This window comes from Rhipicephalus microplus, chromosome 9, assembly GCF_043290135.1.
Source record: "Rhipicephalus microplus isolate Deutch F79 chromosome 9, USDA_Rmic, whole genome shotgun sequence".
Lineage (NCBI taxonomy): Eukaryota > Metazoa > Arthropoda > Arachnida > Ixodida > Ixodidae > Rhipicephalus > Rhipicephalus microplus.
Genome location: NC_134708.1, coordinates 83,097,018 through 83,158,113, shown reverse-complemented (window position 1 = coordinate 83,158,113; position 61,096 = coordinate 83,097,018). Strand labels below are relative to the sequence as shown.

The following is a 61,096-nucleotide window of genomic DNA, read 5'->3' as shown; positions in this document are numbered from 1 at the left end:
TGTTACAAGAGAAAAGTTATACATGTATAATGTATTTATATGATCACTTTTGGTTCTTACCTCAAATTCGTCCTATACACTGTTGCACGCTGTATTGAACCGACCATTAGCTACTTTAGGCTATCGCTTCAAATGATTTTTATACTTTCATTATTCTGTTCGTGAAAAGTAAGGTTACTTGATAGATTTATTAATTAATTAAAGGTATGGGGCAGACTTGGCAGCTTCCCCAGATAATTAGGAGGCAACGACCCTCGTGCGCCAGCCTATGTTAGCGAAACGCTGAATTACCGCCAGAATGGCGCATGAACACGCTTGTTAATCGACGTGCTTCGTAACGTTGACTTTGAGCACCACCCATGTTAAGCATCATTTTGACGCAGTAAGAGACACTGTGCAACGATCGCTACTCGCTCATGCGGCATTTTTTCTCCGGGTTCATGGCAGACCCGCTCTTACATCCAAACACGCGCGAAAAACCGGCGCTGTGTCGTAAAGGTACATTGCACAGGCGCTCGCCGTCCAGCTGCCCGCAGTGTAAGTAGCAGAAGAATGAGAAGAAGAGCTCGTCGTCTGGGAGGAACCCGAAAATGGTGTCCCAAAGGCCACCAGACGTGCCGGTGGAAGCATTCGCTGCACTCGCAGCCCTCAATGCAGTCAAAGCGACGTCGACGGAGGCAACGGCACCCTGAATCTCCAGGTCCGGTGGTCCTCCGCCGGTTCCAGGGAAGAGGCAGTCCTGATTTTCCGCGTAGATCTTCGCGCGGTCGTTCGGGCTTCTGGAAGCTACGTGATCGTAAAAGAGCGCCGCCGCAAGGCGCGCACCCACTCCCGCCATCAACACGGCAGGGCTGACGTTGGCCGCGTAAAAAGGTTCCTCCATGTGTGCGAGGCCGAGTCGGAAGTTAAGAAACCGGCCCGCTGTGCGCCCGACATCTTCGTTCAATGATTCCCAAAGCGACGCGCCCGCCGGAGTTTTGCCTCTGTCAGAGGCGAAAGCCGCATGCTGCATCCAGTCGTGCAGACTACTACGAACCTCGCGCGGGTAGTCTCCGTACGACTCGGCGAACGACTTCGTGTCCAGCATGCTCAAACCTGTTAGCGCCAAGTCGAAGTTTCTGTGACCGGTCAACGGTGCCGAAAAACCACTGGTCACAGCCCCGAGAGCAACGGCGTGAAGCGTCGTGTCATTGTTCTGTAACCCGATGGCATAGGCTTCTGGGACCAGAGTGGCCACTCGACTTAAGTCTACTACTTCGTGGCTCAAAGGCTTATGGAAATAGGCATTGATAACGACGCCGTAAAACCTGTACGCATCCGAGAAGCACCTCTCGTAAATCGATTCGGTGGCGAGCTCCCGACTTCCTCCGAGCAGGCTTGTCAGCAGGTTCGAGCTTACGTAGTCGACCAGCGCCTGCACGCAGAGACCTCCTACGATGTCGTAGGTCACGTATTCACCCTGTTTTGCGTGTAACTCGAAAACGGCCGAGAATAGATCAGTGGACTGGATGGCCACCCCTCCTTTCAGTGTGTCTTCGTTGCCGATGAGCGAGACATTAAGGTACTGCTTCGTCAGAGAGTCCCAACGAGTCTTCGGCACCGAGGGCGTGTACTGGAAGAAGAAGGACACGTTGCCACTTCTCGTGACCGTTCTGGGCACCCTGTCGTAGCGTTCCAAGAAATCTCCCAAGAATTGAAAGTGACCTGCCAGTTCTTTCAACCTTGTTTCGTCGACAGTGTAAGCAAGCGCCTCGTATGTAAAGCGCAGGTGGTCGAGAAGCTTGCCCGACTGTTGAAGCCTCGCCAACGCCCTCGCATGGCCAAGGAAACGCATGGGTGGACCGAAGAAGAGGGTTCGGCCCTTAGAAGGCGGGGACAGCCTTTGGTCTACGTTCAAGATAGCAACGTCGAAGGCGACCGGGACGAACACCCGCCTCGCCATGTAGAACAGCGCTCCGAGGAAGTCTGGACGCTCGTTGCGCCTTGGCCAAGTGATGTTGCCCCTTTCCAAGACGTCCCGTACCTCAGGAACCTTGGGCACTTTGATGACGTCCAAGCACGTCTGTGTTTGGTGAGAAATAAGGGAAGGGTTGAAGAATCACGAAAAGTCAATTCGTAAATTCAATAATCAATGATGATGAATTACTGATAAGTATCAGAAGTTGCCAAAAGTATCAAGAGACACAGAACTGAGATCACCCGGGATCTCAAACGAGATTACACCAAAACAGTTGCGAGAAAAAAACTTGACTGTGCAAGAAACGATTTTTTTCTTTAATTGGGTCCTTGGCATACGACACTTCGTAGAGGACAGCATTACGTGCGCTAGTGATGGTTCAGATAACCGTCAATTCGGTATTCCCGTAATTCTCGAATCTTGCATTTTTGGTCGTTTTTATGCTTAGAAAGAGGGGTAAAACAAGAAGCACGTTTCAAGTGAGACGCAGTGGTTCTTACGTGTAAGAAATGCGAGGCCCTGTGTACGGGCTCCGGATGGTCCTTCGGAACCGTGGCCACGCTCAACTGCCATCCTGCTCGCCTGGACAGCCGGCGCCAAGAATCCACGAGGACGCTGATCTTCACTTTTCCTGATTGGGAGGCGTCCCATCTTTTACAGGCACAAACACAGGACGCATAAGAGATAGTCACATGATCTATAGGTACTTTTATTTGTGTGTTTATAAGTTTCAATAAAGTCAAAAAATGCACGTGGTCCCTGGCGCACTTGCTCAGGGTTGTCGGGAAGGCGAATACCATCTTTTTAGTCTCCGTCGATTGTATTTATCCCCTTCTTCTCAAAACATTTCTGCACCCAATGTGGTTTCGTGCTGCCTCCGAAATCACCGGAAATGAAACCTATCTGCTCCTCCCGCGGTTTCGATTTGCCTCCGTGATCGGCACCCACTTGAAGAAGCGACGACAACATGCGATAAGGCTTGACGTAGCGAGATGTGCGGTCACAGTGGCTTACCTATGATGTCATGACGACGTCATATGTTTTGGCAGCCTTAGATATCACGATAACATCATGAGGTCATAATGAACTTTTTTCATCACTCGCGTTGGCAACGCCGACGCGGTCTCTTATGGCGTTTAATGAGGTAGTTCTAAGGATTTTCATGTTAGCCATTTGTCCTTCGTAAATACAAGTTTTCTTTTTACTTAATTAAATCAAGATTAAAATTATATTTCGAACTAAAAAGAAAACTAGCACGTGATTGGGCACCGGGTCAGGGAGCTAAACATTACAGCTTCCACCAGTCAGCTACTAGTAAATTCTAGCTATGGTGTTCATTTTTGGCGGATACAATATAGCCAACAGTTGAATATTTGAAGATCTGGTGTTTCCAGGAAACTATCTGGTGGGAAGCGCTATACGCCCTAGCATAAACACAAGGGGCTGAAGATAACCCAACACCTCCAGGATTTCCGTCACTGCTGTCATTTCTGTGTGTGCCTTTTTCTACATATGGGGTTCCGTGTTTTTTTTTTTCTGGTAGATGCGCAATAACTAGCTGTTAAATAATTCAAAATGTGATCTTTCAAAGCTAAATCTAATGAAACATTCGCAAGCGTTATACGCCCAAGCAAGAACACAAAAGGGTGCAGATACCCCAACACTTCCAGGATTTCCGTCACTGCTGTCATTTCTATCTACGGGTTTTATTTGCTACGGGCAATGCGTACCTGCCACAGACGTGCGCGTAGAAGTTAACGCAAGCAGGTGCGCTCTCGTTCGTGGCGCCGGAAAAGAGCTCCGCGTAGCGGCGGCACTCCTCGGACTCGCAGGTGCGGACGGCAGCGCTGCGGGCTCGTGAAGCACTCTTCAGCCGCAGCGGGGTAGCGAAGAGTAGCTGCAGCAGAATCAATACCACAAGCGCCGCGATGGCGGCGACCAGGGGCCAGTACTCCAGCACTCCGTCGCTCGTGGCGGTTGTCGGCTGTGGGCTGTGGCTGGGCTCATCGACGACGAGCTTCTGCTCTTCGACTTCGCGCGTGGCCACTGTCAGCTCATCGGCCGGTGCCTCTCTATGACTCTGCTGTCCATCGGGCTGCGTGTGAACGGAAAAGCAAATGTTCGCCCCTGTCATGCGCGTGCTCATGTGCGTCAAAATTCTTTAAATAGAGGCATAAAGGGGCCTTGCAACCCTTTTCTAAGCAATATTCTAAAGGTTTCAATAAAAGCGCTTATTGCATGACAAATCGAGTGCCGTATTTTCTTTTTATAATTCAGCAGGGACGAGAGGAGTTACAGGACTTTTCGGCTCGCTTTAAGGGCTTTCACTCTCGAGATTGAGTACCAGCGAATCCGTTCAATGCTACGCAGCAAATGGCATGACAAGAGGGCAAGGGGATTATGAAAACTATAATGATGATTATAGCAACTAAGATGCGTCTCTTCGTCAGTGCATGTCATACCTTTGAGCACTAACTTTTGTTTGTTTGTTTTTTCTTCGAGCATGCGGCTAACAATCAGTGTGATTGACAGTGCGAGTGTGGGCATGTGGCGGCATCTTGCGGTGGTCATGGCAACTATGCAGTTCGCGAAGCTCAGGTCAGCCAATGTCCGTACGCTTTGTGCTGATAACGTGGATATTTTGAGTATATTGCAGTATTGCTATTCATAGAGAGACAAGAAGCGATTTCTTGGTGACTTGAAGAACTAGTTTTAAGTTCCAGGTGGCGTACTCCGCTATAATGCACAACTCGTGCGCGCTCAGGATTCTCGGCCACCAATCGGCAATGTTTTTGAACCGTGCTCAAGGAGTGCTGCAAAGCCATTTTCAGCGAAGCAACCATTTAGTTTAAACTGCAATTATACTGTGAATCTAGCGTCGCTAATTTCATCACCATATTTTCATGAGCAGACGAGAAAATCATGAAAAGTTTCCCTCTTATAGTTCCCGCCAGAACGTGGATGGTGACGCCACGGATTTGAGATTTTTTGCATTTCAGCAGATTTATTCGATGAAACTTCATAAAATATTACATGTTAAGGCTTTGGCTCCGTCAGAAAGCAATTGATGTACTTAATTCTTACCATTTAGGAATTACCGAGGGCTTAGCAGATTCCGTCAAAAACGGCGGCGTCATGGCACCTGGTGGCGTCTCTGGTCGCGTTTTCTTCTGGCGCATTTTTTCGCCTTGTTCTTAGTATTGCGAGTGAGTAGTTTACTGTTAAGAAGTTGTTGTCAGGCGAGTTGGTAATTACATGACACGGTGATTTTAGCGTTACAAAAGACGTACACTTGTGAAAGGCGCCTTTCTGTCCTGTGTCTCTCACATGCGTACGTTCTGGTAGCGTTAAAATCGCCATGTTAAGTAATTTACCATTATGAATAAAGATGTTTTTTAGGGGCAAAGCTCCTGACGTCGCGGGTCGTACGTCCCGCGTTCGCCGTAGTAGCCACCTCTCATGGAGTCCTTAGAATGTCCGCTGGATGGCGGTACTTGTTTTATGAATAACATATTGTCACGTTAAAGAGACAGGAGACGTTTTTTAAGGCGTCCTCACAAAAGTCCGAAGAGCGGTCGGCTCAGCACAGCCAAAAACAGAACAATGGCACGAGGGGAACTGCCACTTCGTCTGCCTCTTTTGCGCTGGCAGATCAAGCGCGCGGCACTGCCCCTCCTCCCTGAAGAGCATCGCCTCGATGCTAAACGAAGCGTGTATCGTAAAAAAAAAAACATTGTCACAGTGTGTGGTACGGTTTTAACCGCACCACGTGCACAATCTCGGGTCGTAGCTGTCGGCGTCGGGGTGGTTGGCTTCCGTCCGGAAGGACTTCGTAATTGACGTCGCTCACTTGTCGTAGCACTTTGTACGGGCCAAAATACCGACTGAGAAGCTTCTCAGAGAGACCTTTGCAGCGCACAGGGGTCCAAACCAACACCTGGTCACCTGGTTTATAATCGACTTGTCTGTGGCAGCGGTTGTAGCGCTGTGCATCGACGCCTTGTTGTTTCTTGATGTTTACGCGGGCTAGTTGACGTGCTTCCTCGGCTCGTTGCACGAAACACTCAGCATCTTCGTCGAGATTCTCGATGTTGTCAATGTCGCATGGGAGCATTGCGTCCAACATCGTCTGAACGTCCCGACCGTATAGAAGACGAAACGGAGTGAATCGTGTGGTCTCTTGCGTAGCGGTATTATACGCGAATGTTACGTAAGGCAGTATTTCATCCCACGTCTTGTGCTGTACGTCTATGTACATAGACAGCATATCAGTCATCGTTTTGTTAAGCCGCTCGGTCAGTCCATTTGTCTGAGGGTGATACGCTGTTGTCTTGCGATGCGTGGAGTAACTTAACTGAAAAACTTGTTCAAGGAGCCTTGCTGTAAACGCTGTTCCTCGGTCTGTGATGACACAGGATGGAGCACCGTGGCGTAATACAATTCTCTCGATGAAAAACTGAGCAACTTCACAAGCCGTGCTTTTAGGAAGCGCCTTAGTTTCAGCATAGCGGGTTAGATAATCTGTAGCGACGATTATCCACTTGTTGCCGGAAGATGACAAGGGAAACGGACCCAGGAGGTCCATGCCGACTTGATCGAAGGGTGTTCTGGGTGGCTCGATAGGGTGAAGTAATCCCGCAGGCTTAACAGATGGGGATTTTCGGCGCTGGCATTCGCGGCAGGCTTGAACGTACTGTTTAACGCAAGCGGCAAGTTTCGGCCAGTAGTAAGACTTTCGTACCCTAGCGATGGTTCGGGTGATGCCCAGATGGCCCGATGGAGGCTCGTTGTGGCAGGCAAATAGAATTTCCTCACGCAGCTCTGCGGGGACGACCAACAGGTAAGTTTTGTTGCTGGCGGCTGCGTTCTTCTTGTACAACACGCCCTGTCGTAAGCAGAAGGATGACAATCCGCGAGTTATATGCTGGGGCAGTGATACGTTGCGGCCCTCTAGATGTTCAATGATAGGTCGCAATTGAGCATCTGCTCGCTGCCGTAAAGCCAAGTCTGTTACGCTTACGGAGCCAAGGAAAGGGCAGTCCTCTTCGAAGCTCTGAGCGGCAGGCTCAACTGGCGCGCGTGACAACGTGTCCGCATCTTCGTGTGCACGACCGGACTTGTACACAATAGTGACGTCGTACTCCTGCAGACGTAGGCTCCACCTTGCCAGTCGTCCGGAGGGGTCTCTGAGGTTCGCAAGCCAGCACAGCGAGTGATGATCCGTCACTACTCTGAATGGACGGCCGTAAAGGTAAGGTCGAAACTTAGCAATTGCCCACACGACAGCAAGGCACTCCTTCTCCGTGGTACTGTAGTTTGACTCCGGGCGTGTTAGGGTTCGGCTTGCGTAGGCGATAACCTTTTCAATTCCCTCCTGCCGTTGGACGAGTACCGCGCCCAGACCGACGTTACTGGCGTCGGTATGAATTTCTGTTTCGGCTTCCTCGTCGAAATGTCCAAGAACAGGTGGTGATGCCAGGCGAAGCCGAAGCTCTGTGAATGCTGATTCTTGTTCAGCACTCCAAACGAACGGCGTATCGTCTCTAGTGAGTCTAGTTAATGGTTCGGCAATTTTCGAAAAATTGCCTATAAAGCGCCGGTAGTACGCGCATAGACCAAGAAACCGCCGCACACTTTTCTTATCGGCAGGAGTCGGGAAGGCTGCGACAGCGGCGGTTTTCTCAGGGTCAGGACGGACGCCTTCTGCGCTTACGACATGTCCAAGGAACTTTAGTTCTTCGTAACCGAAATGGCATTTTTGCGGCTTTAACGTAAGGTTAGCCGTCCGAATCGCCTCAAGTACTTGTCGTAGTCGCTTCAGATGTTCGGAGAAGCTGGTTGAAAACACGACCACATCATCCAAGTACACAAGGCAGCTTTGCCATTTTAAGTCAGTCAACACAGTGTCCATCATGCGTTGGAAGGTAGCTGGCGCAGAGCAGAGTCCGAACGGTAGCACCCGAAATTCGTAGAGGCCATCCGGCGTGACAAAGGCGGTTTTTTCGCGGTCGCGCTCATCAACCTCAATTTGCCAGTAGCCACTCTTTAAATCCAGGGAAGAAAAATACTTCGCTCGTCGTAGTCGGTCAAGCGAGTCATCAATACGCGGCAGCGGATAGACATCTTTTTTTGTGACGTTGTTGAGCTTTCTGTAATCTACACAGAAGCGAAGCGTACCGTCCTTCTTCTTAACCAGAACGACCGGTGAGGACCAGGGACTGTTCGAAGGCTGGATAACGCCGTCGTCGATCATTTCTTTCACTTGCTGCTTGATAGCTGCGCGTTCTGTCGGCGAGACGCGGTATGGCTGTTGGTGAATAGGTCTTGCGTCGTCGTAAGTGATTATCCTGTGCTGTGTAATTGGCGTCTGACTCACTTTAGACGACTGAGCAAAGCACGCCCTGAATTCAAACAATAGCTCTCGCAAGGCCCTCTGGTTCTCTTCTGGCAGTGCACTGTTCATGTCAACATCTATTACGGTTTGTCCATTGCGGCTACTGTCTTCACAGGCAAAACACTCAATGACGTCATCCAAGGCTTCAGCGTAGGCGACCGCAGTGCCCCGGAAAAGGTGACGATGCTCATTGGTGAAATTTGTAATCATGACCTCGGCTGTACCGTTCCGAATGTCAATGATGCCTCGTGCCACAGAAATTCCAAGCGCCAGCAGCAGGGAGACGTTGCACTCTGCCACTGTTTCACCGTCACTGGTTCCTTCGGAAGTCACCTGAATTAGGATACTTGCACGAGGTGGTATTGTGACACTGTCGTCGGAAACACGGAGGGCGGTTGTACGGCGGTTGGAGTCCCTTGACGTAGCGTTGACTGTCGAAAAGGAAATGCAGCGTCGCCGTAGGTCGATTACGGCGCCATATTCCCGAAGAAAATCGAGGCCGAGAATTAATTCGCGGGAGCAGTCACGTAGCACGATGGAGCTGACCAAAAACGTGCAGCCTCGTATTTGTAGCCTGGACGTGCACAAACCAACCGGCGTTACAACATGTCCGCCAGCTGTACGTACATGCGATCCTGTCCAAGGCATTATCACTTTCTTCAAGGTACGTGCCAATTGTCCGCTAATAATCGAGTAGTCAGCACCAGTGTCTATTAAGGCAGTTAAATTGCGACCGTCGAGCAGCACAGGTATGTCCATTGAAAAGTCGCTCAGCTGGGATACAGGCGCCGGCGTAGTCGAATTTCCGTTGGTCCGATGTCGCGTCGATTGGAGGGCGAGGTCTTCATCACGTCGAGAATCAGCGGCCTCGCCTCGAAAGGTCGCTGGCGTTAGTTTTCCAGGCGAGGGCTCGGAGACCGTCCTTGCGGCCTTCGATTTCCGTTGCCTGAATAAGATGACGACCGCGGTGACGGTGAGCGCGACTGACGCCTGAGTGGGACGTTCTGCCGAGCGATAAAATCTTCAATTTCTGGTGGTCTCTGTCCAAACCGGGGGCGGGGTGAATTGGCAGGAAAACCCTGCAGCCCAAGTCGGCGGTACTGGCAGTCTCGGTAGAGGTGACCCGCTTCACCGCAGTGGTAGCAAAGCGGTCGTCGGTCGGGCATGCGCCATATGTCGGATTTACGCATGACGGGTCGAGTGTCTGCAAAATAAGGGACCACCTGTGCGGACTGCAGTGTGGCGTACGGGGTTGCGGCTGGTAGTGGGACTGGTGCAGGTGCGTTGTGTTCGAACGTGTCGGTATAAGTGGTGCGCTGGAAACCACTCACTGGGGATGGTGTCGTGGACGACGGAACGGTGCGTCTCAATACGTCTGCGTAGGTCACCCCTAGAGGTTCACTTGAAGTTGCGAACGCCTGAAGTGGTGCAGCAACCTGCGTTGGTGTCTCGCGGCGAGGTGTGCCGAGCGCATGCTGAACTTCGTCACGTATGATGGTGGCGATGCAATTCGTGGAAGGCTGCTGCTGCGCCTGGTTCAGCTGTTGCAGCTGTTGTAGCTCGTCGCGAACAACCGAACGTATCAGCTCGCGAAGCGCTCCCACGTCGGTCGGGAACGAGCCTAGCCCGGTGGTATAGGTAGCATTCACTTGCCGATCGTACTGGTTCCGCTGCTGCAGCGCCTTTTCCATGGCGACGGCTTCAGTGAGGAACTCCGCGACCGTTCTAGGCGGACTACGAATGAGTCCAGCGAAGAGCTGCTCTTTCACACCTCGCATCAAGTGTCGCAGCTTCTTGTCTTCCGGCATGGTTGGATCGGCGCGAGTGAACAGATGAACCATATCCTCCACGTATGTAGCCACACCTTCATTAGGCATCTGCATGCGGGACTGGAGGGCCCTTTCAGCGCGCTCTCGACGATCGAGACTCGAGTACGTTTCGCGGAGCCTGTGACAGAACTCATGCCACGACGTTAGGAGGCCCTTGCGGTTCTGGAACCATGTGCGAGCACCATCCAGAAGACTAAAGTACACATTCTTGAGCTTCGCTACTTCGTCCCACCCGTTGAAATCCGCTACGTACTCGTACTCAGCCAGCCAATCTTCCACATCTTCATAGAGGCCACCACGAAAGGGACTCGGAACACGTGGTTTTTGTAGCGTGTAATGAGTGGGTGCAGCTGCGGGTGCAGCGGTTGGAGCAGCGGCGGCTCCAGCGGTAGGGGAAGCAGTGACAGCAACAGTATTCTCCATACCAGTCGACGTACTTGTACTGTGAGGCACAAACTCGGGGGACAGTCCTCGAATCCTCCGACTGAAACGGTGTACCGGCGTAAGCTCTGGGTTTTGGGTCACGTTCCGGCTGCTAGAAGGAGTCTGTTGCATAGGTGAGGTTACCCGGCACCTCCACCATTAAAATGTCACGTTAAAGAGACAGGAGACGTTTTTTAAGGCGTCCTCACAAAAGTCCGAAGAGCGGTCGGCTCAGCACAGCCAAAAACAGAACAATGGCACGAGGGGAACTGCCACTTCGTCTGCCTCTTTTGCGCTGGCAGATCAAGCGCGCGGCAATATGATGAAAAGATGGGAGATGGCGGTACTTGGAGTGTTCATTAGATGAACGTCTGGACGAACGGATGCACGTAGGCACAAACCGGCGCACGGACGGATGGACGGATGCTTCGCCCCCACTTATCATCATTCACTCCTTAGATATTTTGGAAGTTTTTTTCTATTTAGTGTTCCTTTGACGAAGGATGCAAATTTGGAATGCAGGTGTCCCCCACGTTGTGAGACCAATGACATTACGGTGTGAGAACATATCTTGGCGACTAGATACTATTCACGAACAGCGAACAGTGACCGGCAGCCGAACCTTGGCAAGCGATGGCTGGTGATCGCTTCAGCATGACGAATTTTCACTCGTATTGCCTATGAATGCGTGAAAGGATGAAAAATCATTGAACATGGGGTGTCTCTCGATCTGGCGTTTCTAAGAGTGGTCCAGGCTCCTTTCCGGCAGCGATTGAGCTGTGGCTACTATGACTGCATCGGTGTGGATAAATGACTGCTAACCTGTCTAATCTTGGCTTATATCGTACCAAGCGTCGATTAGTGTTCATCGATTTTCGCCACGTGATTGTTAACACTGGCTGATGCGTGGTGGTGCGTAATTATGGCTGAAACATTGTTGATGCTCTCTAGTTTTGGGTTTCTATCGACAAACGTGAATCGTCTGTCATAGTGCGTCGGCCAGACGAAGGTTCATGCCGGCCATCGTTAACAATATACCATAAGAATTGTCAGCATTAACCAATGCTGACTATTGCTACGGTATATTGAGTTCTAATTTATTTACTCAGTAGCTTCTCTCTGTTATATCTTCACCACAACTTGAGTTGGCTCTAAACAGAAAAGTTTCTATGTGACTGCTCCACTGTACACGCCATGGAGGCAAGTTTTACGCTCGTTGAACATTAGTTTTTTTACAAAGATTCTCATCTAAAAATGTATGGACGGTATCTAATTCCCGACGTAACTCAGCTTCTATGAATATGATGGTCAGTGTACACGTCACTCTGTACTTTTCTGTCAACATTAGTCTAATTACTCAGTAGCTTCTATCTGCTCTATCTTCATTATAACTTGATTTGGCTCTAACCAGAAAGATTTCTATGTGACTCCTCCCCTATATACGCCATGGAGGCAAGTTCTACGCTCATTGAAGATTAGTTTTTTGCAAAGATTCTCATCTAAGAATGCGTGGACGGGAATCCATACCCTACGTAACTGAGCTTCTAGGATTATAATGGTCAGTGTACATGTCACACTGTACTTTTCCGTCAGCATTACTGCAAGCAATTACTTGTGACAACAAGGCCCTGTGAACTGGCGAGCGAAATACAAGTGCTAACGAAGCTATTCATTATTGCTCAAACAGAAAATGTCCTTTCCGAATCGCATGTTGCTATACGATGCCCAACGGTTCTGCACACTTCTATTATTTAATTCGTAGTTTCAGAACTTGAACCTTTATGTTTGAAATGCAGAAAATACATTATACAGCCGATTACGTTTTCGATGGGTATCAATTCATAAGTGTCACTGTCATTGATTTCAGTTGAACAGTTTATATTGAGCGAGACGGCGATAATTCACCAGAAAGAGGTATATTAAGCAATTGTCAGGCAGGGAAGCCCATGAAGTGGTAAATTCAACAGCTTTTGGGCGAAATATTTCACTTCGGACGCTGTCGGCGTATTGTTAGACCACCATAACCACAGCTTACGTATGCGAGACTTCCCTAGACTCACCGGAGGCAGAGGAGGCGTCTTATTCGACGACCTGGACGAGGACGTCATCGGCATGGTGCGAGATGGAGCTTGCTGCACGCTGCAGCGGGAAAGAACAGATTAGAGCGAATGACTCCAGAGACACACAAAGAACGTCATGATGTTGTTTACGCAGATTTTCTACGTCAATACGCAACTGATGATTCCTCCCTGCTACGTTACTCAGACAAGGCATCTCTTAAGCAGTGGCGTAGCCAGGGGATGGCACACCAGACCCGTGTGCCCCTCTTCCCCAACTGTTGTTATTCGCCGTGGCATACAGAAAACAAAATGACACTCGACCACGTCTGCCTGTCCGACCCCCACTTCAGGTCAAAGAGGTGCCCCCTGCCACTCCACCCCCCAAAAAAATCATGCCTACGCCACAGGTCGTGAGCAAGCCTAGGCGGCGATTCGAGGTGTCCCGTGACTTACCCGCCAGTGCCAGTGGGCTGTTGCAGTGGGCGCTCTGACTGCGATGGCTCCGAGTCGGATGTGGACTGTTTGTCGCTTTCTTTGGAGCCTTTACTATTGGTGCTGCGTCGGCGCAAATAACTGCCCCGGTACCTCCGTCGCCACTGAACGTCTCCGCAACTCGTTCTTCGGGCGCCTGGCCTGCGGGCGCCGGTAGGCTTGGCACACCGGCAGCGCTTGTTGGAGCAGTGGGGGACGCCGCGCCTGAAGCAGAGGTGGAGGAAGAAGCTGAGGCGACGTGAGGGGAATCGGCCTGCTGTTGCGCCATAGCCGTAGAGGAATCTCTTCTCGCCAACGCTTGGCACTATCAACACCTCGAGCAAGTGACTGGTTGATGGTTGGCGGATGTCAATGCCAATTCCAAACGTTTGGCACGTACCCGCATCTGGGTAGATGTAGCTGTATAAATGTATAACCTTCTAGGTAGCACACACCTTGCGGCATAGGCCAATGATCCTGTAATGATGGTAAAGCATTCACACTGTTGAGAAGAGAGTAATTTGTCCTTTTTAATACAGACACTTTTAACAAAGTTATTATTTGATGGGAAAACATTTAGGTGTTTAAATAATGCTTTGTGAATAATAATTAAGTTAAAAGTTGCAGTACCATGTTTGTGAAGCTTTACATGAATTTAAAAGTTTCAGGGCCGTCTTTATATGAAGTTTCAATATATGAAGTTTCAGGTCCATTGTTGTTTAATCTCTGTTAGTGTGTTTAAAAATATTTAATGGTTTCGCATACCCTCTTGTCGCTGTGCCCAAAGGTCAGTGCATCTAGGGATAGTAAATTCAAAGCAGTTACATAAGTATGCACATGGGTCAAGGGGGGTGCAAGAAGGGTTCCTCCCCCCCCCCTCGTCACCTATGGGGACAAAGTCGAAGGGGGGGGGGGGGGGGGGCATTGTCAGCCTCATGTGTGCACGTTAAAGAACACCATGTGGTGGAATTTCCGGAGCCCTCCATTACGGAGTCTCTCATATTCATATGGTGGTTTTGGGACGGTAAGCCTCACATACGAATCAGTCATCAATCAGTCAGCCCTTTACATTTACATACCAGGAAGACGCTGCAACGAACCTTACCCCCCCCCCCCCCCCCCCCGCTGGAGGGGAACATTACGCACACCTGTGGTTAGATATAATCAAATTATGCGGAGCGGTGTTTCTAGAGGTCCTTTTCTCAATGCGCACAGAGCCTTCGACAAGAGATCGGAAAATGCTCTTTTATACTGTTTTGCTTCCATGCAGTAAGAACAAAACGGTGAGAGTGCCGAGCCAGCTCTGTGTAAATAAAAATTCAATTATTTTACCCGACACCTTATTAAGGTAATTAACGCTTGAAAAACCACTAGGCCTGCGCGGAGCGCGCATAGCAGTCACAGCGACAGCTGGATGAGTGGCTGTCCTAGAGCCTTTATCAAACTAACTTGGGGAAACTATACAATACGGTCTCATTTACGTGGTACCTAATAATAATTTTTGTGTAGAGAGGAAGCGTCCACTGTGTCATTATTGCTCATGCTTGGGAAAACCGTTGTACCCGCTACACACCCGTAAAAGATTACGTGCGCTTTGTTGATGCTGACGATGAAGAATTATGCCTAAGGCTTTTGTAATCAGTTGGATCATTCAACAACCAACTCGTTGCGCAATTCGCATTGTGCGGCGCTTACAGTTGTTGCTATAGTGTTCTAAATGTCTTTATTGATCATTTACCCGACATGAAGCCAGCAGCGGGTCACTTTGCAACGTTTTCAAGCATGGGCGCAGCGCTGTGCAGGTAATAAAGGGGAAATAATCGAAGTAGCGCTGTGGTAAAGTATATGGCTGCCATGCAGAGGGCCTGCGTTCGATTCCGAATCCATCCACGGTATTTTTTACTTAGTTAACTTTTTTCTTTCGCTCAATAGTGGTTACGGACACCAGCGGTGGCGGCGAACAACTACAGCGCCAGAATCGGTCCTTCTTTTGATATCATAGTTCTCGCTGTAAAAAATTAGCAGACCCAACATACAGTAAGAATTGGTAATATGCGAAGCACAAATGAGGAAAGTCGGTATGTCACTTTAAAATCAGCACAGCGTTACGAGGCGGAGATAAATTATGCCTTACATGACTTTCATGTCATAAATTTCTTGTTTGGACTTGTCATTTACCTTCGTCATGTATTCACGTCACCTGATACCGAATTTGGTATATGTGGAGCTAGCGAAGTGGCCGCGAGCATGCAATGAGCGTAGCATGTGGTCATGTTCTACATGACGTGCATGTATGGCATGATTATCATGTTTTGACGTTTCATTTACCTTCGTCGGTAATCCCGTCATGTAGTACTATAGTTCGTGTATGTCGAGCTACAAAAACAGCCGTGAGCACGCAAAGATCAGAGCATGTAGTCATGTTTTACATAACATGCACATCATGCCTATCATGTTTGGACATGTTATTTACCTTCGTCGGTATTCCCGTCACGAAGCACTATAATTGGTATATGTCGAGCTACATAAACAGCCGTGAGCGCGCAAAGAGCACAGCATGTAGTCATGTTTTACATGACATGTACATCATCATTATCATGTTTGTACGTGTCATTTACCTTCGTCCTTCGTTCGCGTCATGCAATACCACTTTTTGGTATATGTGAATCTAGCGAAACGGCTGCTAACGCATCATGAGCGTGGCACGTGTCCATGTTTTTACATAACATGCATCGCATGGTTACCATGTTTGCACCAGGCACATACCTTTGTTATTCATTCACATCTGGTAATACCAAATTTGGTATAAGTGAAGCTAGCGAAGTGGCCGCAAGAGCATCATGAGTGTGGGATGTAAACACGTTGTTACATGATACGCATGTCATTATTTTCAAGTTAGTGTCTGTCGCTTGTGTTCACCATGCAGTCATGTCATACCACACCAGTTTTGCAACATGTCATGTGTACAAAACAACCGCAAGAGAAACAAGACCATGAAATGTAAATCAGGACATTCATGACATACATGTAATGATTTTCATGTTATGACTAGTCACTTATGCTCGTCATAGTCAAGCTATGCCATACCAATTTTGGTATCAATGCCATTCTTCAAACGGCCAGGAGTGCTAAAAGTCGTAGGCGGCTAGATAGATAGATAGATAGATAGATAGATAGATAGATAGATAGATAGATAGATAGATAGATAGATAGATAGATAGATAGATAGATAGATAGATAGATAGATAGATAGATAGATAGATAGATAGATAGATAGATAGATAGATAGATAGATAGATAGATAGATAGATAGATAGATAGATAGATAGATAGATAGATAGATAGATAGATAGATAGATAGATAGATAGATAGATAGATAGATAGATAGATAGATAGATAGATAGATAGATAGATAGATAGATAGATAGATAGATAGATAGATAGATAGATAGATAGATAGATAGATAGATAGATAGATAGAGTCAAATTCAGCCCGTCTGCGGATGTTTTACCCAAGGATCGTTCTCCTTGGTTCTACCACAAAGAGACGCTGGTGATTGAAACTTCCTTCGAAAAAACAATGTATGAATGTCAGGTATCGGAAGGAGTCTTTTTTAACGCATGTGATATCGCGTGGCAGAAGCGCGCAACTACGCCGGGCGTCAATACATATGCTTTGTGCAACAATGAGCGCGTGTTTTTTTTAACCCAATGATTACAACGCACTCAGACCTATTTATTCGTCATCAGAAAAAAGCATCAACAGAATAGCAGCTGCGAAGTTTCGGGTGTTACGTTCAAGACCCGTAATGAGTCATTCACTGATTCGCAAACGGAAGAAAAAAGTCGCAGCTCAAAGGCGAAGCAATGAACGTAATAGCAAAATTTGAAAGGTCACGCGAAGAATGGCAAGTAGTCCAAACGTGCCCCGCGTTTCTCATGCACAAATGACGCACGAAACATAATCACAGGCACAGATGAACGCAAATTAGCAGTTGCTACTTCGCTGTGTCTGAAAAGCGCACCCTTATCGCAAACAGAGACGGTGCAACGAGTGCAGTGACCTTTACGCGCCCGGTAACTACAACAGAATCGTTCCGGTGAGAGGCCAATCCTCCCCACCGCTAGACAAGGGCGCGCGCGTGAGCACCGCCTTTGTCTAGCACAAAGTAAGCACAAAGTAAGTGTGGGAGATGAGAGTGCGCGCCGCTGTTTCATGACGATCCGGCGACGCGCGCTCATTGCAACATCTCGCTGGTAGTGCTGAAAACGCGGCAGTTCCCCGAGATGGCCATCTAAAGCGGTGAGTGGCAGATATAAATAGCTTGCCGTTTGAACATTGAAAGAGGTGCTTTGTCGGGGCTCAGTGGTTTAGGCCTTGCACTCACAATCACGGTGAAGGAATATGAGAGGTGGCTCAACTGCGCCCACCCAAGCATACCGGTTTCGCGTGCGCTTCGAGCAGTTTTCGATGGATGGCGTGCGTGCATGGGCACCATCGGTCAGCACAACACATAGGGCCCAACGCTGTAAATACTCGCTCTGTTAAGCAATGTAAGCTCATAAAATTATCTTTACGTGCATTATTGCACGTCGTTTATAAATTTTAGCAACGTTTTTTTGTGCGCGAGCGTTCTAAGTACTTATCTTCAGTGACTTTGGCGACTTTGGGAGCCGACACAACTGTTATAGCAGCCGGCCGGCGATTTTCTAATGACGTCTACCTCTTCTAGTTACTTCGCAACTTGATAGCGGGAACCCTGTGTGGCCTAATGAAAAAGCCTACAGCGTAATAGACGACACCTAGACACTAGTGGACGGCACCTCTCGAAAATACCCCTTTTCTTCACCGATTGACTTCGTCCGAAAGCAAGTCAGGAGGCTATTTGCTAGTTAATTAAAGCTTTAATTGGTCGCGTCTGCATTCCACCACTCAGTAAAGCAATGTAGGCACGAAATTCGCAGAATGAGTTTCCTCGTCGAGGAACAATTTTACGGTTTGTCAATTCTTGGGAATGCGCTTCGGAATTCGCCTTGCCATATCTGGCGCTTTTTGGAATGCGCCAGATATGGAATGCGCCAGATTTAAATAGCTAATTGCACCGACTTCGTATAGGAAGCCTACAGGCACTCTTTGAAAGCAAGCAAAACAAGTTTCTTGCCCCCCCCCCCCCAAAAAAAAAATAGATGTTTCATCGAACTGTGTAGCAGATTGGTGAAGAGCAAGCGTGATTATGTGTGTCGCACCACGAAATAGCCACTCGTCTTTTTCTACACACCATGATTAAAGCTGCAAATAACTTCTAGGTAACTCGCACTGCCATACAACACAGAAAATGGTCAAAGTTTAAAGGGGCGCCTCACAATTGCGACAAAACTTGCACTTGACAATTTATTTGCACACACTATCAGGAAATAGTAACAAATCCGAACGGCGAACAGCGAGCTTCCTCTGGTCCTGACTGCGCTTTTGGAGATTCTATGTCGATGCCTGTCTGGACTGCAGGCATCTCATCGCAACTCATGTGACAGTTCGGCGGGTCGTCGTCGTTGTTGCTGACGCTAGAAGGGGCGCCTTTTCGCTTCGCTGGCGCCAAAAGCTGCCTTTCAGCGGGCCGCTTCCGAGTCGTCGATCTCTTCGAGAGGTAGGGCGGGCAATCCAGAAATACCGTGGGAACAGCGTCACACGCCAGGGATGCTCGTCGTGGCACGCTCATTAGTACATTGTCGTTGCAGTGGGCAGTCCACGTCTTAGTCACGCGATGAGACTCGAAATGTCTCTCGCAAACACTGTCTGTTGGTTGTAGCGGGTGATCTTTCCTCGGTATGGCATGTCGCCAGAGCTTGAGACGCTCGTCGTCTTTCGGGGCAAGAAACAGCGAGTACTTCTCCTGACACGACTTGTAGCCGCTCGTGCAACGCGGGACGAAGCACTTTTTCCCCATGAGAGGTTCACAAAACGATTCACACTGCAAGAAACCGTGCAAACGCTACACATGTCTACGTGTTCACCGCATAAAACTGCGCGAACGATGGATGGATGGATGGATGGATGGATGGATGTGGCTGTACCCTTTAGATCGGGCGGCGGCTAACGCCACCTAGCCGTAATACTTAGTGAACTAACCATTACATTTAACTTTTTTTTTCCTTTAAATAATGAAGTTGAGGATTCGTACTTCGCAGTGAAGGGTTTAATTTTCACTCGTGCCTTGACTTTAGCCACCAATCAGATAACCTCCTTCTAGTTAAGTCTACCCGCTTAAAGTCTATTTTGCCCTCGCTGTCCCTAAATCCCAGTGCTTTGAAAAACTCTGCGCCATCATCCTGAACTATAGGGTGAAGCCCTTTACAGAACATTATCAAGTGTTCGGCAGTTTATTCTTCCTCTCCACACGCACTGCATACTGTGTCTACCCCTTCGTATTTGGCCCGATATGTCTTGGTTCGCAGTACTCCCGTCCTGGCCTCAAACAGTAGAGAACTACCCCGAGTATTATCATAGATCCTTTCCTTGGCAATTTCCTGCTTAAAAGTTCGATAGATCTCTAGTGCGGACTTCTTAATCATGCCCATTCTCCACATGTCAGTCTCCGTTTCCTTCACTTTCTTCTTAACCGATAGTTCTTTTTGGTTTGGCCACCTGCTGTTTTCTAAGTATTTACCAGTCAACTTCCTGGTTCGCTTCCTCCATTTTGTATCGACATTCTTCATGTACAAGTAGCTGAAAACCTTCCTAGCCCAACGCTCTTCCCCCATTTCTCTCAATTGTTTCTCAAATTTTATCTTGCTGCTAGCTTCCCTGCCCTCAAATGATGTCCATCCCATATCACCTTGTACTCCCTGATTTGGTGTATTCCCGTGAGCTCCTAAAGCAAGCCTACCTATTCCACGTTGCTTAATTTCTAATCTTGCTTGAACTTCTGATCTCATGCACAAGACCGCATTGCTGAACGTCAGCCCAGGAACCATGACCCCTTTCCATATTCCTCTCACAACATCATACCTATTGTAATTCCACAGTGCCCTATTTTTCATGACTGCTGCATTCCTGTTACCTTTAGTCGTCACGTATATTTCGTGTTCCCTCAGATACTCGGTCCCATTGCTTATCCATACGCCCAGATATTTGTATTTATCTGTTATCTCTAGCGTGACCTCTTGTATTCTAAGCTCACTACCTTCGTTGTCATTGAAAATCATGACTGCTGATTTTTCCCTACTGAATCTAAAATCTAACCTATCTCCCTCATTACCGCAGATGTCCATCAATCTCTGCAAATCTTCCTTGTTGTTGGCCATTGGCACTATATCATCTGCGTACATTAATGCCGGTAGTGCCTGATCAATAAGTTAGTGCCTGATCAATGGCCCCTGAACATACAGCGCCGCCTCTCGAAGGGAAGGCGAAACGCACGCAAATCGTCGGCGCGCGCTCAGTATGGCGATGCGCCGCTGATCACACACCTCTCCTATTTTTCCACCGTGCTCACAATCCAGAGTTGCATTCATAGTTTTGAGTTTCACTCACAATTCAAGCCCTCTACTCTTGACAGCGAAGCTAAAGCGTTCTCCGAGTTTTCATACAAAAATCTTGTGGAGGTAACGTTACTTGTACCGTTGTATTACGCAAGTCTAATAATCGATTCCGAAGGGTATATCCTTTCATTTCATTTCATTTATTTTCTCTCAATGCACAAGGCGTTACAGAGAGGAGTGGTGAAAAAAAAAACTGTACAAACAAATGGAGCATGTTTTAAAAGGGTATGCGTTTATGGTATTCTTGAAGTTGGTCGGGTCAGTGATGGATGCGATGGAAGCGGGAAGGTGATTCCAGTCCGTGCTTGTTTTGGGCACGAATGAATTAAAATGGAGGTTTGTACGGCTGCTTGGAATTCCAACTTTGAAGTGGTGATCGCTGCGGGATGAAATGTAGTATGGCGGCAAAAAAAGCGAGTTGCTCAGTGAGTGCATGGTATGGTACAACTTGTGGAAGAGGCACAAGCGCGAGATTTTGCGGCGAAATGATAGGCTGGGTAGATTTAAGGTTGACTTCATATGGGTTACGCTTGCTGTACGGGAATAGTTCGACAAAATGAAACGAGCGGCGCGATTTTGAATTGCTTCGATGCTACTGATATGGATGTTTACGTGGGGATCCCATACAGATGATGAATATTCTAGCTTTGGTCGGACTAATGTTTTATAGAGCAGAAGTTTCAGTTGCATCGGGGCAAGGGAGAAGCTACGGCGTAAATAACCAAGTGTGCGGTTAGCATTGTTTTTAATAATGTCAATGTGAGACTGCCAGGAAAGGTTGTCAGAAATTGTAATGCCAAGGTACTTGTATGAGCTAACTTTAGTAAGGAGAGAATTATTAAGTACATAGTTAGTAGAAATATTACATGTTCGACGTGAGACTCTCATTACTTTGCATTTAGTAACATTAAGCTTCATTAGCCAAGTATCGCACCAAGATGAAACATTGTCTAAGTCACACTGAAGGGCAAGGTGGTCAGAAGGGGTTTTAATTTCTCGGTAAATAACACAGTCATCGGCGAAAAGTTTAATAGAAGAAGAGATGTTATGTGGCAAATCGTTAATGTAAATCAGGAAGAGTAGTGGGCCAAGAACAGATCCTTGGGGGACGCCAGAGGTTACGGGTGAGAGGGGAGAGTTGCATTCATTCGCAGTTACAAATTGGGAGTGGTCTATTAAAAAGCATTCAATCCATTTTAATATGTTAGCATCAAGATTAAGTTTGCTTAGTTTTAGCAGTAGCAGTTTATGGCATACAGTGTCAAAAGCTTTAGCAAAGTCGAGAAAAATACAGTCAACAAGGGAAGAAGCGTCAATGGCAAAAAAAAGGTCATTAGTAAGGCAGAGAAGTTGGGTCTCGCATGAGTACTGTTTCCGGAATCCATGCTGGTTATCACTAAGGAACGAGTTGTTTTCTAAGAAAGTGATTATGTGGGAGTAGATGACGTGTTCCATGAGCTTACACGGTATACTTGTTAACGATATGGGCCTGTAATTGCGGGGGTTATGAACGTCACCTGATTTGTGAAGAGGAACCACCTTTCCCGCTTTCCAGTCGCCCGGGAGGCAATGACATTCCAAAGACTGTGTGAAAAGCTTACATAAAATGACAGATGAGTAAACAGAGGTATTATGCAAAAACTTTGCACAGATACCGTCTTCACCTGGAGCACTGGCTAATTTCAAGTTTTCTATCAATTTTTGTATGCGGACACAGTCAAATAAAAGGGGTTCCATGGCAACAAAGTTGTGGGTGGGGGTATCGGGAAAGGAAAGCGCTGTAGGTTTAACAAAGCACGATGAAAACACAGAGCTTAAAATGACACAACACTCTTCTTTTGGTACACGGCTGTTATCATCATGGATTAATTCTATCGCCTTTTTTTCATTTCCCCTAATCATCTGCCAAAATTTCTGAGGGTTAGTTGCAAGCAGAGAGGGAAGCGTTTGTTGATAATAATTTTCTTTTGCGACGGATAATGCGCGAGTGTACTCGTCAGCTGCGTGATGATAAGCGGACCACCTTTCCGCGTTGTTAGTTAGCTTTGCCCTTCGAAAAATTCGTTTCTTTTTATTCAGTAGTCGTTTTAGTGTAAGCGTGAACCAAGGGGACTTTGCGCTTTGCCTAATTCTGCGGAGCGGAATAAAACGATTGGTAAGTTCTGCTACCTTCTACTTAAACAAATTCCAGTTTTGTTGCACGGACCTTTCCAGAAATTGCGAAAGGTAATCGTTTAGGAAAAGCTGAAGCTCATTATTAATTGAAACATAGTCGGCTCTTTTGTAGTCCCTAAAAACTTTTGAGCTATCATTTCTTTTAGTTGTTTTAGTCATGTTAAAATGAATAGCTAGATGGTCGCTTATGCCCGGAATAACTGATAGGGATTTAATTAGGTCGGGATGCGTGGTCAGCACCAAGTCTAGAACTGAGGAGGTGGACGAGGTAATGCGGGTTGGAGCGTTAACCAGCTGGGTAAGGTTAAAGTCTGAACACACATCAAGAAAGGCAGCACTGTCAGCAGAAGTTGATGAAATTATTGGGAAAGGGGGAGACCACGAAACATCAGGGAAGTTAAAGTCACCTAGGAGAAACATAGGCGCAGCCGGAAACCTTACTTGCAACTTATTTAGTACATCGTGTAATTCATTTGCGAAACCGGTAGTAAGGCTAGGAGGCCGGTAGCAGCCACAAACAACGATATCTTTGTGGTAAAGATGGTAAAGAAGATATCAGTAAGGGCCTCAACAGTCTCTCTTTTTTTAGATGTGACACATCTTACTATCGAATTGAATTCGGTGTGCGGCGTGACCACCCTTACTGTGAAACAATGGTACAAAACTGACCCAGAACTTTGTTCCGCTAGAGACTACGTCATCCAATATGCAGTACAATATGCATAAGGGAAACTTATATACCATTTTCAGGAAGAAGCACCAATCATGTATGTCTATGTTAGACGATCATGTTTCATTGAAATGGTTGTAGATCTTTTACCAGTTGACCACGATGATTATAATAGCTCGAGCTCAGAACGACGACAAAGGGACAAGAAGACGAGCGTTAACTTCCAGTTGAGTTTATTGTTCAAAGCGCGAAAACATATATAGGAGACAAAAAACATGTCACAAAAGATGAACAATGTAAAAATTAGTAAGGCAAAAAAGACAAAAAAACTAAGAACGCAATCTAAAAAAACTATACTGAGCCGCCACACTTCCAAGCCAGTCGTCCATTCCAAAGAGCACCATCATTAGTAGAACTCGCTGTTGGGCTAGTTGGTGCATGTATTAATTAAATGATCAACGTCGCGCCAAATGAACAACCACACAGAGAAAGAAAGACACACCTGGTAAGAGAAGTAAGGGAAGGGCTGGTCATGTTGCGCATGTGTCGACGAAGAGTAGGTGTATATTAGCCTGTTTCCTCAAAAAATAAACAGTTGTAAATGAGCGCCCGTGGTGCCTATGTGTGTTTCTTTATCTGTGTGGTTATTCATTCAGCGCAACCTTGACTATTTATTCAAAGCACCATCATTGTTATGCGCGTTATTTTCTGCATTCTTCTGTTGAATCTGTATGTTTCAGACATTAACTTGAAACAAAATAGCTTACAAAAAAAAGAAAACGCCTGAACAGCCGAGGGCCTATTGGATGCTCACCTTCGTTTCGAAGGTACGCGGCTCCAAATCTCGCCTGATAAGTACTTTTTTAATACTTTCTGCTTCTCTTTATATGTATCTTCCTGTGTGTCTCCTCATTCTTCCTCCAATCAGGGTTATTACCGGCCACGCCGGAGTGGTTCGCGAACTTGTTCTTGCCTAACTATTGACCGGGGCGCATACTCACTATGGGAGATTGGCCAAGAATGGAGTGGTTTTAAAACTTATTCTTCAGATTTAGAATAATGGAGATATAAAAGAAAGATTACCGATAACCTATAGGAAACTGTGGTGCTTGATCTAATGCATACAATTATTTGAATAATGAAACGAATTTATTCTTAGGACAGAGCAATAGTCTGATTTTATACGTATATAATTTCCTAGACACACTAGGATAACGAAACAGATTAATTAGTCAACCTATTTGTTCCATCAATATAGTCCCGGACAGCCGCGCCTACAGTCGCATTAGAGAACCCAGAAATGGAAGCTCCGAAAGACAAAATGACAGGCACAGATAAGTCCATACCAATGCCACGTAAAGGTATTTCTAAAAGGGTTTTTCGTAATGTGTTAAACCGCCTGCAGGATAAATAAAACGATCTGCTGTTTCAAGTTCATCACAGAACGCGCACAGTGGCGAAGCTGCCTGAGTAGACCTGTGTTTGCGGTGATGATAGTCTTTTTTTGCGGAGCAGCACCATTTTTCTGAGAGCTTTATGAGCTTTGCTGGAAAAAAAAAAGAAAAGGTTGTGAGTGCCTTCCGTTATAGCCCTGTCGCGAAAAGAAAAGCGAACTAAGCTTGGCTCCTGACCTACTATTTTTCTTTCTTTCTTTTTCTCTCGCTCTTTTTTGTCGGTCTCTGATTTCGGGTGTGAGTCCGTGCGATCCTCTGTGCGAGATTTAAGCTGAACTTTCCTCTTTTCGTAAGCCAGCCTCCCCGACCAGCCTCCTCGGCGCAAACCGTCGTCTGCGCTTTCATTCCGTCTGTTAACTGCCGTCTATGTGATGTGCCGGAAACGATTGAACATTGCTTTGTTAGCTGCAAAGATGCCATACTGTTTTGGGATGACCTTCAGCGAGCACTGAAAAAAACGTTTTGTCATTAATTTTTACACAATACGTTATCTTCTGCCAGCAGCGCTTGATGAAGTACCATATGATATGTTTTTCCTCATGGGTATGCACAGCTTGTGGAAGACACGAATGCAAGACCGCAATGCAGAGCCCACCACCTCTTGAAGCGCACACTTCATTCAAATGGCTATCCACCTAAAAAACATTTACGACGAGCTAGACTTTAGACCGGACTGGTACTCCGTCATAGAGAACTGTTTGACCTCATCCCCTTTTGTTTGTATAACAAGATGTGAAGAACTCTCCATGTGAGGAACTCACGCTGTATTAGCCATTTAGTGTTTATGAGTAACGCTTGAGTGCTTACTTTCGCGATTTGATTGTACTTTTGTTCTCTTGATTTTGTCTTTATTTCGCAAATACTTTATTAAATACCATGAGGAAACAAAAGCGTCCGTGGCGCAGTCGGCTAGCGCATTCGGCTGTTAACAGAAAGGTTGGAGGTTCGAGCCCTCCCGGGGGCGGCTGAAATTTTTGCTTTCAATTTATTTTTAACCATGCCACCGGATGGGAGGGTCAATGAAATGATGAACGCTATGAATGTCTTCTCTCAACAACAACAAAAAAATAACGCACTTGTGTACCTTAACATAAGGCCTTGTCTAATTCGATCAAATCGGTCTTACTTAAGAAACACACACACACACACAAACTCACAGCCCAGTGCACTGCTCTTTACGGCAGAATGTGTTTATTTTATTGGTTTTGTCATTTCTTTCTTGTGTTCTGCCACCAATATTCAAACCACCCCTTACCTATCAGGAGCGAAGCTTAAAACCACCTAACGTCCGTCCGTTCATAAAGCGCCGCGTGGAGTCTACAGAAGATGGAAAAATCGAAACATCTGTGAACCACAAAAAAAGTTATCAAAACGTTGTTAAGCAGATAAAAACAAAATAAAAGGTGGCAACACCAGAAAAACGCCGAAATTTAACCATCCATTCAAATCATATGGCAAAACAAAATGTTAAGAATAACAAAACAAATAGAAGCCTGTTAACCAGAACAAAATAGAACGCCATGATTCATGACCCCATGCACGCCGCTTCGCCCCATCATTAGCGGTAACTTCGGGGATATGCGTGGACCCAAGCCTCCATCTTGGCTCGTACCCAGACATTTACCTGGAATGGATGAATGGATGTATCCGACTGTGCCTTTAGATCAGGTGGTGGCTGACGCCACCTATCCGTAAAGTTAAGTACTGTCACTGTGTGTTAAAGGATTGAATTTAACTCGTGCCTCGATTGTAGTCCCCAATCAGTTAGCCTCCTCCTGGTTATTCCTACTCGTTTAAAGTCTATTCTGCCTTCACTGTCCCTAAAACCCAATGCTTTGAAAAATTCGGCACCATTATATTCGACTATAGGGTGGATCCCTTTACAGAACATTATCAAATGTTCAGCCGTTTCCTCCTCCTCTACACACGCACTGCCTACCGTGTCTGTACCTTCGCATTTGGCTCGGTACGTGTTGGTCCGCAATGCTCCCTTTTTAGCCTCGAAGAGCAGACAACTACCACGAGAATTATCGTAGAACGTTTCCCTTGCAATTTCCTGCTTAATAGTTTGGTAGGTCTCCAGTGATGATTTCGTAAGCAGTCTCATCTTCCACATGTCCCTCTCTGTTTACGTCACCTTCTTCTTAAGCGATGTTTCCTTTTGGCTTGGTGTTCTACTGTTGTCTGAATACTTGCTTGAAAATTTTCGAGTTCGTTTCCTCCATTTAGTATTGTCATTCTTCATGTACAAGTAACTGAAAACTTTCCTATCCCAACGCTCCTCTCCCATTTCATGACAGTGAACCAGCGCCACCTAGCGTCTGCATGCGCTTGCCTGTGGTACTGAAGGCGGACAGTTGTACAAACGAGTTACGTAACAGCGGATTCCCCGCTTTTATTGTTTCTGTAATGCTTAGCTCACTTCTACGAATTGCTAATTAACTGAACTCTGCAATGCTTACGATATCATTATCACAAATGCTGCTTGAGGTATGCGCTCAGTTGACTGTATCAGAGCACTGTGGGATTGTATAGCCTTTGAAAAAATTGATGAGTAATGCAACCAACCAACACTACTAGAGTAAGCGGCGCAATATGAGAAGAAAACATGACCTGCTTGTGGTAACTGTATGGCTTTAAAGCTAGTGGATTCAGCTCTTTCAAACGCAGTCAGAGCACCCTCAAACGGCCACCTCAATGTGCCATTATTAAGTAGAAGCGAGATGTGTGAAGCACTCAAGGTGGGAAAGATGTCGTATGCTGTCGTCATCACTTGGCGTAACGTGGACTAAACCTTGAATAGTATATACCTTTATGGCGATCTTAACGCAAGCAGAATCGCATATACTGTGGAGCACTTGAAATAAAACTGTTCATAAGAATGAAAAAAAACAGGAAGCAACCATAAAGTTAAAAGAGGGGGAAAATAAGCAAGAAAATAGGGAAAAAAAGAAATTAATAGAAGTTGTCGGAGTCACGCAAATCCAAAGATAGCGCCACGTGTTGCGCAGTGTCGATACACGCGCAGTCTGCGTTCTTATCGAATTCCACCTAGACAATGCCACCTAGTTAATTTTTTACTTAGAATATATTTTTCTGGGTGGCATTAACTGATCAGCGGAAAGGTGCTTTGGCGCACCCAGGAAGGATGGATGCTGTGACCGCGCTGGTTTAGTGTTGCTGCCTAAAAATCATGGTTGCCGCGCCACTGCCTCGTGTACCTGAGCCGACCGTGCTGTATGCCACGTTTAGTTTAATTAACACTGCTTGTTTTGACTTGAAGTCTCCATCGCCATTGTTTTAACCACTGACGGGACGCAGCAGGCATGATAATTACAATGTGAAGAGAGGGAAAAAGACGAAGAAAAAAATACGTCCCTCCTCACTTTGTTCTTTTTGTGGAGAAAAGGAAACTATAGAACACTTTTTCATCTCTTGTCGAAAGTTTTCTACATTAAGAAAGATATGTCTGAATACGCCATTTCGCATCCTTGGATTAGATTTCACAACGTTAAAATTACTATCCCTAGGTACACATACCCTTGGACACAGCGAAGGGAAAGTATGCGAGACCGTGCAAGATATCATTGAACAGTCAATGAGATTTACTCGATAACCTTCATCCTTAATTCCAAAAGTTCTCAGTTAATCAATGTAGATAAAAGGTATATATAGATATATATGTGACGATATGATGAATGGGCGACGTGGTCTGGCTCATACGCCATCTTTATTCCATTCTGACGTCTTCTTCCTCTGCCTCTACCAACCATCGCTTCATACGTCACACGATTCCCCCTCCCCCCGAAAGAAGACATGAATTGCGAACAAGAAAAAGTAAACAAGCAGAAGTTGAAAAGTCACAAATGTCAAAAATCACAATTGGTACTATGCTTCAGATGAGTTCCGTAAACTTTCAAGAACTTCAGGAGAGAGTGCAGCAGTCCGGGTAACGCAGGAGTTCTGGTGGGCGAGGCTGACTGTAGCGTTCTGGAAAAGATAACCACGTCCTGCACAACTGCCCTGACCATGACACGGCTTCAGCATCTGCAAAGAACGAACGAGGTTGGACGTCCTTATAGCCTTTGAAGGTCGGACGTCGTAGGCGCCGAATTTTCTGATTGATTGATTTGTGGGGTTTAACGTCCCAAAGCCACCATATGATTATGAGAGACGCCGTAGTGGAGGGCTCCGGAAATTTCGACCACCTGGGGTTCTTTAACGTGCACCCAAATCTGAGCACACGGGCCTACAACATTTCCACCTCCATCGGAAATGCAGCCGCCGCAGCCGGGATTTGATACCGCGACCTGCGGGTCAGCAGCCGACTACCGTAGCCACTAGACCACCGCGGCGGGGCATAGTGGCACACGTAAAATATTCATAATGCCTTCTGTTTTAACGTGATATGCGTTCGCCGTGTGTTTCCTCATAGTCGCACCGTGGTATGGCGGGTTGCGCTCCAATTAACTGTTTCTCGCTAAATTTCTCATATTTGTGTACTCTTGGCGACGGTAGCGTTAAGCAAAATACGGATGCACAGTCAAGAAGCTTTCTCATCGTGCACAGCATTATTGAACTATACTTGACGCACAGACAGACACGCACACACATCTGAGCGCGCGCAACACCCACCACAAACGTAGGGTAGCAATGCGCAGAAATGACTCGGGCGACGGTGAAGTTCCGGGCGAAATAAATACGTGAAAAGAATGAAGAGATACGATATGTTCGTAAATTGAAGAGACGACAGCGCTAAGCCTATACGCATGGTCCAAGGCCACGCAGCACCCGTGCAGCGATATGGCATTGACGCGAATAACGGCTAGTCCTAAAGGACGGCACTTCTGTCTAACCTAGCCACTTCTATCTATCTATCTATCTATCTATCTATCTATCTATCTATCTATCTATCTATCTATCTATCTATCTATCTATCTATCTATGTATGTAGTGTGATGACGTTTATTCGAGCCGAGAAGTCGCAACGAGGTCGCAACGGAAAGTGGGCGTACGGCCAGTCTGGCAATGGCGGCACAAACTCTCGCGCAAGCAGAGCACGGGCTTTTTGTTGTCTTCCGAAGGCGCATACGCGTTGGTGCGTATGCTCCACTACAATACCCCCGGGGTGAAGGGTAGCCATCCTGGCGACTCAGGGAGTAGGCACAATGAGGGGGTCGTAGTAGGGCTTGAGACGGTCGACGTGTACGGTCTCGCGTCCTCGACGGCGCAAATCTGGTGATTGTGTCAACGGCTCGATGATGTAATTCACCGGGGAGGTCGCGTCAATGACACGGTACGGACCATGGTACCGGGCCAGAAGTTTAGAAGACAGGCCAGGAACGTGCGGGGGCACCCAAAGCCACACAAGGGAGCCAGCACGAAATGTAGGAGCTATGCGGTGAGCGTCGTCGTGTCGAGTCTTTTGTAGACCTTGAGCCTCACTTGTCAGAGACCGAGCCAACTGACGGCAGTCTTCAGCGTATCTGGCGACTTCCGAAAGCGGGGAGCACTCAGATGCATCAGGGCGGTACGGTAGTATAGTGTCGAGTGGGTGGGAAGGTTCGCGGCCGTACAATAGAAAGAACGGGGAAAAACCGGTAGTCGCTTGCGTCGCGGTGTTATAAGCGAAGGTAACAAAGGGCAATACAGCGTCCCAGTCAGTGTGGTCGGAGGCGGTGTACATCCTCAGCATGTCGCCAAGTGTGCGGTTGAACCGCTCAGTAAGACCATTTGTCTGTGGATGGTATGCGGTAGATTTACGGTGGATAATGTTGCATTCAGCGAGGATAGCTTGGATGACCTCCGACAGGAACACTCGACCCCTATCACTGAGTAATTCCCGCGGAGCACCATGGCGTAGAATGAAGCTGCGGAGAATGAAGAGTGCAACTTCGTGGGCGGTCGCTGCCGGTAGAGCTGCAGTCTCAGCGTAGCGTGTCAGATGGTCGACTCCGACAATAATCCACCGGTTTCCAGAGCTGCTATATGGGAGGGGGCCATAGAGGTCTATACCCACGCGGTCGAATGGGCGAGCCGGGCACGGGAGCGGCTGTAACATGCCAGTAAGGTGCCTCTCCGACGTGCCACCCGTCAAGCACATCGACCATGTTGCGATAGGAGCCAGTTACGCGATCTGTGAGCGATGACCGCGCAACGTGCAGCTCGAGTACTCAGTGCGACTGAACGAACAGTAGTGAACTTGTACGCGGTGTAAAACACCGGTCTCCTGGGTTTCTGAAATTCCGGTGACTGGGCGCGGCACTTTTGTCTTGATTTACCGAGCGAGGTTTACCTCAACTCATCGTGCTCACATGTTTCGACGGGATTTGAATGGCGCAGGCTGCCTTTCCCAGACGTTTCACCCCTGTAGGTAGCCGAGTGTCGGGCCGGGGGACGCCTGTGCCCATTTTGTAATACCGGTGGGTATCCGGCGGCACGTGGATTTGAACCCACGACCTCCCGCAGCCGAAGCGGACACTCTACCACTAGGCTAAGGCTTGCAGAGGTCAAGCACATCCTCAATGTAACTCGTAAACGTTTCGCCAGGCTGCTGGGCTCTGTGGCGCAGACGCTGGTCAGCGCGGAGCTTGCGGACCTCTGGTCGGCCGAACGCTTCTGTTACGAGGGTCTTAAAGGAGGACCAGTTGGCGATGGCGGTTTCGCGGTTGGTAAACCAAAGCTTAGCTACGTCTGCCAAGTAAAAGATAACGTAAGCGAGTTTAGAGTCGTCGTCCCACTTGTTGCTGACGCTTACGCGTTCGTACAAGGACAGCCAGTCTTCGACGTCTTGCTCGCCACTTCCGCTGAAGATTGGTGGGTCCCGCTGGCGAGTAGCGCCGGGGCAGGTAGACGGGGCAGCCGATGGTGCTGGCTGGGCTGGGACGGGCTGGTTGGCGACTGCGTCAGTCATGTTTGGCGGTAGTCTTTCAGGCAACTTGCGAGAGCGGAGCTCCAGGTCTTCTAGGGGATCTCAGCAGCCTCCACCAAATGTGATGACGTTTATTCGAGCCGAGAAGTCGCAACGAGGTCGCAACGGAAAGTGGGCGTACGGCCAGTCTGGCAATGGCGGCACAAACTCTCGCGCAAGCAGAGCACGGGCTTTTTGTTGTCTTCCGAAGGCGCATACGCGTTGGTGCGTATGCTCCACTACAGTAGGTATGTATGTATGTATGTATGTATGTATGTATGTATGTATGTATGTATGTATGTATGTATGTATGTATGTATGCATGTATGTATGTATGTATGAATTATAAGGGGGTTTATTGAATAAAACCAACTGCCTGGTTCAAGAGGCGTCAGTCACTGTCACGAGCTCAGCTCTTCGCCGTAGTCGTCTTTCAGGTGCTCCAACTAACTAAATGCTGTCTCTCTCCCTCTTTCCCACAACATTTGCCCCGGTGGTGAAGAGGAGCCATCCTGGCGACTCACGGCGAAGCAAGCGCAAGGGGATCATAGTAAGGTTTTAAGCGGCTGATGTGGACTGTCTCACGACCACGGCATCGTCTGTCCTCGGCAGGGGTCACTGGTTCGACGACGTAGTTGACCGGTGACGTGCATTGAACGATGCGGTACGGACCATTGTACTTGGGTGCAAACTTTCGGGAGAGGCCGGGGGACTGGAATGGAACCGAAAGCCATACAAATGAGCCTACAAGGAAGCTGTGAGCAGGCTTGTCTTGGTCAAGTCGTTCTTTTTGGAGATCTTGTGCGACGGACGTGAATGAACGCGCTAATTGGCGGCACTCTTCGGCACACTGAACAAGTTCGGAGGCTGGGCGGTATTCTGAAGCATCTGGGCGGTAAGTAAGTATCGTGTCAAGCGTAGAAGAGGGCTCACGTCCGTACAGTAGAAAAAAAGCTGAAAACCCAGTAGTTACTTCCGTGGCCGTATTTAAGCATACGTCACGAAAGGGAGCACCAAGTCCCAATTATAATGGTCGGATGATATTTACATAGAAAGCATATCACCGAGCGTGCAGTTAAAGCGCTCTGTCAAACCGTTTGTCTGTGGGTGATAGCTTGTAGTGGTGCGATGAATAATATTGCACTCACTGAGAGCTCCTGGATGACTTGCGATAGAAACGCACGCCCACGGTCGCTAAGCAGCTCACGTGGCGCGCCATGGCGAAGGACAAAGCTAAACAAGACGACATCACGAGCAGCAGCGGCTGGCAAAGCGGCGGTTTCAGCGTAACGGGTTAGGTAGTCAACGGCCACAATAATCTAGCGATTTCCCGCAGTAGTACAAGGTAGTGGGCCATAGAGGTCGATTCCGATTATATCAAACGCCCGAGCTGGACACGGCAATGGTTGTAATTCGCCAGAGGCATGACAAGTTGTTTTCCGTCGCTGACACTCAGTGCAGGATCGTATGTACTTGCGAACGTACGAGTACATTCCACGCCAGAAAAATCGCTGACGAAGCCGGTCGTATGTTTTCAAAACGCCAGCGTGCGCGTTTTGAGGGTCTGCGTGGAAGTACGCGCACATGTTGGAGCGCAAGTGGCGAGGTATAACAAGAAGCCATTTCCTGCCATCCGGCTGATAGTTGCGACGGTACAACATGGCATCCCGTATTGCATAATGGGGAATTTGTCGACGTAGTGCACGAGGTAGACGCTGGCGTGGTGTCACCGAAGACTAGGAGAGAACGTCGATGAGCGAGGCTATCCAAGGGTCCTTGCGTTGTTCCGAAGGCATGTCAGCGGTATCGATGCTGCCGATGGTAGCTTCGGCGAAGGAAACGGGTGCAACGGCTGAAGGAAGGGGCGAACGAGAAAGAACATTTGCGTTGGTGTGCTTGCGGCCTGAGCGGTAAATGACGTGAATATCAAATTCCAGTAAACGTAGCGCCCAACGTCCAAGCCGGCCCGAAAGATCTCTCAATGAAGCGAGCCAACAGAGTGAATGGTGATCTCTAACTACATCAAATGGGCGTCCATATAAGTAAGGACGAAATTTTTGTAATGCCCAAACAATGGCCAAACATTCCTTTTCAGAAACCGAGTATTTGTGCTCTGCCTTGATTAGGGTGCGACTGGCATACGCAACTACATACTCCGACAAGCCAGGCTTGCGTTGAGCAAGGACAGCGCCAAGTCCTATGCCACTGACATCCGTGTGCACCTCGGTTGGAGCAGTAGGGTCGAAGTGGCGTAAAATAGGTGGTGAAGTAAGGAGATGGCGTAATGTTGCAAAAGCATCATCGGATGCTGGCGACCAATCAGAGAGGTGTCCATTGCCAGAAGTCAGCTGTGTCAGTGGTGCGATTATCGAAGCAAAGTTCTTCACAAAGCGGCAAAAGTACGAGCATAGTCCGACAAAGCTGCGAAGCGCTTTCACGGTCGTAGGCTTCGGGAACTAAGCGAACGCACGAAGCTCCTCTGGGTCTGGGAGGACGCCCTGTTTTGAGACAACGTGACCAAGTATTGTGAGCTTCCGAGCTCTAAAGTGGCACTTCTTGATGTTTAGTTGAAGGCCTGCGCTCGTGAGGCAGCTCAAGACTTCGCTGAGACGATGGAGGTGGCTGTCGAAATCAGGGGAGAAAACAACGACATCATCCAAGTAGCATAGGCATGTCTTCCATTTTAGCCCACGCAAGACGCTATCCATCATCCTTTTGATTGTGGCTGGTGCATTACAAAGGCCGAAGGGCATTACATTAAATTCGTATAGCCCATCGGGCGTCACAAAAGCAGTTTTTGGACGATCTGATGGTGCCATGGAAATCTGCCAATAACCGGACCGTAGGTCTAGTGATGAGAAGAATTCAGCGCCTTGCAAGCAGTCCAGGGCATCATCGATGCGCGGCAAGGGTATACGCCTTTAATCGTGACTTTGTTTAAACGGCGGTAATCGACGCAAAAGCGAATCGAGCCGTCTTTTTTTTTTTCACAAGTACCACAGGTGAAGACCAGGGACTGCTGGACGGCCGAATGACGCCACGGTGAAGCATGTCAGCCACTTGCTCGGTGATTACACGACGCTCCACAGGAGATACACGGTAGGGACGCTGTCGCAGAGGCGCTTGGGAGCCGGTGTTAATGTGATGGACAATGGTGTGCGTTCGGCCTAAGGACGTCTGCTGGCATTCGAACGAGCCGCAAAACTGGTGAAGAAGTTCTAAAAGCTTTTCGCGGTGTGGTTCTTTAAGTTCGCCATCAATTGAGGGGCCAAACAAATTATTACTTTCGTAGACAATTGAATGGGCAGATGGCGTCAATGCATTAAGCTGCAAATCACTTTCACCGTCAAGGTCGAAGATGGAGGAAACGTCTAAGTCTTGGAATGTTCCAATACATTCTCCGCGACGCAAGGTTGTGGGAGACGGCAAGGGATTTGTGACAAACAAATTGGTAGCGCCCGCCAAAATATCTAGAACTGCAAACGGCAACGCGAGGCTCTTGCGACTTTGGAATGTTTGGGAAGGCGTAAACAACACTGGAGGCTTAGACACATCGGCACAAGATACGGGAACAAAGGCTGCGCTTGTCGGTGGTATGTCGATGTCGTCAGCGACAAACAGCTTGTTCAACGGAAATTCCGGAGACGAGGCACACAACGCAGAGAAGGCCACTTCAGCGCGAGCACAGTCGATAACCGCATGATTACGAGACAAAAAAATCCCAGCCGAGGATCAGATCATGAGAACACGCCTGTAGCACAAGAAATTCGACGGTATACAAAACATCATGGATGAGAACGTGGGCGGTACAGGAAGCTGATGGTCGAATATGGTGAGCACTGGCAGTACGGAGGGACAACCCCTTTGGCGTCATGGTAACCTTCCGAAGCAGGCGGCAAAGTTTTAAATCAATTACTGAAACAGCAGCACTAGTGTCCACAAGCGCAAGGGTACGGTAACCATCCGCAAAAACGTCGATGAGGTTTGTCGGAGAAATGCGAGGACTAGATTCTTTCAACGACGACGCAGTTCGTGCCTCCGGAACTGCGGCATCTAGTTTTCCGCGTCTGAAGGGCAGGGTCGACGGCGCATAGGCGACAGGGAGCGACGTCGGGGAGATGGAGATCGGTGACTGCCTGAGGGAGGGCGGTCGGGTGAAGAGGATCCTTGTTGACGTGCCGTGTTGTTAAAGCACCGAGAGTCGTGCGACGATCTTTGTATGGTGTCGCTCTGAACGAGAGGGCGGCGGCGGCACAAGCGAGCCACATGTCCTTCGTAACCGCAAGAATAGCAAATCGGGCGGTTGTCTGCGGTGCGCCACGGATTCAGAAACGCTGCAATCGGCCGGCTGAACGGAACTGGTGATGGCCGAACAGGGATCAGTGAGGTAGCAAAAGTGGGCTGTCGAGGTGCTCTGGCTGCAACGACTTGCGCGTACGTCAAGGGTGCGGCCTCCAGAGGTGATGAACGAGCGAAAGGCAAAGCGTCCGCTACCTCATCTTGTATGACGTGCCTTATGGCCGGGGCCAAAGGATGCGTTTGTGCTGGCTCGGGCGCGCTCGATAAAATGGAGAGCTGCCGATTGACCTCCTCACGTGCGAACTGCTTTATGCGAGCCAACATGTCGTTCTTGTCTCCGAGAGTCAAGGCCGCGATCGAATCACGTTGTTCCAGAGAGCGCCGTGTTTGGGCGGGTTGCTTGCGCAATTCGTCAAAAATCTGGCACAAGCTGACGAGTTCGGCAATGGTTTGTGGGTCCTTGGCTAGCAACATTTGAAATGCGTCATCGCATATGCCCTTGAGGATTTGTTTGATTTTGTCGGCTTCGAGCATCGCTGGGTTTACCCGCTTGCACAAGTCAACAACGTATTTAATGTAGCTGGTAAAGGTTTCTCCTGGCTGTTGAGCGCGCTCACGAAGTCGTTGTTCTGCGCGGAGTTTTCGCACAGCAGGGCGGTCGAAGACTTGCGAAAAGGAGGCCTTGAATGAATCCCAGCTGGCCATGTCGGCTTCGTGATTGCGCAGCCTGAGACAAGCGACGCCGGACAAGTAAAAGCTTACATAGGTCAGCTTAGCCGCATCGTCCCACTTGTTCGCTGCGCTCACCTTGTGGTAAGTAGCCAGCCACTCCTCAACGTCTTGGCCGTCAGTGCCGCTGAAGATCGGTGGGTGACGCAGTGGCCACACGCCGGGACATGTAGAGGCGGGAATTTGCGAGGTACCTTGGGTGGAGGGTTCTTCCGGCATTGCTGGCACTGCAGGTAAGGTACGACTTCGTAGTTCCAGCTTCGAAGACTACCCCGCACCTCCACCAACTTATAAGCGGGTTTATTGAATAAAACCAACTGCCTGGTTCAAGAGGCGTCAGTCACTGTCGCGAGCTCAGCTCTTCGTCGTAGTCGTCTTTCAGGTGCTCCAACTAGATACTGTCTCTCTCCCTCATCCCCAATACAGTATAAACGTATGTATGTATGTATGTATGTATGTATGTATGTATGTATGTATGTATGTATGTATGTATGTATGTATGTATGTATGTATGTATGTATGTATGTATGTATGTATGTATGTATGTATGTATGTATGTATGTATGTATGTATGTATGTATGTATGTATGTATGTATGTATGTATGTATGTATGTATGTATGTATGTATGTATGTATGTATGTATGTATGTATGTATGTATGTATGTATGTATGTATGTATGTATGAACGTACGCATGCATGTATGTAAGTATGGATGTACGTATGTACATATGTATGTACGTATGTATGTACGTACGTACATATGTAAGTATGCCGGCATGCATGGTGCATGGACGCACAGGGCTAATAATTCACAAGCCACTATATATTCCATGTATTCTTATGGCAGCATGGTATCGGAGCTTTTGACCTCCATCCCTCCTGTACGTACGTATTGGTGGCGTCGTCTAAAAGAAACATTGCAAGAAGAAACCATGCGTCTTGAGCAGAAAAAAAATTCCGCCGCCCCCGGGAGGGCTCGAGCCTCCAACCTTTTGGTTAACAGCCGAACGCGCTAGCTGATTTCGCTACGGAGGCAGTCGAACTGTACTCTCACCACCGTCCGAACATTCCTCGAAAGCTATCAGCGCAAAGAAAAAAGAAGCAATACACCGCCCCCGGGAGGGCTCGAACCTCCAACCTTTCGGTTAACAGCTGAACGCGCTAGCCGATTGCGCCACGGAGGCAGTCGAACTGTACTCTCACCACCGTCAGAACATTCCTCGAAAGCTATCAGCGCAAAGAAAAAAGAAGCGATACACCGCCCCCGGGAGGGCTCGAACCTCCAACCTTTCGGTTAACAGCCGAACGCGCTAGCCGATTGCGCCACGGAGGCAGTCGAACTGTACTCTCACCACCGTCAGAACATTCCTCGAAAGCTATCAGCGCAAAGAAAAAAGAAGCGATACACCGCCCCCGGGAGCGCTCGAACCTCCAACCTTTCGGTTAACAGCCGAACGCGCTAGCCGATTGCGCCACGGAGGCAGTCGAACTGTACTCTCACCACCGTCCGAACATTCCTCGAAAGCTATCAGCGCAAAGAAAAAAGAAGCAATACACCGCCCCCGGAAGGGCTCGAACCTCCAGCCTTTCGGTTAACAGCCGAACGCGCTAGCCGATTGCGCCACGGAGGCAGTCGAACTGTACTCTCACCACCGTCCGAACATTCCTCGAAAGCTATCAGCGCAAAGAAAAAAGAAGCAATACACCGCCCCCGGGAGGGCTCGAACCTCCAACCTTTCGGTTAACAGCCGAACGCGCTAGCCGATTGCGCCACGGAGGCAGTCGAACTGTACTCTCACCACCGTCCGAACATTCTTCGAAAGCTATCAGCGCAAAGAAAAAAGAAGCGATACACCGCCCCCGAGAGGGCTCGAACCTCCAACCTTTCGGTTAACAGCCGAACGCGCTAGCCGCATGCGCCACGGAGGCAGTCGAACTGTACTCTCACCGCCGTCCGAACATTCCTCCAAAGCTATCAGCGCAAAGAAAAAAGAAGCGATACACCGCCCCCGGGAGGGCTCGAACCTCCAACCTTTCGGTTAACAGCCGAACGCGCTAGCCGATTGCGCCACGGAGGCAGTCGAACTGTACTCTCACCACCGTCCGAACATTCCTCGAAAGCTACCAGCGCAAAGAAAAAAGAAGCGATACACTGCCCCCGAGAGGGCTCGAACCTCCAACCTTTCCGTTAACAGCCGAACGCGCTAGCCGATTGCGCCACGGAGGCAGTCAAACTGTACTCTCACCACCGTCAGAACATTCCTCGAAAGCTATCAGCGCAAAGAAAAAAGAAGCGATACACCGCCCCCGAGAGGGCTCGAACCTCCAACCTTTCGGTTAACAGCCGAACGCGCTAGCCGATTGCGCCACGGAGGCAGTTGTGCTTTTTTCTCACCACCGTCAGAACATTCCTCGAAAGCTATCATGCAAAGAAAAAAGAAGCGATACAACGCCCCCGGGAGGGCTCGAACCTCCAAACTTTCGGTAAACAGCCGAACGCGCAAGCCGATTGCGCCACGGAGGCAGTCGTGCTTTTTTCTCACCACCGTCAGAACATTCCTCGAAAGCTATCAGCGCAAAGAAAAAAGAAGTGAGACACCGCCCCCGGGAGGGCTCGAACCTCCAACCTTTCGGTTAACAGCCGAACGCGCTAGCCGATTGCGCCACGGAGGCAGTCGTGCTTTTTTCTCACCACCGTCAGAACATTCCTCGAAAGCTATCAGCGCAAAGAAAAAGAAGTGAGACACCGCCCCCGGGAGGGCTCGAACCTCCAACCTTTCGGTTAACAGCCGAACGCGCTAGCCGATTGCGCCACGGAGGCAGTCGTGCTGTTTTCTCACCACCGTCAGAACATTCCTCGAAAGCTATCAGCGCAAAGAAAAAAGAAGTGAGACACCGCCCCCGGGAGGGCTCGAACCTCCAACCTTTCGGTTAACAGCCGAACGCGCTAGCCGATTGCGCCACAGAGGCAGTCGAACTGTACTCTCACCACCGTCAGAACATTTCTCGAAAGCTATCAGCGCAAAGAAAGAAGAAGCGATACACCGCCCCCGGGAGGGCTCGAACTTCCAACCTTTCGGTTAACAGCCGAACGCGCTAGCCGATTGAGCCACGGAGGCAGTCGAACTGTACTCTCACCACCGTCAGAACATTCCTCGAAAGCTATCAGCGCAAAGAAAGAAGAAGCGATACACCGCCCCCGAGAGGGCTCGAACCTCCAAACTTTCGGTTAACAGCCGAACGCGCTAGCCGATTGCGCCCCGGAGGCAGTTGAACTGTACTCTCACCACCGTCAGAACATTCCTCGAAAGCTATCAGCGCAAAGAAAAAAGAAGCGATACACCGCCCCGGAAGGGCTCGAACCTCCAACCTTTCGGTTAACAGCCGAACGTGCTAGCCGATTGCGCCACGGAGGCAGTCGAACTGTACTCTCACCACCGTCCGAACATTCCTCGAAAGCTATCAGCGCAAAGAAAAAAGAAGCAATACACCGCCCCCGGGGGGGCTCGAACCTCCAACCTTTCGGTTAACAGCCGAACGCACTAGCCGATTGCGCCACAGAGGCAGTCGAACTGTACTCTCACCACCGTCAGAACATTTCTCGAAAGCTATCAGCGCAAAGAAAGAAGAAGCGATACACCGCCCCCGGGAGGGCTCGAACTTCCAACCTTTCGGTTAACAGCCGAACGCGCTAGCCGATTGAGCCACGGAGGCAGTCGAACTGTACTCTCACCACCGTCAGAACATTCCTCGAAAGCTATCAGCGCAAAGAAAAAAGAAGCGATACACCGCCCCCGAGAGGGCTCGAACCTCCAAACTTTCAGTTAACAGCCGAACGCGCTTGCCGATTGCGCCACGGAGGCAGTCGAACTGTACTCTCACCACCGTCCGAACATTCCTCAAAAGCTATCAGCGCAAAGAAAAAAGAAGCAATACACCGCCCCCGGGAGGGCTCGAACCTCCAACCTTTCGGTTAACAGCCGAACGCGCTAGCCGATTGCGCCACGGAGGCAGTCGAACTGTACTCTCACCACCGTCAGAACATTCCTCGAAAGCTATCAGCGCAAAGAAAAAAGAAGCGATACACCGCCCCCGGGAGGGCTCGAACCTCCAACCTTTCGGTTAACAGCCGAACGCGCTAGCCGATTGCGCCACGGAGGCAGTCGAACTGTACTCTCACCACCGTCAGAACATTCCTCGAAAGCTATCAGCGCAAAGAAAAAAGAAGCGATACACCGCCCCCGGGAGCGCTCGAACCTCCAACCTTTCGGTTAACAGCCGAACGCGCTAGCCGATTGCGCCACGGAGGCAGTCGAACTGTACTCTTACCACCGTCCGAACATTCCTCGAAAGCTATCAGCGCAAAGAAAAAAGAAGCAATACACCGCCCCCGGAAGGGCTCGAACCTCCAACCTTTCGGTTAACAGCCGAACGCGCTAGCCGATTGCGCCACGGAGGCAGTCGAACTGTACTCTCACCACCGTCCGAACATTCCTCGAAAGCTATCAGCGCAAAGAAAAAAGAAGCAATACACCGCCCCCGGGAGGGCTCGAACCTCCAACCTTTCGGTTAACAGCCGAACGCGCTAGCCGATTGCGCCACGGAGGCAGTCGAACTGTACTCTCACCACCGTCCGAACATTCTTCGAAAGCTATCAGCGCAATGAAAAAAGAAGCGATACACCGCCCCCGAGAGGGCTCGAACCTCCAACCTTTCGGTTAACAGCCGAACGCGCTAGCCGCATGCGCCACGGAGGCAGCCGAACTGTACTCTCACCACCGTCAGAACATTCCTCGAAAGCTATCAGCGCAAAGAAAAAAGAAGCGATACACCGCCCCCTGGAGGGCTCGAACCTCCAACCTTTCGGTTAACAGCCGAACGCGCTAGCCGATTGCACCACGGAGGCAGTCTAACTGTACTCTCACCGCCGTCCGAACATTCCTCCAAAGCTATCAGCGCAAAGAAAAAAGAAGCGATACACCGCCCCCGGGAGGGCTCGAACCTCCAACCTTTCGGTTAACAGCCGAACGCGCTAGCCGATTGCGCCACGGAGGCAGTCGAACTGTACTCTCACCACCGTCCGAACATTCCTCGAAAGCTACCAGCGCAAAGAAAAAAGAAGCGATACACTGCCCCCGAGAGGGCTCGAACCTCCAACCTTTCCGTTAACAGCCGAACGCGCTAGCCGATTGCGCCACGGAGGCAGTCAAACTGTACTCTCACCACCGTCAGAACATTCCTCGAAAGCTATCAGCGCAAAGAAAAAAGAAGCGATACACCGCCCCCGAGAGGGCTCGAACCTCCAACCTTTCGGTTAACAGCCGAACGCGCTAGCCGATTGCGCCACGGAGGCAGTTGTGCTTTTTTCTCACCACCGTCAGAACATTCCTCGAAAGCTATCATGCAAAGAAAAAAGAAGCGATACAACGCCCCCGGGAGGGCTCGAACCTCCAAACTTTCGGTTAACAGCCGAACGCGCAAGCCGATTGCGCCACGGAGGCAGTCGTGCTTTTTTCTCACCACCGTCAGAACATTCCTCGAAAGCTATCAGCGCAAAGAAAAAAGAAGTTGGCACCGCCCCCGGGAGGGCTCGAACCTCCAACCTTTCGGTTAACAGCCGAACGCGCTAGCCGATTGCGCCACGGAGGCAGTCGTGCTTTTTTCTCACCACCGTCAGAACATTCCTCGAAAGCTATCAGCGCAAAGAAAAAGAAGTGAGACACCGCCCCCGGGAGGGCTCGAACCTCCAACCTTTCGGTTAACAGCCGAACGCGCTAGCCAATTGCGCCACGGAGGCAGTCGTGCTGTTTTCTCACCACCGTCAGAACATTCCTCGAAAGCTATCAGCGCAAAGAAAAAGAAGTGAGACACCGCCCCCGGGAGGGCTCGAACCTCCAACCTTTCGGTTAACAGCCGAACGCGCTAGCCGATTGCGCCACGGAGGCAGTCGTGCTTTTTTCTCACCACCGTCAGAACATTCCTCGAAAGCTATCAGCGCAAAGAAAAAAGAAGTGAGACACCGCCCCCGGGAGGGCTCGAACCTCCAACCTTTCGGTTAACAGCCGAACGCGCTAGCCGATTGCGCCACGGAGGCAGTCGTGCTGTTTTCTCACCACCGTCAGAACATTCCTCGAAAGCTATCAGCGCAAAGAAAAAGAAGTGAGACACCGCCCCCGGGAGGGCTCGAACCTCCAACCTTTCGGTTAACAGCCGAACGCGCTAGCCGATTGCGCCACGGAGGCTGCACGTCTCCTGGTGCTGGAAAAAAACGGAAGAGAATGTGAAATTCTGTCTGAGTAATTGATGAAGTCGTGATGAGAGATGCGTCAGAGTACAAGCCCTTTCGGTATTTCTCGAGGCTGCATATTAGACAGCTGGAGTCATATCTTACAAAATATCACTTGTTTTCGCTGCACTGCCGTCATGTCCTAGTTGTCACGGAAACACGGAATGTAGGGGAGATTTCTTTTAGAGAATAAATAAACTATATATATAAGATATGAAAGGTACAGCCTAATAGCCATCATTAGGCCCCCATACTACAAGCGATGGGTATCATTTGCATTACATGTCAAAAGTGCGTACTCGATCAACTAATCTCATATCATTGTTCGGCTTACCATAATTAAGTACTTCACAATGCATATTACAAATCATGAATTGTAGCTGTCAGCGTATCACTTGGAATAAAACCTGAGAGTGTTGTGGGCTTGTGTTGCACCGCATGTAAATTTTACATAGTACAAGTTGTAACGAGGCATCTTTTGGGTTGTAAATTATTCGTATACGCCACTCTTCATTGTATAACTACACGCTACATTTGAATCTATAAATCGGACTACGTGTAACATTCTCGAAAGCGCCTCAGTGTGCTCTTACGGCAGTTGTATAGCTTGCGCATTTAAAAATGCAGTCAGAGATATAGTTAAGTAGAAAAATAGCTTTGCCTTCCGTGATGCAATTTCTTCAAAGTTTCGTCACTCCCGAAACGAATAGTATGCAGACGCAAACTTTCGAAGATGAGTTCAATTAGTCATACAAATATTCCATAAATATAAATATTGGTCTGCGCAAGTTTTAAGCTCGGTAAGTGCTAATATATTTCATTTAGACATTGAAGTCGATTTTCCCACGGTGCATCTGTTGAGATTACCACTATCGGGACGTCAGACTAGAGTATCAATTCTAGGGAAACTATAGTGATACTAGTGCTTCGTGCACCACTATCGCTACTTGTGATGACGTCAGGTACGAAAATATCTGAAATGGGCGCTTGTGCGTCACCGATGGAGCCGCAAAGCGGGGCAGCCGGGAAAACGTCACATGATCTTGCACGAGCACGTGGCGAGAAGCTCACACTGTGTCGCGACGTTTGAGTCCAGTGGTAACGGCCACTAGCTTTTAAAAAAAAAGATATTGTAATTAATTTTTCACGCTGCTCTCACATTACCAGTACACATTCGGCCCTTGAAGAGCTTTCTTTTGAAGCAAAAAAAAAGAAAAGGGGAACGGAAAATTTTTGCTTCAGTAACCCTTAGTACCTGTTGACTCCAGTAAATTGATTACAAAAAAATAAATAAGTAAAATGCGTGAAATATTCAAGGGTTCGCAGCAGTGGTGTAAGTGGTTACGCTGCGCCTCTGCTGACTAAAAGGTCGCGGGTTCGATTGCAGCCGCGGCGGTCGTGTTTCCGCGGAGGCGAACTGGTCTATCGAACCCCGTGTAGTGTACGATGTCAGTGGACGTAAGGAGCACCTGTTGGTCGATATTTGCTGAGCGTTCCACTACATACCTTTCCCAATCATATCCTGGTTTCGGGACGTTAAACCGCTAATATCACAATATAATGTTTAGGGTTAAACAGTGATGTGCTGCAATGCAAATGGCAATTATCTCTGAAACCTGGGTGTAACTTCTCCGGTCACAAAGAAATATCGCGCCCCGCCGCGGTGGTCTAGTGGCTAAGGTACTCGGCTGCTGACCCGCAGGTCGTGGGTTCGATTCCCGGCTGCGGCGGCTGCATTTCCGATGGAGGCGGAAATGTTGTAGGCCCGTGTGCTCAGATTCGGGTGCACGTTAAAGAACCCCAGGTGGTCGAAATTTCCGGAGCCCTCCACTACGGCGTCTCTCATAATCATATAGTGGTTTTGGGACGTTAAACCCCACATATCAATCAATCAAAGAAATGTCACATCAAACTTTTAATTTTCACTCACCCGAGAGCGTCGTCCACGAAACACGACTCATAAACGTGTCGTAAAACTGTACTGCAACACAACTATGGCATAGCGCAGGGGAGTTGTTATCAGTGGCACGTACGGAGTCGCGACAGCCATGCCCTTGCACAACTCAAACTCACAGCCAACTTAGAAGTGTGGCAGCTTGGGCTAGCGCTCGTGTCCTTCTTGTCTATGTGTCGTCGTTTTGTTCTCACGCTATAACTATCGTCACAGCCAACCTTTAAGGCACACGTTCGTGCGTGCGTTGCATCTGTATGAATATATATACGCATGGAAAATTGAAAATTCTCAGTAGTGGGGAGGGGAGGGAGATTGCACTACTTCAACCCGTCTCACCTTGGCCACACAAATACTGAGTAGTAAGGGCGACGTTTACTGCTCTAAACTTTGTATGTTTTCGTAAAGCACCATTGGCGCGTAGTGAAATTGAATGACACGGGGTATAAGAGCTGCCATTCTCGCTCTTTACTCTAGTTCTTATTACGTTTTTTTTTTAATTGTTTACGTATAATTACGGTGCAGTTGTCATTGTAGTGCACTTTTAGTTCGCCATACATCACGTGGCAGAATCAAAAGTTGGCGTCAGTGACAGATCTAGAGAGGGGGGGGGGGCAGCATGTGTGATCGCCCCTCCTCCGCCCCAAAAAAGTCTGTGTCAGCCCATACCCCTCACTCCAGTGCTCACAGTCCACCTCTTATCATCAATTAGGACAAATGAGTGAAGTCACTGTGAGAACATATTACCAATGTTTATGCTATGAAGGGGTTTTTCTGATAGAAGCGAAAAAATTCGGTAGATCCCACGTACCTGCAAATCGGCATTATGCGAAACATGCGGAGGGAAGGTGACGGTGTTGCAATTTTTTTATTGAGCGACACATCATGAAATGATGCTCAGTATATGTACAAATGCTGCACGCACAGGCATATGCTGAAGAGTTGCAGATGTTTATGTAACCAGTTGCTTGCACTTGCGCAACGATGCCAACTGGAACATGCGCATCAGCAATACCAGAAACTGATATAAAGTGCTGATGCTCGCGAGGATGCTGGCCCTGGACACTTCTACGCAAATCAACTTCAGCGCATGGCAACTAACCACAATTGATGTTAACCCGACGTTACGGCTGCATCAAAGGAGTACGTATGTAATGTTTATAAAATTGGGTAGGCAGCACTGCAACCACTATTGACGTTTCACGGAGATCAGCGCCTATTTGAAAAGTAGTTCCCTGGCGTAGCTCTGTGGTAAAATGTTTTATTGCCACGCCGAAGGCTTTTGTTTGATTCCAACTCGGACCCTGACATTTATCATTTTCAATCATCGGTTCAACGCTACCGATGTCGAGTATTTCTTCACACTCGCACGTTAAAGTAGCCCGTGTATGTTCTCGTCGTTCCTGGGTAGATGCTAATTGTCACTCAACTGCGGCACATACCCGCACACCAGTGGCACATACCTGCCCGTGAGTATGTGCCACTGTCTGCGAGAAGTGTTTGATGAAGTACGCAACGGCATTGTGATATTGTTCATGTCTTGACCAGGGCGTCATATTCGTCAAACGATCTTAACTCCCATGCTAATTTTGGTTCACGCTAAGTTAAGAGGGTGACCACGAGAGCACCCAAACGTAAGCGGATAGATAGATAGATAGATAGATAGATAGATAGATAGATAGATAGATAGATAGATAGATAGATAGATAGATAGATAGATAGATAGATAGATAGATAGATAGATAGATAGATAGATAGATAGATAGATAGATAGATAGATAGATAGATAGATAGATAGATAGATAGATAGATAGATAGATAGATACGCTGAAAGTCACCGAAGTCGTAAATGTCGTCATCCTTTCCGGTGTCACCTTAAGCAACCGCCTCCCCCCCCCCCCCCGCCCCTCCCATAATATGAGTGGCTGAATTTATGCCTGGCGGCGTTGTATCCAGGCTTAGCTATCGTGCCCGGCGAGAGCAAGATGGCGGCGCCTTTCTTGAATACAGGTACCGTACAGAAAGAAAATATTAAAAAGGTAACGAAAAAAAAGACCAAGCAAGATAAAAAATTTCAGCCGCCCCCGGGAGGGCTCGAACCTCCAACCTTTCGGTTAACAGCCGAACGCGCTAGCCGATTGCGCCACGGCGGCTTGTTGCTACTGCTGCCTGTAAAAACAAAAGACCTAATAAAAATATAGGCTACTAACTACATTTTGGTTATTTCAACGTCAGCGTTGTAAAAGAACACAGTTTTGCGATTGCGGTGTTAGTAGCCAGCGTTGTGCCCGAAGAGCACTTCCCGCCCTTCAATTTATTAGTCGTAGACCAAAGCGTGTCACTCTGTCATATAAAGCGGAGACGCACAGGCACCGCGCGGAAAGCTAAAAAAAATATTTATTCGAAATATCTCCATAAAAGCACGAAGAAAAGTGCTCGTAATGTGCAGCATTTTCTTTGACACATAGTGTTAGCAGGCAGCGTCGCTGCACGAAACCGGAAGTCGTCCATGGGCGTTTTTTTTTTTTTTTGTAAACTGTGATGGGATCATTTTGATATGTTATGAGCAGCTGCATCCGAGACACCTATATGTTGTGTTGAGAGGTCCACCTGTGCTCTCGACGTACGGAGTCGTCAGCAGCAGCTGTGAGTCAAACTAGAGATCTGACGGAGTGCGTTTCTCCGCAGCAACAGATGGTACATCGGAGGTACTTGAACGACCTTCTGTTCGAATGCTTATCGAAAATTACCACGTCAGCAACAAGCACAGAAGTCTGCCAAGTGGACACATTTTCCTCTTACGCTGATGTCACTCTTTCTTTTTTTTTCGTTAAGAAGCATTTCATCTGTTCGCGGGCTGCACTCACGAAGTTAGTCACGTGAGTGGCCGGAATTCTGAAGCATATTGAAGCGCAGGGAGAGGGGCGGGGGCGGAATCTGAGCAAAATGTCACATAACGTTGTCATTTGAACTAGGGTGTCTTCCATATATCATATATGGATAATTTCTGAAAAGGATTTGATTTCAGGTTTCGAGAAACATATCGGCATTGATCTCCAGAATAACTGAAATTTTACAGCTTAGATGCCTCATCCAACACGAAATTCGACCCACGGCGTCTCGTGCCCCACGCCGCCGGAGACGAGTGACATCACGATGATGTCCAAGATCGCTGAAACTTTTCATGGCGTTCAAGTGACGTAACATTGCATGTGTAGGTTATCGCATCGCATAATAACTTGGTTAGAGGTGAAGTTATCACGGGGGCAACAGAAAACCAGGTGATGTGCTTTCAATCTCGGTGGCAGTTTCGAGGGGTGGTGGGGCTGCGTCAAGACGTCGGCTGAGAGTAACAATTGCTGCATATCTACGAAGTGGACTGCATCAATGAGTGTACTGCTGGTCTGAAGACAAAACATTTTTCACGACAGCTACTTCACTGTCAAGAAAGTATGCAGCAAAGGTTAACCCGATAGAGGGTAAACTTCAGGATGTTGAGACGTCTTTGGCTCTATAGAGAAAGAAAATGATGAATAAGTGGCTGATATGGAACGAACAATACAAAACCTGGAAAAAAAACTGGCTGACCTTGAGGGCCGATATCAAAGGAATGGTCTAATCACGTTCGGTATTCCAGAAAGCAGTCGAAAAACTTCAGAATCTCTCACCAAAAGCGTTGTAGACGACCTATTTCGAGGTAAACTTTGCTTGTGTTATCAGTCGAAAGAATCCACAGATTAGGAACGGAGAAATCGAACAGACCACAGTCTCGTATAACTAAACTGTTCGACCACTGCGAAAAAATGATGGTGCTCAAAAGTTGCTTCAAACTAAATGAAAGTAACGTATGTACTACTGAAGATTTTTTAGTTGCAACCAGACAGCTAAGGACACACCTTTGGGATAATGCTGCTGGCGCGAGACGCGACGGCAAAGTAGTGAGGCTGATTCCCGATAAAGTTAAAATAACAATTAACTGTTTGAATAGAACGAACCTGAAATAAAAATGATTCCTGTTTTCAAACACAGTAAAGCGCGTGCACACGCAAAATGACGAGGAACTCGCTACAGAAGAGTGTTCTGCTGTTTGAATATAAATGCCCGCAACATCACCAACAAAAATCTATATTGTCACTAAAACATGGCTGCATTGTGACATCGGCGAATCAGAAATCACACCCATTGTGTATAAAAGGAAGGAAGGAAGGAAGGAAGGAAGGAAGGAAGGAAGGAAGGAAGGAAGGAAGGAAGGAAGGAAGGAAGGAAGGAAGGAAGGAAGGAAGGAAGGAAGGAAGGAAGGAAGGAAGGAAGGAACAAAAGGGAGAAGGCCGGGAGGTTAACCAGAAAGACATCCGGTTGGCTACCCTACACTTGGGGGAGTAGGGAAGGGGACAAGAATGATGATAAAGAGGGAAGAGAAGAAATTTACAGGAAAGACAGGGGCTCTCGTGTTGGTGGCGTATAGCAGTCATGTTTCGTAAATCTATAACAGTGACGAGGTTAAGATATAGCGGATGTAGGATTCGTCATATCTTTGGGAGAATTCCACATTCTCGTTGGGGCATTTTATCGCCCACCCAGTTCAACTATTCTTCTCTTTAAGAAGCTTGACGAGTTCTAGTTCAAACATAGCAATTGCGGAGGCGATTTATCGCTGTTCGGTGACTTTAACGACCTAGATGTAAGCTGGGTGGATGCATTCCCCGATGCATTTTCAGCTTCCGGCGAACCTCTCGTTGATCAACGTTCTACATGGTCTAACACAACTCGTAAAGCTACCTACGCGCGTTGAACAAAACAGTGCTTCGGGGTTACATTATTTCTTGTCAACAACGGACTGCTTGGGCGAAAGCCTACAGTTCGTTTTTTTGGAGGAATATCGGACAATAGAATGACTTGCCTCCCAGTTCCAGTAAACGTTTTACCTGGGAAACGAGGAAAAGATAGACTTTCTTTTTGTTTGTTTGCACAGGCCCGTGAAACACCATTCACACGACTATTAACACGACCTACCCTCCTTCTTGCGCTCAAACCCACGAAAGTTCTGGCAAACCATATCCCCCTGGAAATCAACCGCGACAAACTATCTTTTCGGTGATGACAGCACACCACTAACAGATGAGCAGTGCTCACATGAGTTTAATGAATTTTTCTCGTCGGTATTTACAAACGAGGACCACCTAAGCGTGCCTCATGTTCCAGATTTAATTTACCCATATATGACACCATTAACGGTCACTACGGATGGAGTTGCGCGTCCCATAAGTAACCTTAAACTATCAACATCGACTGGCGTAGATAATATTAACGCTAAGACATTGAAAAAGACCCTGCCTCTTTCTAGTGAAATACTGTGCAGAATATTTAATCAGTTATTGTCGACCGAACAACTACATAAAGACTGGAAGATTGCCAGGGTTATTTCAGTGTTCAAAGCTGGAAACAAAAATCAACCAGACAACTACCACCCCGTTTTTCTAACTTGCATTACCTGTAAAATTCTAGAGCACATAATTGCATCGCTCATCTACGGCCTTCTGGAGACTAATTGTTTTTTTTTTTTTCAATGATCGACATGGATTTCGTAAAACTCTATCATGCGATACGCAGTTGCTCGAACTTATTACTGACTTGAACTTGAACATGGACAACAATCTACAAACCGATAGCATTTTTCTTGAATTTTCCAAAACTTTTGACCGGGTGGGGCATTGTCAATTGTTTTCTTAATTATATTCTGTCGGAATGGACTCTGCCAGGTTATCTTGGATTAGAAATTTCTTATTATCTCGCCGAAAATTCATCGTGATTATTATTGTGTTTCTCCCCTAGCTAATGTAACATCCGGAGTCCCTCACATAGGTGTTCTAGGCCCTTTACTCTTCCTTATTTACATTATTGACCTGTCCAAAAATATTCCCTTACTTATTAGATTATTCGCCCATGACAGTATCATTTATAGAAAATAACATCTCCTGATGATCACCACATCCTGCAAAATGACTTTAACCTTACCAATATGTGGTGTCATAAATGGCTGATGGTATTAAACTCTGGAAAATGTAAACTCATTTATTCCACCCGCAAGCATTCAAACTCAATTTTCCCTGCGTTAAATCAACATTGTCATATCTCGTGTTCAGTCATTTAAGTACCTAGGAATAAACTTGACTCACAATCTTTGATGGCGCCCCCACATTACTGCTATCTGTGCTAAAGCATCTCAAACGCTTGGCTACACTCGTCGTAATCTGCGTAAATCGCCTCCGAACATTCGCAAGTTAGCGTACGAAACCTTCATTCGCCCGCAATTAGAATTCGCGTCATCTATTTGGTCCCCTCATCAAGACTACTTATTACTAACTTAGAGCTTGTTCAAAACCGTGCCACCCATTTTATTACCGGAAGCTATGAACGCAAATCCAGTACTACTAAAATAAAACTCGAGCATTCGCTGCACCCTCTTCAGGTTCACCGGCGTGTTTCCCTTTTATGCCTGCTTCGCGGATATGTTCAAAACACCAGGTCACACTCCCTCCCTTTGAAAACCCTGCTGCGCATGTCTAGGCGGCTCCATAATCGGGACAGTTTAGAGCGCATTTTCGGCAATACAAGGGCGCCAAGTTGTTCTTCACTGCCGCATGCCATCTAGCTTTGGAACGATCTCCCTGGCGATATCACTTCTATCCCAAATGGCAAAGCCTTTGACGACACCTACTCGAACATTTCAGGCTTACGTATACAAATTTCTCATTTATTTCTTTCTATATTTGTTATCTTACATGTTTTATATTGTGTAACGTTGTACTATGTCACACTGTAGTATTGTAAACGCTGCTGAATTTGCTTTATTTCTCAATCACTGACTTTCCATATGTTCGTGTTCATGTTTTGCGCAAGCTCTTCCTTTTTTTAGTTTTTGTACCTGGGTGTTACTCTTCCTTTTTTTGGCACTCGTTTACATCACAGTGCACTTTTCATATTGTATAGTTTTTATTTCCTCTTCTTCTGCATTTATTTATTTATTTATTTGGACAATACTGCGAACCTTGAAAGGTCCAAGCAGGAGAGGGATGTACATATCCAGCAGACATGCGTATGGATGCAAGATCGACACATGAATGTGAGGGTACATAATCAACAGGTAAGTATACAATCATTATACATTGGATGACAGCAAGGGTGAACACTCTGGCAAAACATTTATCACACGTCATATAACATGTCACGTCACGTGTCACATATAGCATGTCATTTTACCATGTACACAATGCTCCGATAAGAAGTCTGTCAGGTATTGTAAATAAATAAATAAATAAATAAATAAATAAATAAATAAATAAATAAATATGCTTTCCGGTGTGATATGCCTTTCCCGCGAATTCCAGCATCGTCACACCGTGGTATAAGGTGTACGCCTACTGGCTAAAATGGTTACTATTGGCACTGCCTTGCACAACCCAGTGACCCTTAGTACCGGTTCACTTCAATAACACGACCACCAAAAAGAAATAAATACGCCTAAAACAATTACTGGTTAAACAGTGATGCCATGTATTGTAAATTGTCATTATCTGTGAAACCTCAGCATCACTTATGCGGCCGCAAAGAAATGTCGCATCAAACTTTTAATTTGCACTCATCCGAGAGCGTCGTCTCCGAAACACGACCCATAAACGTGTCGTAGAACTGTACTGCAACACAACTATGGCATAGCGCCAGGGAGTTGTTATCAGTGGCACGTACGGTGTGGCGACAAGGATGCCCTTGCACAACTCAAACTCGCCTCCAACCTTTAGGACGCATGTTCGTGCGTGCGTTGCATCTGTATGAATATATATGCGCATGGAAAATTGAAGATTCTCAGTAGTTGGGAAGAGAGGGAGATTGCACTACTTCAACCCAACTTACCTTGGCCACAGAAATGCTGAGTAGTAATGGCAACGTTTACTGCTATAAACTTTGTATGTTTTCGTAAAGCACCATCGAAAATGATTGAAGTTGAGCTAAAGTAGCGAAAGCCGCAGTTTCTCTTCTTTAGTTTTTTGTACTTCTCGTAGCTTCTTTTTTTTTTCTTTTAATTTGCGCATCACTGCATTGTACTCGTAAACCTAGTGCACTCTAAGTCAAACCTTGGTCAAAAGTGCCGCCTCAAATGCGTCATGTGCTGCTCTGCGCGTATGTATTGCATCGCATGTGTGTTCCATTTATGTATGTTATGTATAACTTCGAGTTGCTGGTCACAATAATACCGAGAAATTATCTCGAGACCTGTACGGTACTTCTTTTTTGCAAATAATTGTTTGTACTTCCACCCTGTAACGGCCCACTTCTGGGCTAACAGTATAAATAAATGAAATGAAATGAAATGGTCACCATACATCACGTGGCGCCCCTGCCATCGGCATTGCAATCACATACAGTTGCCGCGCTCGGCAAGGGAAAGATGGCGGCACCTTCATGCAGGTAAAAAAGAAAAAAAAAAGAACACACAACAAAAATCAAGCAAAAACTGCGCCGCCCCCGGGAGGGCTCGAACCTCCAACCTTTCGGTTAACAGCCGAACGCGCTAGCCGATTGCGCCACTTTTTTTTTTCTTTATTGCCTTCTTCACTACAGGTCAAGCTAATATGACAATCACTATCACACGTGTTTCATGCGTGACAACGCATCAAACAAATATATTACATCTTCATTACAGTCGGTAGTCTTATACACATCTAGCACTTTTATAACAGCTTCCTCGAAACACTCATTAACGGATAGAACTCCCACATCACAGTGTCTGTACGATAGCATACTACGCCAAACCGAATGAAGACCAAGTACAAATATAACATCCAAATTTCGCACAGAACTATCACAAAGCAAAACACGAATTCCATATGAAGTAAGAGGTAAATCTTTTTTTAAAGTCCTCTGTAAAATGTCCCAAAAGAAAATAGCGTTCTTACAATCAATAAACACATGTTCAATGGTCTCAGGTTTGTTACACAGGAGACAGCTGCTTCCCCATGGTACGTACATCCCTCTCTCTTCAAGCCACGTTTTTACTGGCAAGGTTCCCGTATGAAGTTTAAAAAAGAAGGTTTTCACATTAGGTGGTATACACATGTTTTTCACTCGCTTTAGTACGTCATGACCATATGATTTTTCATACCTTGAACGGTTCAGGGGCACAGGAAAAACATTCTGTATTAGGTCTTTCATAAGGCGCTTTCTTTTCACATTAGTTAGGTAACCTATCGAAAACCTCGCCCTTAAGAAACGATATGAGAACACAACTTCGCGCAAGAACGGTGACAAGGTGTGTCGTTTTCGCCTGTCTGAAGATACAAAGAAGTCAGGCATGTGGTGTAACAGCGTTTTTTGAAATAAAGAACGTAAAAAAGAGTCTCTCTGGTCTCTAATGAGCAGGAAACGTGATATTACTTGGTTAAGAAACAGATGGCACAGAGACAGCCCTCCTTGATTAACTCGCCAAAACAAGTTCGTTCTAGATGTTCTCTTTAACGTAGAGCTCCAGATGAACGTGGCGAATATCCTGTGGACTTTGTGAATGGTTTTACGCTTAAAACTAAGTACTTGCAAAAGGTACATAATTTTAGCAGCCAGAAACACGTTGCATACAGCTGACCGAGGAAAATTGATAAGCCACGACCGCCCCATCCTTCGGCGGTCGCGCGCAGTTCTTCAGCCTTTTCAAGCCAAAATGCTTCACTGTCTTGATACCTGTCCAATGGTACCCCTAGGTAACGACTAGGCGTCATGAGCCACTGAATATTTCCAAAGGAACTGGGCGTAAGGTCCCAATTACCATGCCATAAACCAATGCTTTTTTCTTTGTTCATTAAACTTCCACTCGTGTCACAAAACCTTTGAGTGATTTTCAATAACGAAGTGACACTCTCTCTATCAACTGCAAAAAAGGCAATATCGTCGGCGTATGCTAAAACACGCACTTCACATGACTGCAACCTGAAACCATTTTTCCCTGCATGGTGAATCACTTTCTTTCTGACACAATGGTTCCAAAAATAGAGCGAAGAGCAAAGGACTTAAAGGACACCCCTGGCGCACGGAGGAAAGTACTTGTATGCGCTGTGAGAGTTCTCTATTTACAATTAAATTTGTGGTTGAATTCTTATATGCCAATTTAATACCTTTACATATGATCGCACCAAGACCAACGTACTCAGCTAGAATGAAGGGTATATTGTGTGGAACCATGTCGAAAGACTTGGCTAGATCAATTTGCAACATAGCTACTTTTAGAAGCGCAGCGTCACAATACTCCAAAATGCTCCTGGCAACATGAATATTCGTGAATATGCTCCTACGCTTGATGCCGCAAGTCTGATGTGACCCGACCAACTTGTATATAACTCCTTGCAACCTCCTAGCCAGAACTTTCATAAACACCTTATAATCTACGTTTGTTAGCGTGATTGGCCTGTATCCTGTCACTTTGCGTAAAACATGTTGCTCTTTCCCTTTAGGAATCAGCACGGTGTGTGCTCGATTAAACGACGGAGGCAGAGCTCCGCGATCTAAAGACTCTGAAAAAACCTCATGCAGTGCGGCGGCCATATCCTCCTTGAACGCCTTGTAAAAGGCGGCATTAATGCCGTCTGGACCAGGTGATTTGCCCATGCCGAGATCATCGATAGCCTTCTCAATTTCCCCTATACTAATAGACATTTTCAATAAATTTGTGTCCTCAGCATTAAGTGTCGGCATTTCTATCAAGAACTCATCTACAAAACCCGGCTCCTTTGGTTCGCGATAAGCAAACAAGTCCTGATAATAGTTTTCAAAAGCTTTCATAACATCTTTATGTTCTTTCAATATTTACCATTCCATTCTATCTCTAGTATGTCGTGAGCTCGAGCATATGCCTTTTCATCTGACAAGGCTCGCTTTGTCGGGGCTTCACCCACGAGGTATATCTCAGCTCTTGCTCGTATAATTGCGCCTTTATATTTATCTTCTTCAAGACATTCAATTTTGTTTTTGACAACCTGCAGTTGATGTGTGAATAAGCCCGGGTTTTCTGCTTCAATATTCACCAAATCATTTAGCTCTGCCCGTAGCTCACGTTCCTGTTTTCGAGCTTGATACTGCATGTAGCAACCACACTCTATTGCATTCATTTTTATCTTTTGCTTAAATAATTCCCATCTTTCCGTGGCACTCCTGTCTGCGTTTTTGAAAAAATTCTCGATTTCCTTCTTTGTCTTATCTACAAACACTTCGTGCGTAATTATCTTAGTATTCAGTTTCCATGTTTTCCATACCTTCTTTTCGCACTTTCTACCTATCTCAAACGAAACTAAGCAATGATCACTGAAGGAAACAGGATAAACGCCATAGTTCTGACATAAAGGTACTATCTCAGAACAAACATATGCTCGATCTAGTCGTGCGTGACTCGAACCTTGAAAATGTGTGAAGTGCTGGCGACTGCCACCCATCGCAAACAGAGCTACGTCATGTAAAAAGTACTTATTAAGGCTGTCTCTAAGCAAACCAACGCATTCATCACCTAATTTAGCAGTATACGTGCAATCTTCTTGGGTCAAAACACAATTGAAGTCACCCAACAGAATCATACATTTCTGACATTCAAAGTACGCTTGCATTTCCCGAAAAAACAAACATTTGTCTCTCGAATTTGTTGGTGCGTATACACAGATAACTCTAAATTTAGTGTTCCCGTAACAAAAGTCACACAAAACAAACCGCCCATGTAGGCAACTTTTGACCTCTTCCTCTACAATACCAAGATGGTGGTAAAAAACATTTATTTCAGAAAAAGTCTACTAGAGAGTGCCGACGTGGCCTATCGGCGTGCTAGAGTGGCAAGACCCTATTCCGGGACGCCAGTGGAGCTGGAAGCTGCCCGTGCGCGCTCCACCAAGGAGCGTTGTGCAGCCAAGGTGGAGCAGCCGAGCAGGTGCTCCTCCCAAGCCTCTCTAGTTGGGATAGGAAAAGGGGATGAAAAAGGGACGGGATTAACTGGGCACGATGCTACGACGTGATATGTGTCGGCGAGCACATGACAGGTCGAGCAGGTGCCATTGATTTCCGGCAAAAAGTGCCTGGCGACCGCCGGACTGATAAAGGTGTTCGTCTGCAGGCGGCGTAGCAGTCGTTCGTCCGCTTTCTCCAAACCGCGTGCGGGGTGCGGGTAGAGGCGGCGCGAAGCCCGGTAATAAGCCAAAATTTCGCGAAAGCGCGTCAGGTTGGTATTGCCAGATTCCGTCTCGGGACATGGAGGGGCAACGGCCCGGACAGGAGAAGCGCGGGCAGCGGCATTTGCCGCCTCGTTGCCGGGCAGGCCCGAGTGGCCTGGGGTCCAGACTATACGAATGGGATGAGGGTTAAAGCGCCAAGAGGCTGCCTGTAGTAGGCTAGCCGCCAGCGGGGCAATGGAACCCTGAAGGTACTGAGAACAGGCCGAGCGCGAGTCCGTCAGGATGGTGCGTGAGACAGGGTGAGAGGCGGCCAAAGCTATGGCAACCTCTTCAGCGTGCGTTACTGTGTCTGCTCGAAAGGAGAGGCCATCTACGTGTTTGCCCTCTGTAATCACGGCAGCCGTGAAGTGACCCGATGGGGAGGGACCCAAGACGTCCACGTAGAAAACACCAGGACGATCGGAGTGTCGCGTATGAAGGGCCGCGGCGAGTGCTAGTCTACTGCCAGGATGGAGGTCGGGGTTCATATTACGGGGTAGAGGTTCCACCCATAGCTTTTGACGCCAGAGCTCTGGTACCGGCTGCAGAGGGTCTTGGTCAGATATCGGGTTAAGGCCAAGTCTGTGTAGAAGACGGCGCCCTGAAGGCGTCTGCGACAGTCGATTGATTTGGTTAACGCGATGAGCTTCGCGCATCTCTGCAAAGGTGTTGTGTACCCCCAGAGCCGTGAATCGGCTGTTGGAAGTTGCAATAGGTAGGTCCAGAGCGCGTTTGTATACTGAACGAAGAAGGACGTCCAGCTGGTGCTCGTGTCGACGACGCAGGCGAAGGTAAGGCAAGGCGTAGAGGACGCGACTGGTCACAAACGCGTGGGCCAATCGGAGGGACTGAGACCCGCGAAGGCCGCCGTGCTTGGTAGAAACTCGCCGTATCATGCTGCTCACCTGTTCGCTGGTGCGTCTGAGGCCTGCTATTGTGCCCTTTGGATCCGAGGACGATGTGAGGTGAAGGCCAAGAACCCGAATATTTTGCACTGACGGGATGGGCCCGGACGGAAGAGAAATTTGAGGCGGCGGTAGCGGAGAGAGTGAAAGAAGAGCCGATTTAGCTGGAGAGCACTCCAGGCCGCATGAACCTGCGTAGGTGTCCACCAGAAGGGCAGCCTTTTGCAGGCGTTCTTCGATTTGCGCTAAGGAGCCGGTGTTGGTCCAGATTGTGTTATCGTCCGCATATAGTGCGTGTTGTATTCCCTCGACCTCGCTTAGAAGAGAGGGGAGGTTCATCATCGCCAGGTTAAAAAGCAGAGGAGACAGGACTGCCCCTTGAGGTGTACCCCGCGTGCCTAATAAGTACGGGCCGTGTTCGGTAGAATTAAGGCGAATGAAGGCAGTGCGATGTGATAGAAAAGCGCGAATGTAGTTGAAAATCTTCTGCCCGCAGTTTGTGGTAGACAGGTTATAGAGTATAGCACTGTGTTTGACGTTGTCGAACGCCCCGCGGAGATCGAGAGCGAGCACGGCTTTATCGTTATGGCGCATAGTAGTCGGCTCTATAATATCGTGTTGAAGCTGGAGCAGGACGTCCTGCGCCGACACATGCGGGCGAAAGCCAAACATCGTGTCGGCAAAGGTCCTCCTGGCCTCCAAGTAGGCGGAAAGGCGTTCGCGAACCATGGTTTCCATGAGTTTGCCTGCGCAAGACGTAAGTGAGATGGGTCTCAGTGCCTCAATACTAACAGACTTTGCCGATTTGGGAATGAATGTCACGACCGATGTGGTCCATTCCGTTGGAAGCGGAGAGCCGTCCCATATCGAATTTATAAGGTGGAGTAGCGAGAGGTGTGCTTGGTCGGGAAGATTTGCCAGGAGCGATACTGTGATTCCGTCGCGTCCAGGGGCCGTGCCGTGTCGCATTTTCGTGAGTGCAAATCGTAAATCAGAAAGCGTGTATGGGGCGTCGACGTCGGTGTTAGGGGCGCCCGAATACGTATAGGCTGGGCCTGCGGGATCAATTGTGCGGCAGATGTAGCGGTCACAAAGTTCTCGCGCGAGTTCCCTGAAAGGCATGCAAAACACGGTGGAGCTGGCGTTGCGTTTCTCCCCTGGTGGTGGAGGGATCGAGAAGGCTTCTAAAGAGTCGCCACGCACTCTTAGAGCTCATCTGGTTTGCAGCCTTCGAACAGGTGTCTGCCCAGTTAGCATCGGAAAGTTGTGCGGAGTATGCGGCCGCCTCTGCAGTGAGCGCCTCAATGCGAGCGCGAAGTTTCCGATTAAGTTTGTTGCGTTTCCAGCGCCTTATGAGCCCGCGGCGAGCGTGCCAAAGTCTAGGAACGCGTCGCAAACAGTACCAGTTGAAACGCTTGATGCAAGAAAAAGACCTTGACTTGCTCGCGGTCCAGGAGACTAAAGTTAGTACTGAGGACGCGACTGATAGCTTGGTAGCAGAATTTTCATTGCGGTACAATGCGTGTGTGAGCTATGCAGTGGGAGCTTCAGCCGGATGTATTACTTTTGTCAAGAACTCTCTTGGTATTGTAATTTGACTCCTACAATACCAAGAGAGTTCTTGACAAAAGTAATACATCCGGCTGAAGCTCCCACTGCATAGCTCACACACGCATTGTACCGCAATGAAAATTCTGCTACCAAGCTATCAGTCGCATCCTCAGTACTAACTTTAGTCTCCTGGACCGCGAGCAAGTCAAGGTCTTTTTCTTGCATCAAGCGTTTCAACTGGTACTGTTTGCGACGCGTTCCTAGACCACGTACATTCAGCGTACCAATGCGTAAAGGCGCAGTCATGCTAGCCATGTTGATGACAAAGATGAAAACTACAATGCTGCGCTTACCGTGTCTCGTATACCGTGCAGTGGGAAAACCGGGGTCTTACGCGTCTAGATCCTGTCCCCGAACCGGCGACGATGACGCCGACCGGGTTTCGAGGGCATATTTTTTTACTCTTAGCGCCCATGACGCGATGCCACAGATGCTCCGGGCGTTTAAGGTTGCGTTCCGTGCTCTCCACTCGGTAACGCTTGCCGCGTCCCGTGGTCGCTTCCGGAGACTTTGTGCTGGCTTCTGGCGTAGCGATCTCGCCACTGGTACCCATATCTTCCTCCATCGATTCTTGAATGTCCTGCTGGCCGCCTGTTGCAGCCAACTCCTCGGATTCTTTCGTTGAGTCTTTGCCATCTTGCGTTGTCGCGTCGGCTGTCTCTTCTCCAGTTGCCTTAACCGCGGCGTCGGGTCCCACGGCGTTGCTGCCAGGGGCCAACTTCTCAGCCTCTTCGGCGTCCATTAGATTATCTTGGGCGTCGTCTGTTGGCAGCACGGTCTTCGGAACTCTGGCATAACTCCTGACGCAATCTTGACTTTCATTACATAACGCTCGGCATACACCACAGTGGGGAGTCTGGCAGTCTCGTCGTATATGTCCCTGCATGTGACACCTCAGGCAAAGCGGTGCCCGACCCGGGGCCACAAGAAGGACGGTGTAGCGCCCTCGTTCGGGCGGCGCGCAAACCGGAGAGCGCTCGATGGCGACAGAAGAAAATAAAGAAGGCGCTAGGCCGTGGCACGTGAAGCCACGGCTCGCGTTCCGGGCTGGCATCGGTTATCGTTCAGGCGTGTCTCTCTTTCGCTCCTGTGGCATAAGCCTACAAGTGGTGACCCAGACGAAGAAAATGACTGACTCGAATGCACCCGCAACCAAACAAGCCTCACGTCCGCAGGACGTCTCGGCCGTGCAA

The 61,096-nt window shown here is 47.9% G+C and overlaps 36 non-coding genes across 36 annotated transcripts; 1 reads left to right on the top strand and 35 right to left on the bottom strand.

Annotated features, from left to right (window-relative positions):
* Positions 1-25,863: 25,863 nt before the first annotated feature.
* TRNAN-GUU (transfer RNA asparagine (anticodon GUU)) lies at positions 25,864-25,937 on the top strand. The gene has a single exon. It is a non-coding gene; the product is annotated as a tRNA-Asn (tRNA).
* A 12,087-nt stretch (positions 25,938-38,024) lies between these two features.
* Positions 38,025-38,098, bottom strand: TRNAN-GUU (transfer RNA asparagine (anticodon GUU)). The gene has a single exon. It is a non-coding gene; the product is annotated as a tRNA-Asn (tRNA).
* A 75-nt stretch (positions 38,099-38,173) lies between these two features.
* TRNAN-GUU (transfer RNA asparagine (anticodon GUU)) lies at positions 38,174-38,247 on the bottom strand. The gene has a single exon. It is a non-coding gene; the product is annotated as a tRNA-Asn (tRNA).
* A 75-nt stretch (positions 38,248-38,322) lies between these two features.
* TRNAN-GUU (transfer RNA asparagine (anticodon GUU)) lies at positions 38,323-38,396 on the bottom strand. The gene has a single exon. It is a non-coding gene; the product is annotated as a tRNA-Asn (tRNA).
* Positions 38,397-38,471: 75 nt separating this feature from the next.
* Positions 38,472-38,545, bottom strand: TRNAN-GUU (transfer RNA asparagine (anticodon GUU)). Its single transcript has one exon. It is a non-coding gene; the product is annotated as a tRNA-Asn (tRNA).
* A 75-nt stretch (positions 38,546-38,620) lies between these two features.
* On the bottom strand, positions 38,621-38,694 carry TRNAN-GUU (transfer RNA asparagine (anticodon GUU)). The gene has a single exon. It is a non-coding gene; the product is annotated as a tRNA-Asn (tRNA).
* Positions 38,695-38,769: 75 nt separating this feature from the next.
* On the bottom strand, positions 38,770-38,843 carry TRNAN-GUU (transfer RNA asparagine (anticodon GUU)). The gene has a single exon. It is a non-coding gene; the product is annotated as a tRNA-Asn (tRNA).
* A 75-nt stretch (positions 38,844-38,918) lies between these two features.
* TRNAN-GUU (transfer RNA asparagine (anticodon GUU)) lies at positions 38,919-38,992 on the bottom strand. The gene has a single exon. It is a non-coding gene; the product is annotated as a tRNA-Asn (tRNA).
* A 75-nt stretch (positions 38,993-39,067) lies between these two features.
* On the bottom strand, positions 39,068-39,141 carry TRNAN-GUU (transfer RNA asparagine (anticodon GUU)). Its single transcript has one exon. It is a non-coding gene; the product is annotated as a tRNA-Asn (tRNA).
* Positions 39,142-39,216: 75 nt separating this feature from the next.
* TRNAN-GUU (transfer RNA asparagine (anticodon GUU)) lies at positions 39,217-39,290 on the bottom strand. The gene has a single exon. It is a non-coding gene; the product is annotated as a tRNA-Asn (tRNA).
* Positions 39,291-39,364: 74 nt separating this feature from the next.
* Positions 39,365-39,438, bottom strand: TRNAN-GUU (transfer RNA asparagine (anticodon GUU)). Its single transcript has one exon. It is a non-coding gene; the product is annotated as a tRNA-Asn (tRNA).
* A 75-nt stretch (positions 39,439-39,513) lies between these two features.
* TRNAN-GUU (transfer RNA asparagine (anticodon GUU)) lies at positions 39,514-39,587 on the bottom strand. Its single transcript has one exon. It is a non-coding gene; the product is annotated as a tRNA-Asn (tRNA).
* A 74-nt stretch (positions 39,588-39,661) lies between these two features.
* Positions 39,662-39,735, bottom strand: TRNAN-GUU (transfer RNA asparagine (anticodon GUU)). The gene has a single exon. It is a non-coding gene; the product is annotated as a tRNA-Asn (tRNA).
* Positions 39,736-39,810: 75 nt separating this feature from the next.
* Positions 39,811-39,884, bottom strand: TRNAN-GUU (transfer RNA asparagine (anticodon GUU)). Its single transcript has one exon. It is a non-coding gene; the product is annotated as a tRNA-Asn (tRNA).
* A 75-nt stretch (positions 39,885-39,959) lies between these two features.
* Positions 39,960-40,033, bottom strand: TRNAN-GUU (transfer RNA asparagine (anticodon GUU)). Its single transcript has one exon. It is a non-coding gene; the product is annotated as a tRNA-Asn (tRNA).
* A 75-nt stretch (positions 40,034-40,108) lies between these two features.
* On the bottom strand, positions 40,109-40,182 carry TRNAN-GUU (transfer RNA asparagine (anticodon GUU)). The gene has a single exon. It is a non-coding gene; the product is annotated as a tRNA-Asn (tRNA).
* A 223-nt stretch (positions 40,183-40,405) lies between these two features.
* TRNAN-GUU (transfer RNA asparagine (anticodon GUU)) lies at positions 40,406-40,479 on the bottom strand. The gene has a single exon. It is a non-coding gene; the product is annotated as a tRNA-Asn (tRNA).
* A 75-nt stretch (positions 40,480-40,554) lies between these two features.
* TRNAN-GUU (transfer RNA asparagine (anticodon GUU)) lies at positions 40,555-40,628 on the bottom strand. Its single transcript has one exon. It is a non-coding gene; the product is annotated as a tRNA-Asn (tRNA).
* A 75-nt stretch (positions 40,629-40,703) lies between these two features.
* Positions 40,704-40,777, bottom strand: TRNAN-GUU (transfer RNA asparagine (anticodon GUU)). The gene has a single exon. It is a non-coding gene; the product is annotated as a tRNA-Asn (tRNA).
* A 75-nt stretch (positions 40,778-40,852) lies between these two features.
* Positions 40,853-40,926, bottom strand: TRNAN-GUU (transfer RNA asparagine (anticodon GUU)). The gene has a single exon. It is a non-coding gene; the product is annotated as a tRNA-Asn (tRNA).
* A 75-nt stretch (positions 40,927-41,001) lies between these two features.
* On the bottom strand, positions 41,002-41,075 carry TRNAN-GUU (transfer RNA asparagine (anticodon GUU)). The gene has a single exon. It is a non-coding gene; the product is annotated as a tRNA-Asn (tRNA).
* Positions 41,076-41,150: 75 nt separating this feature from the next.
* TRNAN-GUU (transfer RNA asparagine (anticodon GUU)) lies at positions 41,151-41,224 on the bottom strand. Its single transcript has one exon. It is a non-coding gene; the product is annotated as a tRNA-Asn (tRNA).
* Positions 41,225-41,299: 75 nt separating this feature from the next.
* Positions 41,300-41,373, bottom strand: TRNAN-GUU (transfer RNA asparagine (anticodon GUU)). The gene has a single exon. It is a non-coding gene; the product is annotated as a tRNA-Asn (tRNA).
* A 75-nt stretch (positions 41,374-41,448) lies between these two features.
* On the bottom strand, positions 41,449-41,522 carry TRNAN-GUU (transfer RNA asparagine (anticodon GUU)). Its single transcript has one exon. It is a non-coding gene; the product is annotated as a tRNA-Asn (tRNA).
* A 75-nt stretch (positions 41,523-41,597) lies between these two features.
* TRNAN-GUU (transfer RNA asparagine (anticodon GUU)) lies at positions 41,598-41,671 on the bottom strand. Its single transcript has one exon. It is a non-coding gene; the product is annotated as a tRNA-Asn (tRNA).
* Positions 41,672-41,746: 75 nt separating this feature from the next.
* On the bottom strand, positions 41,747-41,820 carry TRNAN-GUU (transfer RNA asparagine (anticodon GUU)). Its single transcript has one exon. It is a non-coding gene; the product is annotated as a tRNA-Asn (tRNA).
* A 75-nt stretch (positions 41,821-41,895) lies between these two features.
* TRNAN-GUU (transfer RNA asparagine (anticodon GUU)) lies at positions 41,896-41,969 on the bottom strand. Its single transcript has one exon. It is a non-coding gene; the product is annotated as a tRNA-Asn (tRNA).
* A 75-nt stretch (positions 41,970-42,044) lies between these two features.
* Positions 42,045-42,118, bottom strand: TRNAN-GUU (transfer RNA asparagine (anticodon GUU)). Its single transcript has one exon. It is a non-coding gene; the product is annotated as a tRNA-Asn (tRNA).
* Positions 42,119-42,193: 75 nt separating this feature from the next.
* Positions 42,194-42,267, bottom strand: TRNAN-GUU (transfer RNA asparagine (anticodon GUU)). The gene has a single exon. It is a non-coding gene; the product is annotated as a tRNA-Asn (tRNA).
* A 74-nt stretch (positions 42,268-42,341) lies between these two features.
* TRNAN-GUU (transfer RNA asparagine (anticodon GUU)) lies at positions 42,342-42,415 on the bottom strand. Its single transcript has one exon. It is a non-coding gene; the product is annotated as a tRNA-Asn (tRNA).
* Positions 42,416-42,489: 74 nt separating this feature from the next.
* TRNAN-GUU (transfer RNA asparagine (anticodon GUU)) lies at positions 42,490-42,563 on the bottom strand. Its single transcript has one exon. It is a non-coding gene; the product is annotated as a tRNA-Asn (tRNA).
* Positions 42,564-42,637: 74 nt separating this feature from the next.
* Positions 42,638-42,711, bottom strand: TRNAN-GUU (transfer RNA asparagine (anticodon GUU)). Its single transcript has one exon. It is a non-coding gene; the product is annotated as a tRNA-Asn (tRNA).
* A 74-nt stretch (positions 42,712-42,785) lies between these two features.
* TRNAN-GUU (transfer RNA asparagine (anticodon GUU)) lies at positions 42,786-42,859 on the bottom strand. Its single transcript has one exon. It is a non-coding gene; the product is annotated as a tRNA-Asn (tRNA).
* A 75-nt stretch (positions 42,860-42,934) lies between these two features.
* Positions 42,935-43,008, bottom strand: TRNAN-GUU (transfer RNA asparagine (anticodon GUU)). Its single transcript has one exon. It is a non-coding gene; the product is annotated as a tRNA-Asn (tRNA).
* Positions 43,009-43,082: 74 nt separating this feature from the next.
* TRNAN-GUU (transfer RNA asparagine (anticodon GUU)) lies at positions 43,083-43,156 on the bottom strand. The gene has a single exon. It is a non-coding gene; the product is annotated as a tRNA-Asn (tRNA).
* Positions 43,157-47,230: 4,074 nt separating this feature from the next.
* Positions 47,231-47,304, bottom strand: TRNAN-GUU (transfer RNA asparagine (anticodon GUU)). Its single transcript has one exon. It is a non-coding gene; the product is annotated as a tRNA-Asn (tRNA).
* Between the last annotated feature and the right edge of the window lie 13,792 nt (positions 47,305-61,096).